Source organism: Plecotus auritus, assembly GCF_963455305.1.
Source record: "Plecotus auritus genome assembly, chromosome: 3".
In the NCBI taxonomy this organism is placed as follows: Eukaryota; Metazoa; Chordata; class Mammalia; order Chiroptera; family Vespertilionidae; genus Plecotus; species Plecotus auritus.
In genome coordinates this window covers 153122943-153195031 of record NC_137772.1, presented here as the reverse complement: position 1 = coordinate 153195031, position 72089 = coordinate 153122943, and the positions used below count along the sequence as shown (strand labels likewise).

Below are 72089 nucleotides of genomic sequence, written 5' to 3'. Positions count from 1 at the left end.
GAAGGCCTAGAGACATATGAAAACATGCTCAAAGTCACTAATTATCTGAGAGATGCAAATCAAAACAACAATGATGTACCATCTCACACCTGTCAGAATGGCTATCACCAATAAATCAACAAATGACAAGTGCTGGAGAGGATGCAGAGAAAAAGGAACCCTCGTGCACTGCTGGTGGGAATGTGGACTGGTGCAGGCACTGTGGAGAACAGTATGGAGTTTCCTCAGAAAGTTAAAAATGGAAATCCTATTTAACCCAGTAATCCCACTTCTAAGAATATTTCCCAAGAAAACAGGAACACCAATCAGAAAGGATATACATATGCATCCCTATGTTCATAGCAGCACAATTTACAATAGCTAAGATTTGGAAACAACCTAAGTGCCCATCAGCAGATGAGAGGATTAGAAAACTACATCTACACAATGGAATACTATGCTGCTGTAAAAATGAAGGAATTCTTACCGTTTGCAACAGCATGGATGGAACTGGAGAACATTATGCTAAGCGAAATAAGCCAGTCAGAGAAACATAAATATCACATGAACTCACTCATTTGTGGAAATTAATGAACATCATAAACTGATAAATAAAAATAGATACTAAGTCAAAGAGGCATAGAAAAAACTGTCAAACTTCAGTGGGAAGGCAGGGGAGGGTTGGGGGGTGGGAATAAGTGATCAATCAAAGGGCTTGTATGCATGCATATAAGCATAACCAATGGACACAGACACTAAGGGGGGTGAGGGCATGTGCTTGGGGGTGGGGGAAGAGAGGGGGAGGTCAACAGGGGGAAAAGGAGACATGTGTACTACTAGTTGTAATACTTTAAACAATAATAAAAAATAAAAACAAAAAAAATTATCTAAAAATAAAAATAAATAAACACAAATGTACAAAATAAACTGATGAATAAAATAGAGCCAGAGGTGTAGAAACATGGAACAACTCACAAATCTTGGAAGGAAGCAGGGAGAGGAGATGGGGACATGGGAAGAGAATAAGCAAAGATTTTTAGTGCATATATGCATTACCTCTGGACATAGACAAAAGGGTTGTGAAGGCTTGGGGTGGGGCAGGAACTGAGTGAAGGGGAGCAATGGAAGGGGGGCATGTAGAATGAGGAACATCTGTAATACTATCCTATCTAATAAAAGAGCAATATGCAAATTGGCCGTACCTCCGCCACACCCATAAGCCATGCCCACCAGCCACGCCCACCAGCCAATCAGGAGCGAATATGCAAATAAACTCAACCAAGATGGCTGTGGCCACAGAGACCAGGAGGGAGGCTTGGGTTTCCCTGGCAATAGAGGAAGCCAAGCTTTCCACCTGCCCTTGCCAGCCTAGGCCTCCACTCAATGCTACAAAGTTTCAATGATAGAAGATAAATGAATCCCAACAAAAATGGCAGCAGCTGGAGAGAGCAGGAGGCTAGGGTTGCCACCACGATGGAGGAAGCCAAGCTTCGGCAGCCCTGGCCAGCCTAGGCCTCCACTCCAGGCTGCAAAGTTTCAATTATAGAAGATACATAAATCCCAACAGAAATGGCTGCTGCCATGAAGCAAGCAGAAGGCTTGGCTCTGCTCCAGGCTACAAAGTTTCAATTGTAGAAGATAAATAAATCCCAGATACCAGGGCCTCCACTTGGGTCACCGGGGGGGCGTGGCTGGCCTGCAAACCACCACAGGCCTCTCGCCCAGGCTGCCCCATGCCCGAAGTGCATATATGCATTACCCCCACCCTGATCCAGGACACCCTTCAGGACAAACCAACTGGCCCCCACCCATGCACCAGGCCTCTATCCTTCCTATCTAATAAAAGAGTAATGTGCAGATTGACCATCACTCCAACACACAAGATGGCTGCCCCCATGTGGTCAAAGATCCTGCCCCCATGTGGACACAAGATGGCCACCACAAGATGGCCAGCAGGGGAGGGCAGTTGGGAGGAACAAGGCCTGCAAGGGAGGGCAGTTGTGGGCGATCAGGCCAGCAGGGGAGGGCAGTTGGGAGGGACCAGGCCTGCAAGGAAGGGCAGTTGGGGGCAATCAAGCCTGCAGGGGAGGACAGTTAGGGGTGACCAGGTTGGCAGAGGAGGGAAGTTGGGGGTGACCAGGCCTGCAGGGAAGGGCAGTTGGGGGGGACCCAGGCCTGCAAGGAAAAGCAGTTGGGGGGGGGACCAGGCCTGCAGGGGAGGGCAGTTAGGGGCAATCAGGCTGGCAGGGGAGCAGTTAGGCATCAATCAGGCTGGCAGGGAAGTGGTTAGGGGGTGATCAGGCTGGCAGGCAGACACAGTTAGGGGCAATCAGGAAGGCAGGCAGGCAAGCAGTTGGGAGCCAGCAGTCCTGGATTGGAGAGGGTGCAGGATGGGCTGAGGGACCCCCCCCCCCCCCGTGCACAAATTTTGTTCACCGGGCCTCTAGTCTACAATAAAGATTAAAAAAAAAAAAATACTGGCCATTCCAAATCTAGAGGAAGTTGTGAAGGGACTAGAATTCTCAACCAGCTGGTCCAAATATAAAGTGTTACAAATATTTTCTAAAATCAGCATGGCAGTTTCGTAAAGTTAAATATGCCCTGACCATATGATCTATTTCTTTCTCTCCTGGAAATGTATGCCCATAAGAAGGCATATATGAATTTTCAAAATGTGCATAGTAACTTATATGTAATAGTCTAAAACCAGAACAACACAAATGTCCATAAACGGATGCATGGATAGATAAATAGTGGCTTATTCTTTAATGGAATACTGCTAATGCTATTAATGTTTTCTTTGGGTATTCTAAGTAACATTTTTAAAGTCTACCACAAACACTGAGATGGAAAAAATGCAGGTTTGTTAGAATGTATCAGCTTATACTATTGAAAAGCACACATAATAAAAGTAATATTTGTCAAATGGTTGTCCAAATGGTACCATAGTTTTGGTACATAATCAAGCAGGACTAGATAAGGATTATGATATTATACTTTTAAAATAAGCCATAAAGCATATGTTTACATTTGCAATTTAAATGTTCCTTATTCTGCCCATCGGGTGCGGCTCAGTGGTTGAGTGTAGACCTATGAACCAGGAGGTCATGGTTCGATTCCCAGTCAGGGCACATGCCTGGGCTGTGGGCTCCATCCCCAGTAGGGGGCATGCAGGAGGCAGCCGATCAATGATTCTCTCTCATCATTGATGTTGCCATCTCTCTCATTCTCTCTTCCTCTTTGAGATCAATAAAAATGTATTTTTAAAAAATAAATTTTTCTTATTCCATTTACAAAATGAAGAGATAATCTTAGTGTTCTACAACCCATAAAAAATAACTGGCTGTCACATACATAATTACAGTGGGTTTATATCTAATTTATGTTTTATAGAATATTAAAGAATATAATGCCCTGGATGGGTAGCTAAGTTGGTTAGAGTGTCGTCCTGACCTGCCAAGGTTGTGGGTTTGATACCTGATCAGTGTGCATACAAGAATCAATCAACCAATCAATGAATATATAAGTGGAACAACAAATGAATCTATCAATCTATCTCTCTCCCTCCCTGTCTTTTCTCTCTCTCTAAAAACATCAATAAAAAATTATTTTATAGAATATAACTTTGACATATTGAGAACACTCTGTAAAGAACAGTTTTATTAGAGTATCTTTTTATAATAGAAACTAGAGGCCCAGTGCATGAAATTTGTGCATAGCAGGGGGGGGGGTCCCTCAGCCTGGCCTGCACCCTCTCACAATCTGGGACATCCCTCTCACAATCTGGGACTGCTGGCTCCTAACCACTGGGCTGCCTGCCTAATCATCCCTAACTGCTTGCCTGCCTGCCTGATCCCCCCAAAGACTCTGCCTGCTTGCCTGACCACCCCTAACCACTCTGCCTGCCTACGTGATCACCCCTAACTGCCTCTGCCTACCTGCCTGATCACCCCTAACCACTTGCCTGCCTGCCTGATCACACCTAACCCCTCAGCCTGCCTGCCTGATCGTCCCTAACCACCTCTGCCTCTGCCCCTGCTGGCATGGCTTTGTCCGGAAGGACGTCTGGAATGACATCAAGAAGGTTGTTCGGCTGTTCAGTCTAATTAGCATATTATGCTTTTATTATTATAGACTAGAGGCCCGGTGCACAAAATTTGTGCACGGGGGGGGGGGGTGTCCCTCAGCCCAGCCTGCACCCTCTCCAATCTGGGACCCCTCGAGGGATGTCCGACTGCTCGTTTAGGCCCGATCCTACCGGGATCAGGCCTAAACGGGCAGTCGGACATCCCTCTCACAATCCAGGAATGCTGGCTCCCAACTGCTCGCCTGCCTGCCTTCCTGATTGCCCCTAACCGCTTCTGCCTGCCAGCCTGATCACCCCCTAACCACTCCCCTACCAGCCTGATTGATGCCTAACTGCTCCCCTGCCAGCCTGTTTGCCCCTAACTGCCCTCCCCTGCAGCCCTGCTCACCCCTAACTGCCCTCCCCTTCAGGCCTGGTCCCTCCCAACTACTCTTCCCTGTTGGCCTGATCGCCCACAACTGCCCTCCCTCACAGGCCTGGGTCCCTCCCAACTGCCTTTCCCTGCAGACCTGGTCACCCCTAACTGCCCTCCCCTGCAGGCTTGATCGCCCCCAATTGCCCTCCCTTGCAGGCCTGGTCCCTCCCAACTGCCCTCCCCTGATGGCCATCTTGTGGTGGCCATCTTGTGTCCACATGGGGGCAGGATCTTTGACAACATGGAGGCAGCCATCTTGTGTGTTGGAGTGGTGGTCAATCTGCATATTACTCTTTTATTAGATAGGATGGAGGCCTGGTGCACAGGTGGGGGCCAGCTGGTTTGCCCTGAAGGGTGTCCTGGATCAGGTTGGGGGTTCCCTTCGGGCATGGGGCGGCCTGGGCGAGGGGCCTGTGGTGGTTTGCAGGCCGGCCACGCCCCCTGGCTGCCCAAGCGGAAGCCCTGGTAACTGGGGTTTATTTATCTTCTACAATTGAAACTTTGTAGCCTGGAGCAGAGCCAAGCCTTCTGCTTGCTCCGTGGCAGCAGCCATTTTTTTTGGATTTATGTATCTTTTATAATTGAAACTTTGTAGCCTTAAGCAGAGGCCTGGGCCAGCCAGGGCTGCAGAAGCTTGGCTTCCTCCATCACCACGGGCAACCCTAGCCTCCTGCTCTTTCCAGCTCCGTGGCTGCCGCCATTTCTGTTTGGGTTTATGTATCTTCTATAATTGAAACTTTGTAGCCTTGAGTGGAGGCCTAGGCCGGCAAGGGCAGGCGGAAAGCTTGGCTTCCTCCATTGCCGGGGAAACCCAAGCCTCCCTCCTGCTCTCTGTGGCCGTAGCCATCTTGGTTGGGTTTATTTGCATATTTGGTCCTGATTGGCTTGTGGGCGTGGCTTGTGGGCATGGCTTGTGGGTGTAGCGGAGGTACTGTCAATTTGCATATTACTCTTTTATTAGATAGGATTAGCATAAAATTGGTACAACAGTCATTTTCCTTTCAACATTCATGAATTAATGAGCAACCAAAACAAAAAAAGTAAATTAGAGGAGTAAATAGCCATTTGGCTACTCAATGTTTCCCTTTTTTACAGAGGAAATTACGTAGGAGCCCACCCTTACACTGAAGGAGCATCCTGCTCTACGTGTGAAAAAGAAGACACTTGTGAAAACAGCCTCTGCAGTAAGCAAAAAGGGAAAAGTAAATTGTAACGTCCTATTTGGAGAGCAGTTTCCATAAATTCATTAATTTTCAAATTTAGCTCTCCTCAAGTTTATAGAGAATTTATAAAGAAGATTCCACTGCAGCTATATGATGACATAACAAATTTGTCATAAATCATACTTAAACTCAGATAATCCCTCCCTTCTTCACTGATTATTTTCCCTCTGAGGCTAAAGGACAGGTGGGAGTGAGGTATAACTGTGATCCAGTGTGCTGCTTTACAGTAGATATTTGCTGCTATACAAAGGGCTACTAGTTGAAAGGTTTATTGCCTCCATTCTCCTTCTTTTATTAGTTATTATTAAAATAGTGACTCACTCAGGAGTAACACATTAATGTGCAAATGAATTGTAATTTAAAACTAGTGTTTCACTTCCATCAGTCCATTGGTCCTCAGAACAAAGATATTTTTTAGGTTAAGTGTATAAATTATTTGAGTGAAGATAGAGTGAAATAGGAGAAGGGGGTAGATAACTTAGAAATGTAAAAGAAAGAAAGAAAGAAAAAGAAAAAGTTGCCCGGCCAGCATGGCTCAGTGGTAGAGCGTCAACTTATAAACCAATATGTCATGGTTCAATTCCCTGTTAGGGCACATACACAGGTTGCATGCTACATCTCCAGTGGGGGGCAAGCAGGAAGCAGCCGATTTATGATTCTTTCATCATTGATGTTTCCATCTCTCTCTCCCTCTCCCTTCCTCTCTGAAATCAATTAAAAAAAAATTTAAGAGAAAAAGAAAAAGTTGTGTCCTAGCTGGTTTTGCTCAGTGGATAGAGCGTCAGCCTGTGGACTGAAGGGTCCCAGGTAAGATTCCTTTCAAGGACACATGCTGGGGTTGCTGGCTCAATCCCCGGGGGGGGGGGGGGGGCGTACAGAAGGTAGCCAATCGATGATTCTCTCTCATCACTGATGTTTCTATCTCTCTCTCCCTCACCCTTTCTCTCTGAAATCAATAAAGATATATTTTTAATTTGTAATGAGACAAAATAAGAGACACCAAAAAAGCATATTAAATGATTTAATTTACATTAAGTTTAAAATCAGGCAAAACTAATCCACACTTGGAGTCCAGAATGCATTACCTTTGGAAAGGAAAGAGGATTTAGTAATTCCACCAAGATTCCTAAAGGTTATCTAGGTATGTTCACTTTGTGATAATACACCAAACTTTCCATGAAATATGTGTTTAAGTATCCATGCTATATTTCAATTAAATAATGAATTAAAGTATTGTCCTTCTAATTTCAGATTTCATTCAAAGCAATTTTAAAAATAACCTTACTGCATTATGTCCCACTTGGAAATTAATGTTTTCTCCTTGAAAAAATAAAAAGGTAACAATAAAATACTCTTTTTTTTCATTTTCCTTCCTGCGCAGTATCCAAGCCACTGTCATTTCTCTCCTGAACTAGTTCAGTCTACCAATGCTCTTCCTACTATACTCCAAACTGTTTTACACAAAGAAAATCAAATCAAACACCTTCTTTTCTTAAAATTCCTCATATGCTTCTTACTACAATTGAAGAAAAATCTGACTCCATGCCATGTAGCTGCCAAGCCCATGTTTCTATTAACTGCACTCCCCCAAGCTCCATTATCAACACCTTCAAATATTTCAACCCCTTTTAAAAACTCAGCATCCAAATCACCTGTGGGTCTGTTTCTACTTTCAAGGTTGTTTTGTTTGCCCTTAGTTTTGGTGATATGCTGTTTCTTGGTGTGGTACATTGACTCTAAAGATGGCCACCAACTCTCCCCCGACCCACCCTTTTACATACATGCCTCTATTCCCATGGAGGAGTGGAACGTATTTCTCCTCACCTTGAATAAAGGACTTGATATTGTGCCAGTTCTGAAACTGGTCTTTAAGAGACCTGGAAGCTTTGGCTTTTGCTCTCTTGGAAGCATCCAGTGTATAGAGGAATCCATGCTCTCCTGCTCAAGAGGTCACATGGAGAAAGGCCCTAGGAGAGGAGAGGTCATCTTTCTGTTGCAACCCCTACTGACCTGCAGTGAAATGCAGCCATGTCATTGACTCCTGATGACTATGGGAAACAGCAATTGCCTAGTAGAGCCAGCCAACCCAGATAACGGTGAGAAAGAATAATAAATTGTTACTGCTGTATTTGGAAATCTATTACACAACAGTTCATTGCAGAGACACTTGGTATGACTACTAAGTTTTTACTAAACTGTAGAAAGTTCTACCTTTGGCTTTGCTGAACAGGTGGACATGGGGATGTCTCACTGAATCCAAACACAAGTTAGTGAAAGCTGGGCTAGAATATAGGTAAAGCTTGGTCAACCTCTGTTGAACCCTGTTCCAAGGGTGTAGATTTCCAGGGCTTTTCCCTGAGAGACTGGGGTGTTCACTGTTGCCTTTCCCTCGTGGTTATTAAACTCCAATATCTTATTGCTTTAGCACACTGCAATTACTAAAATATATACTTTTATTTCCAGGGCTTTCAGCCTAAAGATTTAGCCTCCTGCCCTCACAGCTTCAAAATTAAAATAGCTTGAGTACAATTTGGATACCCATTGGGCTAATTTCCTCCATCTCTACCACTCACCTGAACCCTAACCTACTCAATGCTCCATTTTTCTCTCTCTAGCCTCACAAGACCCACAAAAGCTCAGCTGGTTTCTCCTTTCCCCATATATATCAGCCTCAGCCAGAGTAAAGCCCATATATTCAGCCCTTGACCTGGACCAATCAAAAATGGCTCCAGGGAAAAAGCAACATTCATAACATCAGCCCACCTCTCCATGATCTCCTGCTCTGAAATCTTCACCCTCTAGTCTTTGTTGCTTTGAATCTCTGATGCTCTTAAACACTGTTTTGTTGTATTTTATTTGGATTTTCTAGCCGTGATTGATGACCGCCCTTGTCTGTCCCCAACAACTACATTGCTGAGACTTAAGTGGGTACTGACAATGGTCTCCAGTACAGCACTCCACAAACTGCAAAGGCTGCCATAAACTTTGAGACCTGGTAGGAGGTGTTCTCCAACTTGTTCCATTTCCAACTATTTGGAAATTATTTGGTTATTGTTGGCCCTTTACTCTTGGAAATTAATGTTATGATAAGCTCATCGATTCCATAGAAGACCTTGAAATTGTGGTTGGCATTGCATTGAGTTTATAGGTAAATTTAAGAAGGATTAATGTCTTTATAGCATTGACTATTTATATTAATAAAGATTATTTATTTGAGTCTTTAAACATCTTCTAGTTAAGTTTTAAATTTTTCTCAGTAAAGGCCTTGCACATCAAGTTAGATTCCTTAGTGACATGTATTTTTTGTTTTTAAATGGCATATTAAAATTATATTTCCTAATTGATTTTTGCTAATTAATAGATATATAAATTATTTTTATATTTGTCTACTACCCAGGAACCTTACATAATTCTCTTATTAATAGTTTGTTAATGCTCTTGTATATTCTTAATGTTCTCTATAAAAAATACAAGTTTGATTTGTCATCTAACTTTTACATCAGTTATTTATTTTACTAATATTAATAGTCAGTGAATCTTCCTGTGCAATGTTGGACATAAGTTATAATAGTGGAGACTATTCTCTTGTTCAGGACGTTAAAGACAATATTTCAACATTATGTATTTTTGCTTTAGATTGTTTTTAATTAGTCCTAATGGCCGGGTTATGATAGTTTTCTCTTATTTTGCCATGACCTTTTATCTTCAATGAATGTTTAATTTTACCAGATATTTTCTGCATCTTTTGAAATTATTCCCAATTTTTTTCTTTAATGTTGTAAGCTTTATCAAAGGATTTCTTTCTTTTTTTTTCTTTTTGGAAACTGTTTTGAAAGTATTACTTTGTAAGTTTAATTTTTAAAAATTGACTTGTGCTCTGAACTTCTCTTTAAATAAATACATTTTTAAAAAACTGGTCCATTTCACTAATTTTTTTATGTTATTGCAAAGAGATAGATACAGGTGGTTTTCAATTTTTTAAATATTTTATCACATTCTGTTTCCTCTTTCAATTTTGTTTATTTATTGTTTCCTTTGTTATTATTTTTAAACCACTTTACTTAGATATGATTGACATAAAAAAAGCTGTACATATATCTAATATATATATAACTTAACCAGTGAGATTTATACTTTCATGTAGGTTCTGCTAGTTAAGTTATGGCCTGAAAATCCAATTTTAAACTCTTCTTTGATTCTCATAATAAATCCAAATTGGTCATGAAGTTTCTTTTAGAGATGGCTTGATTTCTTTTTTTCTTCAAAAAAATTTTTTTCTTATTTCAGAGAGAGGAAGGAAGAGGGAGAGATCAAAACATCAATGATGAGAGCAAATCATAGATCCACGCTGTCTTTTGCACACCCTCTACTGGGGATTGAGCCCACAATGCCCATGACCTCCTGTTTCATGGTTCAATGCTCAACCACTGAGCAGCACTGACCAAGCAGTGGCTTGATTCTTGGTAACATTTTACTCACAGTTTTTCAATTTAATTTTAGAATTATCATAGGTCTGAAATTTTCCTTCCTCATTTTCTCATATGCTTTCAATTTCAAGGTTGAAGTACCCTCATAAAAGAAGTTGAAAGTTGGGTGCCGGGGTTCTTGTCACAGCATTAAGAAGGGTTCTGCAATCTGGAGAAAGGCTGTGCATAGATTAAGTAGGAGTCCAAAGACAAAAGATAGTTTTGAAAGGCATTGGGGGTCAGAAGAGCTTCAGCTAAAGGAGCTAAAGATTTCTCCTTGTCTCAGGACCCTGTGCTTTTTATTAACACAATTTATCCTAAGGCAAGGTGGAAATAATACACTTCAAAAGGTAGGGTACAGAAGCATTGTCAGATTGGGGAATAGCCTACAGCTGTTCAGGTGTTTGGCCAACAGGAGTCAATAACATGTAGATTAGGATGCCCTGAGCTGTCTGGCAGCAAGCAATCATCCTATTTAGGTTTGGGAGAAGTGCCTCTCAAGCCGTTCCAACAGGTAATTACATATGTAACTCAGCCCTTGTTGAGCCCCTGAGTTTTATCAACCTTTTGATAAAACTCTTGTAATTATGACATGCTGGAATTGGCTCCCAGCAGTTAGGAGTATTACTTCTTTTAATATTTTGGTTGCAATTTGTATAAGATTCTGATGATTTTTTCCCCATGTTTGGGAGTTTCCTGTAAAACCATTTTGTTTTTGGGTTATGTGTGTTTGTACATTTCAAATAACTGGTTTAATTTCTTTTAATATTATGTGCTATTAAGGTTTGAGAACAAAATTAGCAAATGTATATTTTATAGCAAGTTTTAATTAAATTCTCATATTTTTATCACTGCTCTGTTATGTTCCAATTAAATAAGTCCTATGAATTTTGATTTGTGTTTTTTTATCTTTTCTTTGTTGATCAGTTTCTATGAAAGCCAACTTTTAGTTTTGTTGACTTCCTTTTTGAGAGACAGGACATATGGTTTAATGGCTAAATGTATAGGCCTTGCAGTGAGGTAGCTTTACTGAGGTGATTAAGAGCATTTACTAGTAAGTGTCATACAAAGTGATTTGAGTGCAAAATAAAGTTCTCAATAAATTTTAGCTATTAGTTTAAGTTCCTTGTTATTTTCTATCTTTTGAGTCAGTGTATTTTTTCATAATACCAATCACTGTCTGAAATGATCATTTTTACTCATTTTTATTTACTTAGTTCATTTTTAAATTGATGACAGATTTTCTTTTCTTATTTTTTTCTGTAAGGAGAAGAACTTTACTTTTGTTCTGGTAACCATTATATTCAAAAACTGGAATCATGCTCAATACACAGCAGGCACTCAAAAAAAATCAATGAATAAATAAATAACATGAATTCCTAACAAACTGCAGATTGCTGATAGAATGGTAAATAGAGGAGAATAATTTGAAGGGTGAGAGACATAGAGCAAAATTTGGAAAAAGGGCCAGTGCAGAAATGAGTCAGATATTTGATAAAAGGCTATGTGTAACCAAAACACTACATAAAGGACTCCCTTTTCCAGAGATTTTTAAATGGGCATGACAGAGTATCAAATATAAAGTGATATAGTTTTGTCTATATTTGGCTTTTGTGCCTTCAATGCAAAAGGCATTCTAGAAATATTTGTGAAAATGACATTGTTGGCAAGGAGCATTGTACAGATTTTTAAATATAATGGGATTTGGGGAGGCAGCTTTCATTTTTTTAAGTTAAAAACCCAAATTTTATTTCTTAAGTTGATTAACTTATTCTAAAAACCAAAAAAAAAAAAACCAAAAAAAAACAAATGAATACCTTTAATTTTTTCTATTTTAGAAAATGAAGAACGTGAAAAGCTTATTGGTATGTATAAAACTGAGTATTGATTTAATTACTTTGGTCCCTTGAAACTAAATTGAGCTCTTAACTGTTGTGTTTTATTGGCAGAATACCCAAATTGGAATCCACAGGGGCAAGCACGACAGTGGACAGCATGTAATATATTGTACATAGTTTGTATTCTTCTTATAATGTTTTAATTTTTATTTGTGTGTAAGAGAAATTCTCACACATGACAATAAAAAATAGTTTATCCTAAATGTCTTATTATTTTAATTATTAAAACTTCTACACTCTTGTCTGTTATCTAAATTTAATGTCCGTTTTTAATTCAAGAGATGTACAACATTGCAGTATAGAAGGAGGGTAATAGTAAAAAAAAGTATGTCAGGTTGTATTTTTTTAAATCTTCACCCAAGGATATTTATTGATTTGAGAGAGAGAGAGGAAGCAAGAAAGAGAGAGAGAGAGAAAGAGAAAGAAAGAGAGAGAGAGAGAGAGAGAGAGAGAGAGAAACATCAATGTGAGAAACATTAGTTGCCTTCCCTATGAGTCCCAAGCAGGGATCAAACCCCCAAACTAGGTAACATGCCCCAACCTGGTGGTGCCCTTACCTGATGGTATGGCTCAGTTGGTTAAGCATTGTCCCATGGACTGAGGTCACTCGTTTGATTCACAATCAAGGCACATTTCCGGGTGCTGGCTCAATCTACTGTAGGGGTGTGCAGGAAGCAGCAAATCAGTGTTTCTCTCTCACAATGATGTTTCTTTCTCTCTCTCCCTCTCCCTTCCTCTCTCTCTCAGAAATGAATAAAAAAGTATATTTTTTTTTAGAAAGAAGATACAAAGGACACTAACAACAAACAGAAAGAATGCCAAACTGGTCCACACTGAAATTAAGAAAATGTAAAGCCAACCCCAGAGTAGGAAAATATTTGTTCAACAAATACAACTGAAAAGGGACTGTAACTAGAAATAAAAATAAGTTCCATAGCCAATATGAAAAAGATAACCCAATAGATTTGAAGGAAAGTTTCATGTACAAATGTCTTTAGATGGCAAATATACTAGTACATATGCAAAAATACCACAGTTCATTATTCTCCAGTGAAATGTAAATTAAAAGTACTAATACATCCCCATAAGAACTAAAATAAAATATATAGACAATACCAAGCAGGAGCAAATATATGGTGCAACTAGCACACTCTTACTGCTACTGGTGTCAGTGTTAATTGCAACCACTTTAGAAATCTATTTGGCAATATATTCTTAAATATGTTTTTTTAATGATTTCAGAGGGAGGAAGGGAGAGGGAGGAAGAGCAACATCAATGTGAGAAACATGGACTGGTTGCCTCCCATAAGAGCCCTGACCAGGGACCAAACCTGCAACCTAGGTATGTGGCCTGACCTGGAATTGCTCCCACAGCCTTTCAGTGTATGGGACAATGTTTTATCCAACTGAGCCATTGGCCAGGGCTCAGGGTTTTTGTTTTTTTAATTACAATTTTACATGTATCAATATTTGCATTCTCTACTTTAGAAATTTTCATTTTAACTGCAGTAGATCTAAAGAACTAAACATTGCAGATACCAGATTTTTTTCTTATATGCCAGTAGTTTCCTTTAAGAATACCATAAACATTATTTAGAAACAAAATATTATTAAGGTAAGTATCTGATAGCATGTCATGTTATATTATTGCCATAATATTTGTAATAATTAATGAGAACAGAATAAAAAGGGGAAATCAATTAAATACTAAAACTTTGATAAGTAAAAGTATGTTCTGGAAATTAAAATCACTCTTTTAAGATATAGCAAATGCAGATAGTATACCTTTTAAAAACCCTATACAAAATTATCTGTAGTATAGTTAAAACATCTCTACAAACCAAAGAATTGCTCAAGTCTGGCATTTTTTCTGAAGACAAAAAAAAAGATTATTCCATTAATAAAGTTTTAAAAAATCATTTATATTGAGTAGTTGACTACTCTGGACTAAATTATCTAGATATTTTTCTTCTCAACTAAAACAACCACCAGCTTCCTTCAGCTATAAATATTAAAAACTATTTTTAAATGCATTTTTAAGAGTTCATATTTTATTTTTTATCTTTTAGAGTATTACAGATGCCCCCCCCCCCTTATTTTGAGAGTTATTTGATAAACATTTCCAAATACCTAAGAATTTCCACATTGCTGGGTGATTGATGCTATTCTTAAAAATGAAACCAAGTGGCCGGGCCAGTATTGCTCAGTGATTGAGCATCGACCCATGAACCAGTGCACATGCCCAGATTTAGGGCTTGGTCCCCAGTAGGGGGAATGCAGGAGGCAGCCAATCAATGATTTCATCATTGATGTTTCTGTCTCTCTCTCTCTCTCTTCCTTCCTTTCTCTGAAATCAATAAAAACGTATGAAAATATTTTTTAAAAGTGAAACCGCTGGGCTGGCGTGGCTCAGTGTTTGAGTGTAGACCTAAGAACCAGGAGGTCATGGTTGGATTCCTGGTGAGAGCACATGCTGGAGTTAAAGGCTCCATCCCCAGTGTGGGGCATGCAGGAAGCAGCCGATAGATCATTCTCTCATCATTGATGTTTCGCTCTCTCTCTCTCTCTCTCTCTTTCTCTCCCTTCAGCTCTGAAATTAATAAAAATACGTATTTTTTTTTAATGAAACCAAGTGATTTTTTGCATTTCAAATCTTCCTGTGTTAGTCAGGGTTCTCCAGAAAACCAACAGTGGGGAGATTCTGAGAGAGATAAAAAGCGAAAGAGAGAGAGGGGGAAGATTTTAAGAAATTGGCTTACGCCCTTTGGCTCAATGGATAGAGCATCAGCCTTTGGACTGAAGGGTCCCAGGTTCCATTCCGGCCAAGGGCATATGCCTGGGTTTCGGGCTGGATCCCCAGCAGGGGGCATGCAGGAGGCAGCCGATCAATGATTCTCTCTCATCATTGATGTTTCTATCTCTCTCTCTCCCTCTCCCTTCCTCTCTAAAATCAATAAAATATTTTTTTTTAAAAAAAAGAAAAGAAAAGAAATTGGCTTACATGATGTGGCAGCTAGCAAGTCTGGAATCTGTAGGGCAAGCTGGCAGGATGGAGACTCATGTAAGAGTTGCTGTTGTAGTCCTGAGTCTGAAACCTGGAAAATAAGACAGAATCCCTATTTTGTGATCTGAAGGCACTAATACTCAGGGAATCTCTGCCTTTACTCTTAACTGATTGGACTGAGCCACCCACATTATAGCAACATCTAAATTAGTGTTCGACCAAACACTGACAAACATAGTCTAGCCACATGGACATGTAAAATTAACCATCACACTGCTATTTGGTATCATCTATAAATATGGAGTCATTATTATTTTAGTAAACTATTTATTATGTCATTAAGATTTTAATTAATAATTACTCCTCAACTTGTACTTTTAAATAGGCTATAGGTAAATTGACATTTATAGAGTATACTTTTCTAATGGTTGCATTGTCTTCTTAGATTTTTAATTAAAATTTTCCATTAATAATTAAAATATCCTCTCATTTTTTTATATAATTACTCCCTTACTTCTTCAGACTCCTTATTCATCCAAACACATATAAGTTTCTTTAATCAGGTTAAATGAAATTCTACAGACCACATGAAAAATAAATTTTTACAAAATTATATCCTCTGATTTTGAAGAAATATTTGTCAGAGTGTTAAATTGACATAGCTACAGGAATGTGCTAGTAGTGTAATCAGAACCAAGGTTCGACTGCCTGCCACCACGAAAACCAAACTTGTGAAACAAATGCTGGTAAAAAAGAAAAGAGTTTTTATAGGGAAGGAGAGGGGAAGCAGAACAAAGAGATCAGGAGGAGGGGCTGTGGACAAGCAGGCAGTGTCCTTGCTGGTCCCAATATGGATTGTTAATGTCAACATATGGAAATGATCAGTGCTAGCCAAATTCCCGCAGTTGGATGATCTACATCAAACCAAAGTTGTGGTCAAGGCCGTTTTTTGTATAAGCAGGGACTAGAACTGCTGATGCCTGCAATATGCTCATAAGGAAACTGTCAGTATGTTCATTGCTTTTATCAGTTTGTTAGTACATTTTATTCTACTTCTATCTCATGGTTAGTCAGACTGGTATAAAGCTTTATTCCCTGTTACAGTAGTGACAGTTCTCAGAAAATGGGATGTCTATTTGAAGAGTGTTCTATCTATGCTTAAGCTGTGAACAGAGGCTGGGTAGGGGGAGGGCCTCTGACTTACTACCGTGTTCCCCGAAAATAAAACATCCTCCGAAAATAAGACCTACCCACAGGTTTCCTTCTGAGTGAAATATAAGGCATCCCCCGAAAATAAGGTTCCCAGGCTCTGTCTCAGAATGAAAATTAATTTACCGTAAACTGGTCGCTAGGGCCGCCCCGACTGGCGTCTAGCAACCAGTTGCGTTACGTGGAGTCCTGATGTCACTGCTGTGTGGAGGCGGAGCGGAGGTCGGAGTGAGAGGTGAGCGTGGGGCGGGAGAGAGGAGGAGACTTTCGCAGATGCGTGTAGAAGAACAGGAGGATTAGAGCAGACGGGATGCGGCGAAGGTGGTGAGTGCTGGTCTGTCTCTGGTGACACTACCTGATGCTCGTGGCCACCTTCATGATAACTGAAGGTTCTCAGTCAGTGGCAGACCCTGCTCCAGCCCAGATCCAGGCCCCAGCAAGCCCAGTGACAGTCCCCAGGCAGGCCCCAGGGGGTAAATGTCTGATAAAGGGGTAGGGGGGATGTCTGGTGAGGGTATTCAGTGGCACAGGGGTGGGGGGAGGGGATCACTTAAAATGACACAGGAGGATGAGAGGGGGCAATCAAAATGACACAGGAGGATCAGAGGGGACAATCAAAATGACACAGGAGGATCAGAGGGGACAATCAATATGACACAGGAGGATCAAAAGGGGTTACTAAAATGGTAATCCCCCCTCTGATTCTCCTGTGCCATTTTGATTCCCCCCTCTGATCCCCCCGTGTCATTTTGAGTGATCCCCCTCCCCCCACCTTGATACCCCAATTCCTTTTTTTTTACCCCTAGAAATGAGTGCAAAAAGAAAAAGCTACTCCATGAAGTATAAGAAAGGAATCGTGGAAGACTCTTGGGGCCAAAATCTTACTGCTTTCTGCAAAGAGAAGATGTTGAGTATCCGATTGGTCCGAAAATGGCGAGCAGAATATGGTAACCTCATTTAACAAGTGGACAAGGGAAATGCTAAAAAGCGCAAGTGTGGATCAGGTCGGCAATCATTATTTTCCGAGCTGGAAGACCTGATCTGTGAATGGGTTGTTGACAGGAGAGCAAAGGCTTTGGTTGTGAATAGGGCTCAGATTCAAGAATTTGCCCTTGCAATGGCACCACAGTTTGACATAGCCCCCAAAGACTTCAAAGCATCACAACACTGGCTGGATAATTTCCTTCAGCGAAGTGAACTGTCTTTAAGAAGATCTACAACATTGTTTAGGTTGGAAGATACTCAAGTTATTAAGCGAGCACTTGCATTCAAGTCCTTATTGATGATGCTGACTTCTCTAAATACAATCTTTCCAACATGATTGCTATGGATGAAACTGCAGTGTTTATGAGCCAATCATCTCAACAATTGAACAGCGGGGTGCCTCCTTGGCGTACATTCCCTCCACTGCTTACGAAAGTGCACGTGTTTCCTGTATTTTGGCAATTCATCTGGATGGCACTAAAATCCCACCTTTAATCATTTCTAAGGGCAAGAAGGAAAAGATTGAACGTGTTTTGGGCGTTTTTATTCTTGAAACTGAAAAAGCCTGGGCTACACAAGCAGTTATAAGGAAGTGGGTCAATTTAATGCTGCCGCTTGTTATGCGAGGGAGCCAAAGAGGTCTGCTAGTCTGGGATGCAGCCAGCACTCACTGCGCTAAAGACATGAAGACATTTCTTCACGAAAGAAAAATAGATCAGATAATGATTCCCGCAAGAATGACGGCCTATCTCCAGACTCTTGATATTGCAATAAACAAGCCATTCAAAGACAATTTGCGCATGGAAATTAATGACTACACTGAAAATAGAATGGAGAGAAATCAGTGTGGAAACTTCGTGAAACCTAAACTGGAAGAAGTTGTGACTTGGGTGAAGAATTCATGGGAGAAAATCACTGACAGTTGCATTGCAAATGCACTGAGAGCAGGCTACCTTGACAAGAAGTACTCATGTAAAGACAGTGCTATTGCTAAACATGAGAGATTTGGTCCACTGATTCTGAAAGAAATGGAGTCACAAGAAATTCACCAGGAAATTTAGGAATTGGATTGTTATGATGATGTTCCAGAAGATGATGACATGATTGTCATTGAATAAATGAGTAAATTCTTGATACTGTAGGATTCACAGTTTGTCTGGTTTGTGTTGACAACTACTGTACTACCGTACCGTATACAGGTAATAAATTTCCTTTATTTTCATTTAACAATAAATGTGTACCATATTCTTATTCATGGAAAAATAAGACACCCCCTGAAAATAAGACCTAGCGCGTCTTTGGGGGCAAAAATTAATATAAGACACTGTCTTATTTTCGGGGAAACAGGGTAGTGGAATTTCCCTTCATTGGCAATGAGAGAAAATCTGAACCAAGGAGATGTCTTTTCTACTTCTTGTGATCATAACCATAGACTCTTGACTGGATATCTTAAGAGGCCTGGTATCACTTGCAATTATTTTACTTTAAACAGATCTTATTCTTAACTAGAGGCCCGGTGCACGAGTTTGTGCATGGGTGGGGTCTGGCCAGCCCACCCTGATCGGGGTCGATCAGGTCAGGCCAGCCGGGGGGAGGGGCCAAGGGTGGTTGGCCAGCTGGCCCCACCTCCTAGTCAAACTTTCGGCTGAACTCCCAGTTAAGGGGACAATTTTCATATTAGCCTTTTATTATCCTATATAATAAAAGCCTAATATGCTGAGTGTCTGGTCGTCCAGTTGTCCGTTCAACCAATCAAAGCATAATATGCTAATGACATGCTAAGGCCGCTCAACCACTTGCTATGACATGCACTGACCACCAGGAGGCAGAAAGTCAACCAGTTGCTATGACATCCACTGACCACCAGGGGGCAGATGCTCCAACTGGTAGGTTAGCTTGCTGCTGGGGTCCGGCCGATTGGGACTGAGCGAGATGGGCTGGACATGCCCTGGATCCCTCCTGAGGTGCCTCTCTGGCTGGCCAACCTCCCTTGTCCCTCCCTGGCCCTGATCATGCACTGGTGGGGTCCCTCAGCCTGGCTTGCACCCTCTCGCAATCAGGAACCCCTCAGGGGATGTTGGAGAACTGTTTTCAGCCCAACAGCGAAACAACCAGTCGCTATGATGTGCGCTGACCACCAGGGGGCAGACACTCAACACAGGAGCTGCCCCCTGATGGTCAGTGCGCTCCCACAGGGAAAGCACCACTCAGCCAGAAGCCGGGCTCACATCTGGCGAGCGTAGTGGCGGTGGCAGGAACCTCTCCCGCTGTGCAGCAGTGCTAAGGATGTCCGACTGAAGGCTTAGGCCGGCTCCCCACTGAGCCCCTTGCATGAATTTTGTGTATCAGGCCTCTAGTATAGGATAATGACTGTTAGTAACCCTCCTATTTCACTCACATTGGATTTACTAGATAAACTACTCTGGGCTTGGTCTTTTCAAAATAATGAGGGTTGTTAATTTACGCTTTGAGTAGTATAATTTTCTAGGAATCCTTTTGTCCTACCTATGTTAGAAATTTCCATAAATTCTCTATTGCTTGGAGGTTAAAGGATCAGGCTTGTCAGTCTTAACTGGGCCAGATTTATCCCATTCTTAACACTTGGGAAGGATGGTGAAGAGATGGTTTAATATAGTTCCCATAATATTTTGATTATACAGTCTATCAGTAAAAAAAATATTGCAGTGACCAACAGTCCTGATTTGCCTGAGACTGAGGGGTTTCCCAGGTCATAGGAAAACACAGTAAGCCCAAGGCATTCCCTAACAAACCAGGAAGTTAGTGACTAAGCTTGAACCAAAAGTATATATGTAGCATTAATTATTTGTATTGTGTGTATTTTTAAAATAGAGCAATATATATTTAAAATACACAAAAGTTAAACCTAAAAAAGATAACATAAAATGAATTTCAAAATGTATGAAAGAGATGTTTATGCTAGGAAAACAATAATCAAATGATTGATATTGTTTCCTTGTATTTATAACTTTACAACTATAATCTGCAATATCATTTCAGCTATTTTTGCAAGACATATGATCATGTTTTGATTCTTTCTTTAGTTAAAACTAGGTAATATAGTCTGCAATTAAATCTACCCTGATGTACACACTGCAGCAAAGGAAACAAGCAAATCCCATCATCATCACTCCCTATGGAACTCCCGTTTTCCCTCAGGAAAGCTATGCACCCCTAGTGAAAATCACCAGGTACTCAACTGGAGTTGCACACAGTGGATTTGTGCCTTGTAGCTAGTGAGACCACACTGATGATCATAATTCAACAAGTATGTATTAAGAATGTATAATAATATATCTGGCAAAATGCTAAGTGTTAAAAATTTATTTTAGCTCTTGTCAATATAAATGAAAATGAGGTAGTACTTATTAATAGTATTAATTTAATAATACCTAAAGTTAAATAATATTTTCAATGCTCCAAGCAACTAAGTGCTTTACATGTAATTTATATAATCCTCTCAATAAGTGTGTGAGGTAAATTATATTAATTTGTATTTCTTTAATTATTTGTAGACTTAAATATATTTTCATAAACTGCACTCAGATTTACAAATATATTTTTTGAGAGTTATTAAGGTAGTCTGGGGAAATGTCGTTTCAGGGAAGATTTCTAGAAGTTGTTGCATACATATTACCATACTAAATAAATATTGACCTCAAGAATATAAGAGTAATGTAAGTTTAGGAGCCAAAATTTCATATTACTATTCCCAGATTTATACTCCATTTCATGGTTTTGACTTTGGAATGGAAGCAAACTGTTGGTTATTTCCTGAGACCACCTTCCACCACATTATTTTTGGTTTTTTGTTTTTGTTTTTGTTTTCACCTCCTTCATTCGTTTTTCTAATGGTGCTGTTCATTTTCTCAGGAATTTTAAATTATTCATAAATGTGCATTAATGAAACATCAGTGATTTTAATCCTTTGACATTTATGTACCAAATATCTTTCTCAGTTATCCTTTATTTATATTTTAATGAAGTAAAGTTCATCTTCACACTTTTTCTCACTTTTTCCATCTCTAAAATGAACATAAGAATATCTATCTTAAGGATTATTTTATTTTTTAAATGCGTAGACACGCATTTAAAACAGCATAGGATAGTGGTGATGGTTATACAGCACTGTAAATGTAACTGTCACTGATTTTTATACTAAATTATAATTAAAATTGTAAATTTTGTTATGTCTATTTTACCACAATAAAAATAAAATAAAATAGCTCCTGACACATAGTCAGGATATTTTGAAATAAATATGGTACTAGAATAGTTTGATTTGTCTGTAACACCTTTACCTAAAAGCTTCATGTAGATAGATATGTCTAGCTTGTTCAGCATTTGTAGCTCTGACACACAGGCGGTCCTAAAGAAATACTTGCTGAGTGAGGAGTCTAGCAATAGAATGGGCTGCCTGAGAAATGGTGACTTCCTTGTGAGTGTAATTATTTAAGCAGAGGATATAATGATCACCTGTCAATGATGTGTCAGAGAATATGTCTAAAACATGGAACTAGTAAAACTGCCTAAATTTCTTTGTAATCTATGATTGCATTATTTCGTTTAGGCTCTGGTCAGTAAAATACTCTTAGCCTTTTTTCACTCTCCTGGCATATGTATTACATGCCTTTTCCTTTGTTCCACTCACCTGTGTTCTTTACTTTCTTGACATCATACTCTCCAGAAAGGCTTGGTATTTTTCATAGGGTATAAAAGTTACCGAGTTACTAGTTTTCTAAATTGTAAGCTACTTGGAAGCAGAGCCTGTGTCTTGCCCACCAATCATTCTCAACCCCAGAACACACTGCCTAGTAATACATATTTACTAAATGACTAAAGGCATGAATGAAAGTATCTTCTGAGATCTATTGCTTTCAATTGTGTCCACCAAGCATGTCAAACTCAAAGGCTAACACGGGCCAAATAAACCAGGTTTAAGTTTATGTGGGCCACACAAAAACAAAAGCGTCAATTTTCACAGAAATGTAGGTTTATTTCGATAGACATGCTGAACACAAAGGACTAAAATAAATGAGTAATCTATATATATAAAGAGCCAGGGTTCCCAATGACCAAGGCTCAAGGGAACACCTGAAGTCAGTGCTGGGTTGCCATGGTGACCCAGCACTGACTGCACCCAGTGTGGGCGTAACAACCAAGCACTGATTGCCGAGGGGGCTGTGGATCAGGCTTAGCGAGAGGCCTGCAGAGAGAGAGGCAGGGTCTGATCCCCAGCCTGCATGGCAGCTGTTGATCAGCCGTTGCCTCTCTCTTTCTCTCCTTGCTTTGCCAGCAGCCCACCTGTTTCTCTCCAGTCCTACTGGAGGCTGCTGATCAGCCCTGCCTCTTTGATCAGGCCCAGAGATAGGCCCAGAAATGCTGACTGGCATAGAAACCGACCAATCAGAACCAAATCTGGGTGAAGTGCCAGGAGCCAATGGTTTCCTAGGAGGTGGAGCTTTTGACGCTGACTGCCATAGAAACTGACCAATCAGAACCTAGTCTGGGTGAAGTGTGAGGAACCAATGGCTGCCTAGAAGGAGGAGCTTTTGACACTGACTGGCATAGAAACCAACCAATCAGAACCTAATCTGGGTCAACTGCGAAGGCAGAACCTAGGGTAGGGGCTGAGGAGGGGTTTTAGGGGAAACAGCTGTTTGGTGTAAGGTATAAGAAAGCGGTTCAATTTTTTCATGACCGGTTTGGTAGTATAGTGCATATGGCTGGTTATCAGTCCAGATATAGGGCTTATGTGTTTTTATCTGCCAAGAGCATCTCCTCCTGATGAAAAAGGCTCACCGCCCCCCCACTCCATTTAAGCAATCCTATCCTATATAATCTATCTATACTACCAAAAGGGTAATATGCTAATTAGACAGGATCAACCAGCCATCTTCCAGACGTCCGACTTCCTTCCAGATAAAGCCATGGTGGTGGGGGTTGAGGCAGAGGCAGTTAGGGGCAAACAGGCTGGCAGGGGAGGGCAGTTGGGGGAGAGATCAGGCCAGCAGGGGAGGACACTTGGAGGCAAGATCAGGCCAGCAGGGAAGGGCCATTGGGGGTAAGATCAGGCAGGCAGGCAAGCAGAGGCAGTTAGGGGTGCTCAGGCAGGCAGGTGAGCAGTTAGAAGCCAGCAGTCCCAGATTGCAAGAGGGATGTCTGACCGCCGGTTTAGGCCCAATCCCGGGATTGGGCCTAAACCGGCGGTTGGACATCCCCCAAGGGGTCCCCGATTGGAGAGGGTGCAGGCTGGGCTGAGGGAACACACCCCCCCCCCCCCAATGTACGAATTTTGTGCACTGGGCCCCTAGTTGTTAACATAAAATAATAGAACATTTTAATAAAAATTAATATTTTTTCTTGAACATTAACTTACTTGACACTGAATAACTGCACAAATTAATAAGCGCGATGCAAATAAACCTATTTTTCTTGTTCTCCAAAAGTGAAATATTTCCTGTTGCATATACCAAACAAGTCAGTCCAAGACTAATGCTATGGCAATCGGCTGCTAAAATATTCGCTGCTAGAATTAGTGGAGAGAAATGCTGCACCTGCGCATAAGATACCTAAGGGAAATAAATGCAACACGATTATAGTAATCAGTCATTAGCAAACATTGTTGTTGGTTATTAATAATTATGTGTAACAGGATATTGTAAAAATTAAGTTATGAAATTTTATTAAAATGTTTCTGACCGTTATATTAGCTGGGCTGCAAAAATATTTGTTGTGGGCCGCATGCAGCCTGAGGGCTGCGAGTTTGACATGCTTGGTGTATACCATAGATTTTTAAAAGCACATTTCTTTTCAGATATTTTGACCAACCAGTTACAATGCTTCCTTTGTGGCAAAATTCTGTCCCACTGTCAATGATTTTGAATATCTCCTTAATGCTATCAAGCACAATATGTTATACTAGAGGCCCGGTGCATGAATTCGTGCACTGGTGGGTTCCAGCTGGCCCGCCCGATGGGGGTCATCAGGGGTGGGCTGGCCAGGGCAAGGGTCCGCGGGTGTTCTGGTCATTCCACCATTTGGTCAATTTGCATACTACCCTTTTATTATATAGGAGGGTGCAATTGGAACCCCCAAACAAATGTGTGCTTTTATTTTGTGCCTAGAACTTATATCCTTCAAAGTAAGTTTTCTAGAGCAAATTGTTTATAAAAAGCACAGGCAAAAATGTGGTAGGACACTAGTAATTGTTGTTTGAAAGCAGAAATGAAAACAAAAATAAGTTCTTACTATGAACTGGACATTTTGTCAGAAGATTGTTATTGATATTCCAGGCTGCCTATAAAATTCCGGTAAGAGAAAATATGGAAATATTTAAAGCTTATGATAATTTTATGATCCTTAGTTTAACACCTACATGTTGAGCTTCCAATCTTCCATTTATTTTGTGATTTCCTGCAAAACACTGAGAGAAAATCTCAGTGCAGTGCACCTTAAAAAGGATATTTTTCAGTTTATGAGGAAAATAAAGAGCATGTTCTGCATTAAATTCCCAGGTCAACAGGTAAGCATGGGGGAGGGGGGAAATAATTTTCATCAATATCACAAAAGAATGATTATTTACCCTGGCATAATTAGAAGGTTTCTCAGGCATGTTAATTATTCAGCAATTGGCATTTACTGTACAGAGGGCTTATTAATACACGATGACACATCATTTGGTACCAGAAATCACCTCGGGATAATATCCAGCTACATTTACTAGTTTAGTGAAGAGCCTGCACTCATTTGACTCAAGTCTCCCTGAGTTCTGCAAGCCAACAGGGGAACTTCACCCACCATTCACCAGGGCAGAGCTTCCCTCAAGGGGCGGGGCCAACCTTGTCTGCATTGCCAGTTGGATTGGCAGGTCATGGGGCGGGCCAGCGCGTGCGCACTGGCCGGTCTGCGGCCGGTGGACCATGGAGGCACCGAGGACCTTTGCACTGGACTGGTACGTCCAATGGCTCCCCCTGACGCCAGGGGCCGATTTGAAGCTGTGGGTCTGTGAGCTCTGGCTACTACTGCTGACTTCTGGCTTGAGCGCAGATTTATTGCCGCATGAAGAGGACGTAAAGTTTATCAATGAGTACGTGAACCTCCACAATGAACTCCGAGGCAAACTCAAGCCCTCAGGGGCTAACTTGCGCTTCATGGTGAGGCCCCGAGGCGGTTGCCTGAACCTCTGACAACCCTTGTCCTGACCATGCACCCCGGGCCTCGCAAAGTCTGGGCCGCTGCTTTGAGGGTTAAGGGTTGTGGGGAGCCGCACTTTCAGTTTAGGCTTAAAAATATATACATGTAAAGTTTATTCACTGAAGAAATAAAAACCACTGTCTTAACGCATTTATTACCAAGATTTTACATAGGGCTGGGACTAGGGTGATTAGAGGCACTCTTCTGAGGTGTAAAATTTGATGTTTCAATTCGAATAAATGATGGTTCAATGAATTTTATATTTTTTATTTTAAAATCTACAAAAATATTGATGAAGACTTTCAATTTAAACAACAGGATCCTTGTCTTCAATTAGGGGAGGCAAGTGAGTCACTCTTAGGATGATGCAATGAAAAGTTTTTATTTAAAATAGTGATTTTTTTTTTCATCAAGGATGTTTTTACATTAATTTTGTCTTTTAAAAATATTGCTTACCTTAATTACTGTGAGATGTGTTTTTTCCGGTATCCACCCAAGGGAGTGTCTCAGTCACCTTACCCTTTTTTCTGCAAAGGGCCAGTTGGATATTTATAACATCTTTCGTAGGCCCTACAAAATTATCAACTTAAAAATTAGCCTGCTATATTTAGTCAAACATTTAATTAACTCCTGATCTGTTGGCTAGACCTGCTTCTCTTTAGTGAGGCTTGTGATGTTAGCTGGTATTGATGTTGCTGCTCGAAACCGCTTTTCCAGGTTTGCCTCGGTCTGTCTGGAGCACAGTCGACTTTGCGATGCTAAGTTTTGAAAAAAACTGCTCCCAGCAGTAAGTTGTTCCAAACACAGATGCATATTTCAATGCATGTCTCCTCAGAGTGGGAAATTCATCATTGCTTACGTAAGGTGTATAGAACTCAAGCAGCGGGAGGTTGTTGTACTTAGCTTTCAGCTCATCATCGTTTTGTAGCTGAATGATTTCGTGTTGTAGGTTATCATGCACATCAGCGGGTTCCACATTGAACAGTGTAGCAAAGATATTCAGTTCCATTGGTTTTCTTTTCATGTCCGTGAATCTTTCATTAAATGGCCTCATAGTTTCCCACATTCACCAGCATATTCAAGTGTCATAGAAGGCTTTTGTCCTTCCAGAATAGGGAAATGCACCGTGTTACTCCTTTTGAGTTGCACTTTCCAAAAGCCTTAATTTAGCTTCAAATGATTTCACGTTTGAAAGCAGGGAGCTAAGAAGCTGGTTGGGGCCCTGCAGCTTGACGTTCAGCTCTGCGGGGTACTTGGTAATGTCCACCATGAATGCTAGGTCACACAGCCACCTGCTATCATTGAGTTCCCAGACAGGTTTTCCCTTCATCTCCATGAACTGCTTGACTTCATCCTGTAGTTCATAAAACCTCATGAGCATGTTCCTGCAACTCAGCCACCACACTTCACAGCAATAAACAAGATCATTGTACTCAGTCAAGATCATTCAGTAACTCCTTAACCTGGCAGCTATTAAACCCTCTGCTTTTGACAAAATTTACACATGACACTTCTATTGACATCACATTGTTGAGCCACAATGACTGTGCACAGAGATTTTCTTGGTATTTGGTGCAGTGGCATATAATTAAATCATTTGGATCAAGACTGAAATGATTCAGTTCTTGACAAATGCAATTAACCCTTTTTGTGAGCCAATCATGGCTGTAACTCTATTAGTAGTAAGGCTACTTTTCAAATATTAGCTCAAATTTTTTCATTGTTAAAACAAGTCTCTCAAGTTGCTCACCTCTTGTAGTGCCATGCATGGTTCCCAGTGACAGCAGTTCCTCTCATGTGTCAAACTCTGCATGAATGAAAATGGCCCAATGGGTAGTATTTGTTATGTCGTTGTCTTGTCACAAGCCAGAGACAAAAAATTGGAAATCCTTCAGTGTTTTTTCAATATCTTGTGCTGTCAGTAATCCCATCTGAGACAGTTCTCCGAGACAAACTAACACTCTGAAACAATTTTAATTTCTCTGGTGCTAACAGTTCTGTAGCAGCCCACATCCCCGCTTTCACAAACTCTCCCTCACATGAGGCTTCAGCTTCTTTGCGATTTGCTCCCTCACTATGTAACTCATCTGAATAATGTTGTCCCTGTCACAAGGAGGCTTAGTAAAAGCAGATTGTTGTGATTCTAAACTCCACTGAAGAATATTGATTTTATCCTGACACATTTGGCCTCTCAATTCATTGAGTATAGCATTTTTTGAGCTATAATGATGATCCAGGTTGGCTTTTTCATTATTGTTAACACATCGCCACAAACTGGGCACATAGTTCGTCTTTGACTTCAACAAAAAAAATAATAATTTGGTCCTAGCTGGTTTAGCTCAGTGGATAGAGTGTCAGCCCATGAACTGAAGGGTCCCGGGTTTGAATCCTGTCAAGGGGCACATACCTCGGTTGCAGGCTCAATCCCTGGCCCTCATCAGGGCATGTGTGGGAAGCAAACAATTGATGTGTCTCTCTGTGTATCTGTACCCCTCCCTTCTACTCTCTTAAAAAAAAAAAAAAAAAAAAAAAAAAAGGAAAAATATCCTCAGGTGAGGATTAACCAAAATAATCATTTGTCCATTTCTCTTTGAAAGATCGACACTGCACATCAAGTTTTCTCTTTTTTTTATAGTCACCATTTGTAAGATGTTACACCACTTAAGTTTTAATAACTATCCAGTGTGTCGCCATGCTGCAATTATTTTGCTTTGATCGCTGTTCTAATCCTGTGTCTTGGATTTGGAACATATCCAACGTTCGTATCATGGACTCTTGAAGTCTTTTTAGTGTATTGTGATTTCTTTAATGTTCATCTGAGATCAGTTTTTACGAGGATTGTTGATCATGGATGTGTGGATAAAGGTTGGATTGGATTTATCATCTGTGTCAAGAAAAAGTCAATAACATCGTTGTCAGTCATTGGAGGCAAAGTCATCAACGTCCCTAGGAATAATCTCATTGCATCTGGTCTCATCATCACTGGATTGCTATAATTTCACCACAGTGTGTTAACACTGTCCCAATGTGTACACTCTCAGCCAGCCTGGCACTGACTGTCCTCTGAGTCACCGCAATACAGGCATATGGGCCATGGACAACTGATGAGAAGCATACATGTCTGTCCTGTCATGTACTCAAAATATGTGTCCTATCTATCCCGTAATGGTCATTCCTTGCTTGTCCCTCAAAATCTACATTATTATTATGATTCACTTAATATAAATTTATGTTGCTATGAAAAATAAAAAGCTCCTAGATTTATTGAATTTCAAATCCCACCTGTGGTTGCCTTGACAGGGCCAGCCCAAAAGATTTCTCCGGCCTTATACAGCCTGCGGGCCAGAAGTTCCCCACCCCTGCCCTAATTCAATCCTTATTTTGCGTTCTTTTAAATGTTTCTTCTTGCTTCTTTCCCATTCCCTCCCCTTCCCCATTTCTATTTATCAACTCTTCCCTTGTTGCTCATGGTTATCATTAAAAATGACTAAAATGGCTTTGTCCAGTGAAGCGCTGTTGGACTTCATCTGGAGCATGGAAAGGTTGCAGGCTTGGTCCCTGGGAGAAAGTGGGCAGGGAAGCAGCAGATCAATGTGCTCTCACATCAATATTTCTCTCTCTCTCTCTCTCTCTCTCTCTCTCTCTCTCTCTCTCTCTCTCTCTCTCCCTCTCCCTCTCCCTCTCCCTCTCCCTCTCCCTCTCCCTCTCCCTCTCCCTCTCCCTCTCCCTTCTTCTCTCTCTAAAAGTCAATAAGAAAAAAAAAAGACTAAAATGTATTGAAATAACTAGTCTCTTATGAGGCAATTAGGAGCTTCCAATATATATTATAATGTATTTAAGGACTATCTCCCTAGACTTGAGTCTTTTCTTCCTTCTGGATTGGTTCCTTTGGAAAAATTAAAAAAAATGGCATAAGTAAAAACTGTAATATTTTTTAAATAAATCTTTATTGTTCAGATTATTACAGTTGTTCCTCTTTTTGCTCCCATAGCTCCCCTCCACCCCGTTTCCACCCCCCCCCTTCTGCCCTAACTCCCCGCCATTGTCGCCAACCATAGGTGTACAATTTTTGTCCAGTCTCTTCCCGCACCCCCCACACCCCTTTCCCCCTGAGAATTGTCAGTCCACTCCTTTTCTATGCCCCTGATTCTATTATATTCACCAGTTTATTCTGTTCATCAGATTTTTTTATTCACTTGATTTTTAGATTCACTTGTTGATAGATATGTATTTGTTGTTCATAATTTTTATCTTTACATTTTCTTCTTCTTCCTCTTCTTAAAGAATACCTTTCAGCATTTCATATAATACTGGTTTGGCAGTGATGAACTCCTTTAGCTTTTTCTTATCTGTGAAGCTCTTTATCTGACCTTCAATTCTGAATGATAGCTTTGCTGGGTAGTGTAATCTTGGTTGTAGGTTCTTGCTATTCATCACTTTGAATATTTCTTGCCACTACCATCTGGCCTGCATAGTTTCTGTTGAGAAATCAGCTGACAGTCGTATGGGTGCTCCCTTGTAGGTAACTAACTGTTTTTCTCTTGCTGCTTTTAATATTCTCTCTTTGTCTTTTGCTCTTGACATTTTAATTATGATGTGTCTTGGTGTGGTTCTTTTTGGATTCCTCTTGTTTGGGATTCTCTGTGCTTCCTGGCTTGTAGGGGAAGTTTTCTGTCATTATTTCTTCAAATAGGTTTTCAATATCTTGCTCTCTCTCTTCTTCTAGCACCCCATAATTCGGATGTTGGTACGCTTGAAGTTGTCCCAGAGGCTCCTTACACTATCTTCATATTTTTGGATTCTTTTTCCTTTTCTGGTTGAGTGTTTTTTCTTTTGCTTCTTTGTATTTCAAATCTTTGACTTGATTTTTGCAATCCTCTAGTCTGCTGTTGGATCTCTGTATATTATTCTTTAATTCAGCCAGTGTATGCATAATTTCTAGTTGTTCCTTTTTCATATCCTCGAGGGTCTCACTAAATTTATTGGCGGTTTCTAGAAAATTCTTAAGTAACCTTATAACCATGGTTTTGAACTCTATATCCAGTAGTTTGTTCCTCCATTTCTTTCATTTGTGACATGTTTCTTTGTCTCCGCATTTTGGCTGCTTCCCTGTGTTGACAGAGTGGCTTGTGTGCTAGGTGTCCTATAGGGCCCAGTGGCTCAGCCTCCCCAGTTACCCCAGGTGGACACTCTTGGTGCACCCCTTTTGTGGGCTGTGTGCACAGTCTTGTTGTAGTTAAGCCTTGATTGTTGTTGGTATCCCTGAGAGGAATTGACCTCCAGGCCAGTTGGCTATGAGGATCAGTTGTGTCTACGATGGGAGAACTTCTGTGCTGGAGACACCCTTTTAGGGCAGGACTTGCTTCAGTGGGGCTTTGGTACTCACTGAGTCTGCCCCCTGAGTGTGTCCCTTATGGATCTGAGGAGTTGTAATCTGGATGGTCCCACTCTGACCCCTGGGAATACTGGCTCTTGGATCTCCAAGGAGGTGAAAATTTAGCTCTGCCTGAGGCCACCCAGCAGGAGCTATGGAGAGATCTGCAGATTCCTCTTCTTTGTTTGGGGTTTGGAGGTGCCCAGATGAGGCTCAGCTGTGAAGCAATGCAAGCTGCTGTGGGGCCTTGGGCCTTCTTTTGGATGTTCTGCGTCTCTCTGACCCAACTGCAGTTTGTTAGGTAATTTTAGATTGCAAAGGGCCAGTCCATTCATATGCAAAAGCCTCTGCACACAGCTTGGGTGGGGCAGGGTCTCAGGGATCAACAGGGCGGAGCAAAAAGCAATGGCTGATCCTCATCCCTGCCCTAAGAGGTCCCTGGGTCTCAGTGTCCTGTGGTAATTGCTGCAAGCACTTCTGAGAGAAAGCCGCCCTCGAGTTCTGCCCAATGCCAGACAGTCCAGTTTTTCCCCATATGAGTCTGGGTCCCCAGAGTCTTGCCCGGAACTGGAGTTCAGAGCAGTCAGGAGCTTGTGTCTCCCTCCTGGTTGAGAAAGACAATCCCGTTCTCAGTTGCCAGCCCTCTCCGCACGCGCGCCTCCATACCTCTGCACTTTCCTTCCACAGCTCCTCTGGGTCTCAGTGTGTTTTTCTCTTTCCTTCTAGTTGTAGAATTTACACTCAGCCAGCCTTCCTGTGGTTCTGGATGATGTTCATTTTGTCTTTTAGTTGTAGTTTTGAAGTTATTGTGTGAGGCATAAGTTTACCTATGCCGCCATCTTGGTTTCTCTCCAAGGATGTAATATTTTTAATTTATATGACACATAACAATTGCTAGTCTAAATGGTTGTACCAAATTAAACAAATACCAGCAGTGTATAAATGTTCTGCTTTTACCACATCCGCATTGGCTTGGGCATTGTCAGTCACTTGCTAAACTGATAAATTATACAATGGTACTTCATCTTAATGTTAATTTTTAAATGCTAATTTGAGTGATCATATTTTAGGGATTTTTTTGTTCATTTTCTTTACCTTTTGTATTTTCAGTGTTTCCTCTCCTATTTATATATTTTTATAGAAAACATTAGGATTTAATCTGTTGCTGAAGATAATTATTTCCAAGCCAATTTTTATGTTTTGAATTTAATCATAGAATTTGGGGATATTTGAGAGTTTTAGCTATGTAACCCCATTTATGATTAATTTTTTATTATATATATATGTATGTATATATATATATATATATATATATATATATATATATATATATATATATTATTGATTTCAGAAAGGAAGGGAAAGGGAGAGATAGAAACATCAATAATGAGAGAGAATCATTGGTCAACTGCCTCCTGCACGCGCCCCACTGGGGATTAAGCCCACAATCTGGGCATGTGCCCTTGACTGGAGTCAAACCTGGGACCCTTTAGTCCATAGGCTGACGCTCTATCCACTGAGCCAAACCAGCTAGGGCATCTTTATTGTTTTTTGTTGTTACTGTTTTTTACTTCAGAGAGAGAGAGAGTTATAGAAACATCATTGATGAAAGAGAATCATTGACTGGCTGCCTCCTTCATGCTCCCCACTGGGGATCAAGCCCACAACCCAGGCATGTGCCCTGACTGGGAATTGAACCATGATAGCCTGGTTCATAGGTGGATGCTCAACCACTGAGCCATGCCAGCTGGGCTAATTATGTTTTTTTACAAGTGAGAAGATTAGCCTTCCTTCTCATAATTAATAAACACATAATACAATTTTTATAGGGTATGTATTTCTAATCTCTAAATATTAATTTAAAACATAAAGAAAAGTATAAAATAATGTAGCAGGCACTTGTGTATCAGCAATACATATCTTAATATATGATTATTTTAATAGTAATATTGTAGTGGATACAGTTTAAAGTCCCAACCTAAATTTTCACTCTTCTCCTCTTTCTAAAAGTTGGTGTGTATTTTCCCATAGATTTTGCTAGGATGGAAATATTAACTGTAAGTAGAATAGTTTATTGTAATAATATGGTCTCCTTAGAACTTTTCCTTCAGAGGTTTGAAAATCACATTTATTATTTTTTAATAAATCTTTATTGTTCAGATTATTACAGTTGTTCCTCTTTTTTTCCCCCATAGCTCCCCTCCACCCAGTTCCCACCCCACTCCATGCCCTTACCCCCCCCTCCACTGTCCTTGTCCATAGGTGTAAGATTTTTGTCCAATCTCTTCCCGCACCCTCCACACCCCCGTCCCCCAGAGAGTTGTCAGTCCATTCCCTTTCTATACCCCTGGTTCTATTATATTCACCAGTTTATTCTGTTCATCAGATTTTTTATTCACTTGATTTTTAGATTCACTTGTTGATAGATATGTATTTGTTGTCACTTTGCTCTTCATAATTTTTATCTTTACCTTTTTCTTCTTAAAGAATAACCTTCAGAATTTCATATAATACTGGTTTTGTGGTGATGAACTCCTTTATCTTTTTCTTATATGTGAAGCTCTTTATCTAACCTTCAATTCTAGTTGATAGTTTTGCTGGGTAGAGTAATCTTGGTTGTAGGTTCTTGCTATTCATCACTTTGAATATTTCTTGCCACTCCCTTCTGACCTGCATAGTTTCTGTTGAGAAATCAGCTGACAGTCATATGGGTACTCCCTTTTAGGTAACTAACTGTTTTTCTCTTGCTGCTTTTAATATTCTCTCTGTCTTTTGCCCTTGGCATTTTAATTATGTGTCTTGGTGTGGTCCTTTTTGTTTTCCTCTTGTTTGGGATTCTCTGCACTTCCTGGACTTGTAAGTCTATTTTTTTCACCAGGTAGGGGAAGTTTTCTGTCATTATTTCTTCAAATAGGTTTTTAATATCTTGCGCTCTCTCTTCTTCTGGCACCCCCATAATTCAGATGTTGCTACGCTTGAAGTTGTCCCAGAGACTCCTTACACTATCTTCATATTTTTGGATTCTTTTTGCTTTTTGCTTTTCTGGTTGGGTGTTTTTTGCTTCTTCATATTTCAAATCTTTGACTTGTATCTTGCGATCCTCTGGTCTGCTGTTGGATCTCTGTATATTATTCTTTATTTCAGTCAGTGTATGCTTAATTTCTGATTGGTTCTTTTTCATACCCTTGAAGGTCTCACTAAATTTCTCAGAGGTTTCTAGAAGATTCTTGAGTAACCTTATAACCGTGGTTTTGAACTTTATATCCAGTAGTTTCCTTTCCTCCATTTCTTTCATTTGTGACATGTTTCTTTGTCTCCGCATTTTGGCTGCTTCCCTATGTTTGTTTCTATGTACTGGGTAGCTGCTAAGTCTCCTTGAGTTGAGAGAGTGGCCTTGTGTGGTTGGTGTCCTATAGGGACCAGTGGCTCAGCTCCCCAGTCACCTGAGGTGGACACCCTTGGTACACCCCTTTGTGGGCTGTTTGCACAGTCTTGTAGTTAAACCTTGATTGCTGTTGGTATCACTGGGAGGAATTGACCTCCAGGCCAATTGGCTGGGATGACCAGCTATGTCTACACTGGAAGATCTGTTGTGCAGGAGACACCCATATGGAGCAGGACTTGCTTCAGTGGGGCTTTGGTGCTCACTGAGTCTACCCTTTGAGTGTGTATCTTATGGATGTGAAGAGTTGTAATCCAGTATGGTCTCATTCTGACCACTGGGTACACTGGCTCTTGGATCTCCAAGGAGGTGCAAGGTCAGCCACTGTCTGGGGCCACCCAGCAGGAGCTACAGAGATATCTGCAGATTACTCCTCTTTGTATGGGGTTTGGAAGTGCCCAGAGGAGGCCCAGCTGTGAAGCAAGGCTAGAAGTGCCTTGGGCCTTCTTTTGGAAGCTTTGAGGCTCTCTGACCCAGCTGCAGTTTGACAAGTTTTAGGTGAAAGGACAGGTCATTCATATGCAAAAGCCAATGTGCACAGCTTGGGTGGGGCTGTAAATTGGGTGGGGCAGGGTCTCTGGGAATCACCAGGGCAGAGCAAACAGCAATGGCTGCCAGTCAGCCCTGAACCGGAGAAGTCCCTGGTTCTCCATGTCCCTTTCCCCCATGCAGGAACAATGATCACTGTGAGCCCCTCTAAGATAAAGCCGCCCTCGCGTTCCTGTCCTGATGCCACACAGCCCAGTTTCTCCCCGTATGTGCCTGGGTCCCCCACAGTCTCCCCTGGAACTGGAGTTCAGAGCAAGCAGGAGCTTGTATCTCCCTCCCGATTAAAAGAGCAGCACATCCAGGTGCCAGCACTTTCCGCGCCTCCACACCTCCTACCAGTCTCAATGCGCCTTCTTCACCTCTCTAGTTGTGGAACTTCCACTCAGCCAGCCTTCCCGCGGTTCAGGGTGGTAGTTGTTCTGCTGTTTAGTTGTGGTATTGATGTGGTTGTGAGAGGCAGCAAGTACAGGCATTTACTTATGCCAACATCTTGGTTCTCCTCCTCAATTCTCTCTCTCTTTTTTTTATTGGTCGTTCTTAACATTTTAAAATATATATAAGTTTACAAAGTCCAAAATTAACATCTATAACTTCCTTCCAAATATTAAAAAGATCTTAAAACACAAATTCTAAATCCCTTGCCTGGGTCCATGATGTTGTTGTCATCTAGTATTTGACTTTTACCTTGTCATTAAACTAAAAAATTTAGTTCTTTTATTGTAAAATACTCATAACATAAAATTTAACATTTTAACCATCTTTTATTGTACAGTTCTGTGGCATTAAGTTCATTCACATTGTTGTGCAACCATCACCAGCATTCATCTTCCCCAATTGAAACTCTGTACCCATTAAGCCATTTCCTACTTCCCCCAGTTTATGGCTACAGCCATTCTGCTTTCTGTCTCTATGAATTTGACTATGCAAAGAAATCATACAGTATTTCTCATTGTGACTGGCTTATTTCACTTAGCATATTTTCAAGGTTCATTCATGTTGTAGCATGTGTCAGAATTTCCATCTTTTTAAGGCTAAATATTTTACTTTGTATATTTATACCACAGTTTGTTTATCCATTCATCTGTCAATGTACATTTCGGTTGTTTTCACCATTGGCTATTGTCAATAATGCTATGAAAATGGGTGTGTGTACAAATATGTGTTCAATTCCCTGCTTTCACCTCTATTGGCAATACCCAGAACTGGGATTGCTAGAACATATGGAAATTCTGTGTATCTTTTTAAAATGTGTTTTTATTGGTTTTAGAGAGAGAGAAATGGAGTGGGAGAGAGAAACATCCATCAGCTGCCTCAAAAACACCCCCTACTGGAGATTGAGCTCAAAACCTAAGCATGTGTCCCAACTAAGAATTGAACTGGCTACCTCTCAGTGCACGGGATGACACTTAACCAAATGAGCCATACCAACCAGGGCTCTGTGTTTAATTTTTTTGAAGAACTGCCATTCTGTTTCCCATAGTGGCTGCACCATTTCACATTCCCACCAACAATACACAAGGGTTGTAATTTCTCCACATTCTTGCCAACACTTGTTAGTTTCTGAGTTTTATATATGTACTAGAGGCCCAGCACTCGAAATTCATGCTTGGGGGGTGGGAAGGGGATCCCTCAGCCCAGCCTGCACCCTCTCCATTCCAGGATCCCTCAGGGATGTCCACAGGGATAGGGCCTAAACCGGCCATCAGACATCCCTCTTGCAATCTGGGACCACTGGCTGCTAACTGCTCACCTGCCTGCCTGCCTGATCGCCCCTAACCACTCTGCCTGCCTGCCTGGCTGCCCCTAACTTCCCTCCCCTGCCGGCCTGGTCACCCCTAACCACCTCTGCCTCAGCCCCCGCCATCGTGGCTTTGTCCGGAAGGACGTCCAGAAGGACGTCCAGAAGGATGTCTGGTCTGATTAGCATATTACCCTTTTATTAGTATAGATATCCATTTTAATAGGCATCATTATGTTTTGATTTGCATTTCCCTAATGTGTAGTTATGTTGAACTTGTTAGACATTTGTACCTCTTCTTTGGAGAAATGTCCATTCAAGTCCTTTGTTCAATTTTTGATCAGGCTTATTGTTGTTAGTTGAGTTGAAGAAATTCTTTATATATTCTGGGTAGTAATCCCTTATCAAATATAAGATTTGTAAATGTTCCTCTCATTGCATATGTTTCCTTTTCATTGTGTTGGTAGTATCCTTTGATTCACAAAAGTTTTTAAATCTGATAAAGTCTAATTTATCTGTTTTTTATCTTGTTGCCTGTGCTTTTCAGGACATATCCAAGAAATAATTGCCATACCTAATGAAGCTTTTCCCCTTTTGTTACTGGAGAGCTGGCTGAGTCAGAGAGGGCTCGGCTCCAGTCAGCTTGAGAGAAAGAATTCAGATGAGTAACAGAAAGTGTAATTGAAGCAAAGCCCTAATAGTATGGCAGTTCCTCAATAATTAAAAATAGAGCTGCCATATGATCCAGCAATTCCACTTCTGGGTATATATATACAAAGGAAATGAAAACAGGATTTCAAAGAGAATACTGTACTGCCATGTTCACTTAAGTATTATTTACAATAGTCAAGATAGGGAAACAATCTAAGTTGTCCATCATTGGGTGAATGGATAAAGATGTTGTGTATATATACAATAGAATAATAGTCATCCATGATAAAGAAGGAAATCCTGCCATTTACAACTTGGTTGTACCTTGAGGTCATTATGCTAAGTGAAATAAGCCCAACAAAAATAATAAGTGCATTGGTATCACTTATATGTGGAATCTAAAAAAAAAAAAAAAGTGACTCAGAGAGAGAAAAGAAAGTAGTTTCCAGGGGCTGAGGGTGGGGAAATAGGAAGAGGTTGGTAAAAGGGTAGTGACTATAGTTGATAACACTGTATTATATAATTGAAAAAACATTGAGCCTGTTTTTAACTGTAATTTTATTCAAGGTTGAGCAAAGGAATTTGTAAATATCATAACTTATTTTACACACTGTCATGGGAAGGAATAAAGTAAAATATTTCCAAACTTGGAGTTGAAAGTTAGACTTTCTGGGTTAAATTCAGACTCCATAATTTATTGGTTATATGTGACTGCAGGTAAAATACTTGTCTGTGTTTTAGTTACTTCCTTTGTGAAACAAAAAATAATAATAATGCATACCTCATAGGATATTCTGAACACTAAGTTAAAGAGAGCATAAAAAATAATAGTGACACCCTAGCTGGTTGGGCTCAGTGGATAGAGCGTCTACCTGTGGACTGACGGGTCCCAGGTTCAATTCTGGTCAAGGGCACATGCCCAGGTTGTGGGCTCGATCCCCAGTAGGGGGTGTGCAGGAGGCAGCCGATCAATGATTCTCTCTCATCATTGATGTTTCTCTCTCTCCCTTTCCCTTCCTTTCTGAAATCAATAAAAATATATTTTCAAGAACAAACAGTAATGCTTGGTACATAGTAAGCATATGATGTATGAACAATATACAAAATAAGGCAGTAAAAAGATAATCATGGAAAATTGTTTGCAAATGAGAAACAACAATCTAAAAGATTATTAATAGTGGAATAGTAACATTTATTATGTGCTATTCATACTATAGAATACTATGGAGAGATTGCAAAAGTTAGGTAGATCTAGTTGTGTTAATATGGAACAATCTCTCTAGGTGAAAACTGCAAATCACAGGCCAATAATATTATGTATGGAATTATTACAATAATGCAAGGGAAAAAATCCACAAAATATTCATTTAAAATACCCACTTGTATCTTATATATGAATGTGTGTGTGTGTGTGTGTGTGTGTGTGTGTGTGTAGAGAAATGTATACAAATTGAAATGTATACAAAGCAATTTTTTAAACAATAATGAGCTTTGGGGAGAAAAGTAGTTGGGGGTAATCTAAAAGCATGATTTGTTTATTTTTTATGATATATTTTATATTATATATATGTATAATCTATGAAATTAACTGAGAAAACCCTAAAAAATGTTAGTTTTCAGAAATGCTTACTTCCAGATACACTGAAACATATGTACTTAGCATTTTGGTTTGACAACTATTTGTTGATTTTTCTTTGTGTATTGTGTTTGTTCTTATCCTTAACAATGAACTTAATGAGGCTCTAAATAATAACAAAAGTACATATTTTTTGATATTTCTAGATAGAAATATCTAGAAATATGGGACCAGCATCTTGTGAAATTTTCTCACATTTCTGGAAATATCATAAGACTTTATTTCCTCAAAACACAATATTTTGCATAAAATTAGTGCTCAATAAATAGTTCTTAAATGAATATTTTATATTATTGTATTACTATGAATAAAAGTTATGAGATAAAAAATATATATTCTGAAAAAATAAAAATATATGTTCTGAAGAGACTACATATGAGTATTATACAGTTCTGAACAGACTCTGTGTAAGAGTATCATAATCGTTTGCATCATCTAACAATCTGACTTTTTAATTACTAATAGATACTGTACATAGTCCTTTGTACCAGAAAATAGTTGTTTCATTTATGATTATCTAAAAAAAGTTCCCTATAGAAATTCCACAAATAAAACCTATAAGCATAAAGTTAGGATTGTTTTCCTTAAATCTTACTATGAGAACTCAAGGAATATAAATTAGAGCACACACACACACACACACAAAAAAAAAAAAAAAAAAAAAAACTCATTATTTTGTTTTCTTTGCTTTTTGCATTTTTTTTTCAGACTTGGGATGTAGCTTTGTCACGAACTGCTAGAGCATGGGGGAAAAAATGTGTGTATGAGCGTAATACTCATTTAGAAGAAATAAAAATGGCCCATCCTAAATTTAATGGTATTGGTGAAAATATGTGGGTCGGCCGTGAAAATGAATTTACTGCAAGTATTGCTATCAGAAGTTGGTATGCAGAGAAGGAAAGGTACCATTTTGGAAATGGCACTTGCTTTGGTGACTGTTCTAAATATATGCAGGTATCTAATTTTTATATTATTAATTCAATAGACTCCTTAATTGCATTACTATCAAGTTTTTATTGATTGTTTCAATTTTATAAATAAATACAAATGGTAAATTATTAATTCTAATAGAATCAAAGTTCTTATCAGTCCTAGATTTTCAAAATGTCTGTAATTGTCTCTATTATGTGAACCATACAATTAAAACATTATTTTAAATATAGGAAATCTAACGTCCATACCCAAATATGAAAGGTACTTTTCTAAAAATAATGTACACTGGAAAAGGAAGTAAGAAACCAGAAAATAAAAACTATTTATAAATTATTGACTATAAACATAAGTGAAAGACTATTTTTTGCACAGATGTATATATTCTACTATATAACTAATTGGTTAAAACTTTTTAAATGCAAATTAATAGTATTATTTTTTTCTACCTCATGTCTAATAATCTACCTTACACTTTATACCCCCAAAATACTGAACTACTTATTCCCTATACATATATTTATTATTTCATATATCACATTGTTTAATAATCATCTATACGTGATACTACACTAAGGGCAGGGATCTTCTCATCTGTTTTTTCTCAACACAACAACGTGACATTATTTAGGTCTTCAATAAATATTTGTATCCGGGATCAATAATTTATTAAATGAACTTCCAAGCTCATTTAAAATACGATTTTTTTTTTTTGCCCTAACTAGTTTTTCTCAGTTGTTAGAATGTTGGTCCGAGGACAGAAGGGTTGAGAGTTTGATTCCAAGCAAGGCCACATACCTCGGTTGCAGGCTTTATGCCCGGCCCCAGTAGGGGCATGTGGGAGAGGCAACCAATTGATGTGTCTCTTTCAAATTTATGTTTCTCCCTATCTGTCTCTTCCCCTCCTGTCTACTCTCTCTCTGAAAAACCAATGGAAAAATATCCTCAGGTGAGGATTAACAAAAATAAATAAAATAAAAATAATTATTTTTCTATCAATAAACTGATGTCATGTTTTATGTACAACTTAAAATCTTGGAATGTTTTTCATGTTGAACTAATGTCTTTCTCATTAATCAAATGAATCTTTCAAAAAATGTTTGATCTGTTTATTCTTCTTCTAGAAAGTTATAATGGTTCGCCATTATCTAATTTGTATCAAAGCTAGTCTTAATATAACTTCATATTTTCAGTAAACTAACAAATTCTACTCCCTGACCTACTCTATATTTTGTACTTCTTAATTCTAGTATCTTAGTCATTTCGGTTTCCTGCATTTAACCTGAGTAACTCTAATTTAACTGTTGCAGTCATTCCATTCTCCATTCTTTTTATGCATCACTTTATTTCTTTACTAATCATGCTTTTAAAACCACTAAGGTTTGGGATAAAAAGAAAAAACAAAAATGGTTCCCCTCCCTCCCACAGAGGTTAACAAAACAAAACAAGTACTTTTTTGTCACTTAAAAGTATTAGAAATATTAAAGCCATACAGAGAATTTCTAGAATATCTTGAACTATTCTCCTATTTTTATTCCAATTTAATACCAGCTTTTCCTTTTATAAGAACAAGCTCCTTTATTCATTTTTTAAATGAAAGGCCCAAACTCTTTTTATAATGGAATTTCTTCAACAAAAGAAAAATGGCAATAGCATTCAGTTACTCTCTACTCTCTTATCGCTTTTTTCCCCCTTCTCTAATCTTAGGGTCTCTCTTTTCCTCCCTTCTATTTACAACTTTTATTCTTTCAAAATATTTCTCCTCTCTATTCCTCTTTCTCTCTTCCAATAACCTAGAACTCAGGTTCAATAAGAGGATGAAAATTGATTCAGCAGGTGGGCCTTTCTTGGGCTTGAAAGCATTATTCTGGATCAGTGGTTCTCAAACTTTTTATCCTAAGAATACTTATTGATAGAACCTATTAAAGTATTTCTCTACCTATAGTGTTGCAAATGCTGCCCTAAAACCATACTAATTCATAGTTCATATTTGTTAATTATTTAGTTAAAGGTTCTATGGGTATTGAATATATTATTGTTTATAATATGGCAGAATAATTGTTTAGAATTAAATTTCATGTTTTCCTTGAAATTTTAATTTTAGCTTGTTTGGGACAAGTCTTACAAAGTTGGTTGTGCTGTTACTCCATGTTCAAGAATTGGACGTATTAAATTTGCAGCAATTTTCATATGCAACTATGCACCAGGGTAAGTTACTTCAAATTTAAAAAAGAATATAAAAATAAATAAATTGAGAATTTTTCAACTTAAGTTTGCCTAACTTCCAATATTTATAATAATAAAAGTGTAATATGCTAATTACACCAGACGTCCTTCCAGATGAAGCCAGGGCTGCAAGGGAAGCCCAGGTCCTGGGTGCCTGCTGGTGGCTGGAGGGAAACAGTGCCATCAGCTGGGGGAAGAAAGGCCTACTCTTGCATGAATTTCATGCATTGGGCCTCTAGTATTCTCATAAATGTCTTTGTGAACTATAAAAAATAAATGTAAGATGTTAAAGAATTTATATTAAAACTAGAAGCCCAGTGCATGAAATTCCTGCATGGGGGGGGGGGGCGGGCGCACAGGGAGGGGGTTCCTCAGCCCGGCCTGCACCCTCTCTTATCTGGGACCCCTCGGGGGATGTCCGACTGCTGGTTTAGGGATCGGGCCTAAACTGGCAGTCGGATATCCCTCTCACAATCCGCTGGCCTGCCTGATTGCCCCTAACCCCTCTGTCTGCCTGCCTGATCACCCCTAACCCCTCTGCCTGCCTGCCTGCTCGCCCCTAACTGCCTCTGCCTGCCTGCGGCCTGATCGCCCCTACCTTGCCCCCCTGCAGACCTGATCGCCCTTAACCGCCTATGCCTCAGCCCCCAGCCTAAGCCGCAGTCTGGCCTCCCTCTGCCGGAGGTGACCTGACCGATCAGGGAAAGGTGCCGCCCCCATCACCCAGCTGCTGCTATCACTGGAGGCCACCATGGCTGCCTGAGCCTCGGGCCGGCCTGGGCAGCGGCAGCCACCATCCACGGCTTGCCTGAGCCTCAGGCAGCTGCTGCCGCTTTTTCCAGAAGGACATCCAGATGGTCATCCGGAAGATGTCTGCCCTAATTAGCATATTATCCTTTTATTAGTATAGATTAGTATAGATATTTTGAATTCCATAATGAATCAATAAGTCATAATTTGGGCATATTACTTTTATGTATAGACTAGCCAAGTATAGATTCCTAAATAAATTTTAACTTGAGTATTATTTCACAATATCTAGCCTAATTAGCATGGGATTTGAATTATTTTCCAAAATAGTTAACTCCCATATTATAATAAAAGCCAAAAGAAAATAAGGTTACATGCGTTGAAATGTATGCTGTATGAATTATTTCAGGAATACATAAGATTTGTAACATGAAGGACACTTTTAATTTACTATTCTTTGAAGGTTGCATTATTAATTGGGGCTGATCTCATACACATAAGGAATTGTAATATCTCAGAGATGGAAGAGTACTTCAAACGTATTTTCGTCAGGCTATCCATATGAAACTTTAATTTTTTCTTACCATTTTCTTACCATGTAATTATTTACCCTGTACCAGAAAACCTTCCTATGTTGGGAAATAACTACCTTAAAAAATAGCCTCCATCTCTGGAGAGCTCTGTTGGAAAGTCTCAAGCTTTCTTACAAGTCAATGTGATGCTATAAGTAATATTGTTAAAGTGACCAACTAAGTGACAAAATATCCCAATCAACATGTCAAATCGATTACATTCTAGGATTGAAAAGGAATGCCTGTCAAATAAAATGCTTCTGGGACTAGAACAAAAAGAAAAACAAAACATATTAAATACTGTTTACTGATTGTCTTCCCTTAGATAGGGAAAACAACAGAACGGTGATGTAAAAATTAGACTGAGAAAGCCCCTTCCTGATGGAAATCTTTGCTGACTTTAAACGCAGGCACGCAAAACAAGTGCAGGATGTTGAGTCACTACAAAACTTTTTAGGTTTCTTTTCATTTTTACAGACCAGAAGCATTGAGATGAAACATATTACATGGAGAAACTTTTAAAAGTTGACTACTGATTGGTATTGAAAATTCAAACCAAGAACTGGGCACTGGTGGCGGGAGGGAAGAGTTTCTCGGAAGCACAAGTCCTTATTTATGCACTAAGCAACCAGGTACAAGGCTCTGCCCTATCTATTAACAAGACCAGAGAAGTCTGGCCATATTTAGCCTCTAGTCTTGGAAGGGAAACAAAAAATAAATAAGTGAACACATAAAAATATTATATAGTAAAATATGCCAGACAAAATAAAACAAGATAAATAAATAGGGAATAACTAGTATAGAATGCAGACAGCGTAGTTGCAAACGGAGGTGGCATTTGAGCTGAAAGCCAAATGAGAAGAAGATGGCTAAAGAGTATTTCTGGTAGAAGTAAGAACATGTATAAAACCTCTGAGCTTGGAATGAGTTAGCATATTTGAGAAATAAATGGAGGAGCTGTGGTAGAAAGTTAGATGATAGATACATCAAATAGAATACCATAGTCCATGTTAAGGATTTTAGAATTTATTCTAAATAGTGACAAAGCCACTGGAAAGATTTAAGCAAGTGAGTGGCATGCTCTCATCTATGTTTTAAAAAGAACACTTAAAAAAAAAAGATTAGGGCATGTATGAGAGTAGGTGGGGGGGGCAATAGGGGAATATGGACACATGTAATACCTTAATCAAAAAGAAAAAAAAAAGATTACTCTTGCTGTTGTGTCAAGAAATGGAGTATAAGGAAACAAGGGTACAAAGAGGAAGCAAGCCCTGGTCCGGCAGCTCACTTAGTTAGAGCATGGTCCCAATACATCAAGGTTGCAAGTTCAATCTCTAGTCAGGTTACATATAAAAAGCAACCAATTAATGCATAAATAAGTGGAGCAATAAATCTATCTCTCTCTCTCTCCTACTCTCTCTAAAATCAATTTTTAAAAAAGAGGAAGCAATACCTGGAGATTATTTATAAATAGAGGCCTGGTGAATGAAATTCGAGCATGGGAGGGGCTGTCCCTCAGCCCAGCCTGCACCATCTCCAATCTGGGACCCCTCGAGGGATGTCCAACTGCCTGTTTAGGCCCGATCCTGGACTAAACAATGCAGGACTGCTGGCTCCCAACCACTCGCCTCCTGCCTGATTGCCCCTAACCGCTTCTGCCTGCCAGCCTGATCACCTCCTAACCACTCCCCTTCCAGCCTGATTAAAGCCTAACTGCTCCCCTGCTGGCCTGATTGCCCCTAACTGCCTTGCCCTGCTGAACTGGTCACCCCTAACTGTCCTCCCCTGCCAGCCCCGTCACCCCCAACTGCCCTCCCCTGCTGGCCTAGTCCCCCCCTACTGCCCTCCTCTGTAGGCCTGGTCTTCCCCAACTGCCCTCCCCTGCAGGCCTGGTAGCCCCCAACTGTCCTCCCTTGCAGGCCTGGTAGCCCCCAACTGCCCTCCCTTGCAGGCCTGATTGCCCCCAACTGCCCTCCCCTGCTGGCCTGATTGCCCACAACTGCCCTCCCCTGCTGGCCATCTTGTGTCCTCATGGGGCGGCCATCTTTGACCATATGGGGGTGGCCATCTTGTGTGTTGGAGTGATGGTCAATTTGCATATTGCCTCTTTATTAGATAGGATAGGCAACAGACAGTGGTATCTTCAATTAGGGTTTTAGCATATGGCTTGGTTTTCCCTTATTGAATAATAAATTACCACAAGTGTAAATTACCCATTTATTATCAAACAGTTCTGTAGGCTATAATCCCAGGGACAGTGTGGCTGGATTCCTTGCTAAGGGTGTCAAAGGCCAAATTCAGGGTGTTGACTGAGTTCTTATCCAGAGGCTCTGTGTGAGAAGCTCCTGAAAGAATGAAAAATTTTCAGGATAATATTCTGAAAGCTTTCATTTTTGAATTTAATAAATTGATTTTAAAATTTTAAAAAAAAAGATGAGAAACCAAAACAGTGCAGATAAGAATACTTAGAAGCCAAATTAAATATATAAATATTGTTTCAGTTCACTTTTTCTGATTTGCTTATAACCTATCTTAACTTTATATGGGTATCTTTATGATTAGAAACATTTTATGTTATTATTTCTGTTCCATTTATTCTCTGTTCTTTAGGAACACCAATTTATAGACATATCGCCTACATATTTGCTTTCTGTTTTCATATATATTTTTATTTCTATCCTCCATCTTTGTGTTCTGCAGATGACACTGGACCTTTTATGTAATTAAACATATGTTTGTAGCAGGTGCACCAATGTGGATCAAGCAATAGAATTCCACATGTTTTCATGGTGTCTATTCTGAAAACAATTGTAGTTTGTTGGGAAATAAATATTTTTTAAAACAGCATTAACCAAATATACACATATTCATATTTTAAATAGAAAGAAATTGTTGTGCCAAAACCGGTTTGGCTCAGTGGTAGAGCATCAGCCTGCGGACTGAAAGGTCCCAGGTTCGATTCCGGTCAAGGGCATGTACCTTGGTTGCGGGCATGTCCCCAGTAGGGGGTGTGCAGGAGGCAGCTGATCGATGTTTCTCTCTCATCGATGTTTCTAACTCTCTATCCCTCTCCCTTCCTCTCTGTAAAAAATCAATAAAATATATTTAAAAAAAAAAAGAAAGAAATTGTTGTAACAGCAAGTTTGAAATAATCAAAGCAATTAGCCTGGATACAGATTCAGAAGCAGTCAGCTTAAAAACTTAGAAGATGTGTATTCCAAGGAAAAAGAGGCCAGTGGGGAAGGAAAGGGATCTGGGTTTGAGGAAAATGAATTGAATCTAAGGCTGGGCTCTTAAAAGAAGTAAATTATAATGTCCAAAAATATTTAGTAAAGAAAAATTTCTTTAATAGTTAAGAAAGTACAGTCTGGCAGGTGGTGCCATTTTCTTCATGAAAAGACAGCTAGATTACATTTCCAGCCTTCCTGCTGGCTGGATATAGAGGATCTATCTGGTGGAGGATTCAGATGTCCAGAAGGTGGCAGAGCCATAAGTGAAATGAGCCAGTGCCCCATAATGACTGCTTGGCGGAAAGCTCTCCTCTAATCCTGCCAACACCCATCCATGTACAGTGACACAGATCCTGCCTTCCATAGCATGGAAATGGCAAGAAAAGGTCAGACTCAGGATATAATTTGAAGATGAAGCTAATAATACCTGTTGATAGATTTAACTTTAGGAGTAAATGGAATAGAATAATCAAGGATGATGCCTGTCTTTGAGTAACTGGATGAATGATGATTCCATTAAATCAAATAAGGAAGATTTACAGAGGAGCAGAGCTTGAGGGAAGATCAAGTGTTCTCTTTCAGACACATTAGATGGAGAAAGAAATGCAGACATATAAATGCTTCATGAGAAAGACCTAGTCAGATGAAGTTCTAGGACAGCTTTCTAAGCAGCAGTGGGAACTGCAGGAATCAAGGTCCTGGGGCAGAAATAAGTCCTGAATGAGATTACCTTGTGAGAAAGCATGGAAAACAGAACAGAGGAGACCTAGGAACTAAGCCCAACATCACTAAGGCATTTTAACTTTAGGCAAAAGAGCTGGCAAAGGAGCATAAACAGAGGCTAGTGAGGTAAGAGGGAAGTTAGAACTATACTGGCAGATTTTTGAAATTTTCTCATCTGTATCTTTTTATTATATCTGAGATTTCTCTCTTTCCATGCTTTTCTGCAAACTTCATAATTTATGACCCAACGATATATCATATTGTAATCATTTAGACATTTAGAATAGTAGTTTCAGTACATAAAGTGCAAACAGTGCATGTAACTTATTTGAAGTGATGACAATATGAAGAGCTACGTCAACTTCACAGACACACAGTGACAACCGTATCACATTCACTGCCTGGCCAACTGTGATTTTAAGACACCATCAGTGTTAAGATATGTCTTGATTTCAGAGATGTTAAAATATGAAAAGGCATGCATCTTAAAATTATGGAATGTAGTATATAAATGAAAGAAAATATTTACAGAGCAATATGTACCCTTCCTTACTGTGTACAATAAAATAAAAACATGTTATATAAAATAGCATTTTATTCAGAGTTACATTCACAGTGAAACATTCTAATCTACCTCATATTTTAAAATATTGGTTGAAAAGCACTAAATCTGATTTTGTGACCTATTAATACCCATGACTTGCAGTTTAAAACATAATGCCAATTTAGAATACTCTATATAGATGTCTGGCAGTGAAAAGAAGGTATGAGGTAGGTGTGTAAAACTGAGCAAAATCAATATTTTATAAGTTTGGTTGCTAATGCATTTTCATAAGCTAAAGAAAGCCATCGATAAATAGGGAATGAGAATATATTAGAACATAAAAAGGATAGGGAAGAATTGAAAGAGCAAGTTCTATCTTGAAAAAGGAGAGAATTATAAGAAGAGAAAATGTAGAAAAATTCTTAATATTGAAAATTTTATTCCTGTCTTGTTTAGTGCGGCTCATGAGGGTTTAATGTATTTTATTGAACTTTCAAATGATTTGTGGATTTATTTATCCTTTCCCATTCTTTTGTTTGTTTTCGTTTCATTATCCTGAGACATTCAATCTCCCAAGTATTTTTTAGGGGGAAGGGTTGTGATATGTTATTGTTTTTGTTAAGATATCCAACATCCCTTTATCTTTAATTCTACTTAATATTGAGGATACTTACAGTCATATATTTTTCTCAGATTACAATTTTTGCTGGACCTTAGGATCTCATAGGATATAGCCTCTTTCTTGTTCCTTTCTATTGATTATAATTTTAGTTCATTTTAATAGAATATGTTTAATACTTGATACATAATCATGATAGAAAATTCAAAGGTATTGAAGAGAAAGTAATGTTTCCAAGCCTGTCTCCCAGTTATCTTCCCCAATATTTTATCCAAAAGATATATTCTGTGCTTATCCAAGAGTATATCAGTCTTTGTGTGTGTGCCTGTGTGTATCTTCATAATTCCAATAGGATCAAACTACACTTCCTGTGATGTACTGTAATTATTTGTACTTAATGACATGACTGGAAGTTTCCACATACTTTTTAATATTTACACAGTGTTTATTTTAATGGATGTGCAAATGTTTTTTAAGGATGCTTAAATTGCTGCTCTCCTTTTGATGGGCATTTAGCTTATTATTTTAATTGCAGCCATAATTATTTGGGTAGACATGTTATTCTCACATGAGTTAATATCTGTAATATAATTTCACAGTCATGGAATCACCAGGTCAAAGATCATGTGTACCTTTAATATGGATACATATTACTAATATCTATCATAGTCACACCATTTTTTATTACAAAATTATTTTCATATCAACATATGAGAGAGACTATTTTTCAACTCCCTCGCTAACATATTTTGAAACATTTTGCTATTTACTGCTACGAGTTCAGTATATCTTTAATTTTCATCTCCTATTTTACATGAGTTTAGATATCTTTTTGTATGTTTCAGAATATTTGAATTTCATATTCTGGGATCTGACTGCTCCTATACATTTACTATTTTTCTCTTAAGTTACTGGACTTTTTTTCCAATTATAAGAGTATCCTATCTAATAAAAGAGTAATATGCAAATTGACCATCACTCCAACACACAAGATGGCTGCCCCCATGTGGTCAAAGATCCTGCCCCCATGTGGACACAAGATGGCCACCACAAGATGGCCAGCAGGGGAGGGCAGTTGGGAGGGACCAGGCCTGCAAGGGAGGGCAGTTGGGGGCGATCAAGCCTGCAGGGGAGGGCAGTTAGGGGTGACCAGGCCAGCAGAGGAGGGAAGTTGGGGGCGACTGGGCCTGCAGGGAAGGGCAGTTGTGGGGAACCCAGGCCTGCAGGGGAGAGCAGTTGGGGGGAACCAGGCCTGCAGGGGAGGGCAATTAGGGGTGACCAGGCCTGCAGGTGAGGGCAGTTAGGGGCAAACAGGCTGGCAGGGGAGCAATTAGGCATCAATTAGGCTGGCAGGGGATTGGTTAAGGGGTGATCAGGCTCGCAGGTAGAAGCGGTTAGGGGCAATCAGGAAGGCAGGCAGGCGAGCAGTTGGGAGCCAGCAGTCCTGGATTGTGAGAGGGATGTCCCAGATTGGAGAGGGTGCAGGCTGTGCTGAGGGACACCCCCTCCCATGTGCATGAATCTCGTGCACAGAGCCTCTAGTCTTATATAAGTAAGAATATTAGCTCTTTCATGTTATGTCATTTACAATTATTTTCCCATTTTGATGTATTACTTTTGACTTTATATATACTGTAATTTGTTTTTGCCAAATAGAAATTTTTATTATAAAAAAGAGGTGTTAATACTTTTTCCATGGGTTTTGAGATTTGTGTTATGTTTATACAAGCTTTCCCAAAATGTTAGCTCACGTTTTCTTCTAGCAATTCTTTATTTTTTTTACTTTAAAATATTTGATACACTTTGCTTCTGAACATTATGTAAGCTGGTATAAGAATTAGTCTGTTGCTTAAAATAACCATAAAGATTGGACAAAGTATACCGGGGGTGAGCAAAAGTGAGTATATAAAACACATAATTTATTCTTGTATTATTATTTATTTATAAATTATGGAATTATTTCTATTATTTATGTCTTATTATTATTTCATATCATTACTTATGATTTGTCTCTTAGGTAATGGTGGCTGGTAATTTAACCTACTTTCACACATTCCTAATATAAAATAACTGTTGTCAGGCATTAGTAAACAACCAATGCAGGGCCATGATCTTTGCAAATGAAAAATAACTCAATGGGAACCTTATATTAGTCTTAGTTTTCTCTCTGAAAGTTTTCTCCAAACCATAGCCAGAGAAACAGAATCCAAGCTAAGAATCTGTATTTTCTGGGAAAACAAAATATCAGTGTGTATTGATGTTAAGGTATATGGTATTTAGGACCACGATCCCAAAGAGGAGAAGCTGCAAAGAAGAACCCCCAAAAGTCTATGTAAAAATTTTCTGTGGGTCCTTGGCCGATTTCTAAGCTGCATGTGTCAAGGCAAGATTCTGGAAGGATCTTGGAGTTACTTGGAGGCTGAAGACCTGCACAGAGATTTCAGAAACTGCACAATGCTAGAAGACATTTGCAGTTTGGACCCAGTCAAAAATGAAGAGGTATTGGAGAACAGCCTGGGGCCTTACCAAGCAGAACATAAAAATCCAGAGACTATGTATACATTTCATTATATAATTTAAAACTAACTTACGACTAGAGAAATATCATAGATATAGCCAAAGGAAAAATAATATACTGGAAAAATATATGTGAGGGATCAATGGCAGAGTCAGTTGCCTTAATTTACAAAGAATTCATACAATTCAAAAAGAAAAGCAACGTGAGAGAATAATGTACAGAAAATATGAAGAGGTTATTTCCCCCCCCCCAAAAAAAAAAAGAAAATGGTCATTAATCGTATAAAAAGATATTCTTACTCATAATTGAGGTAAAAAGAAAAATAAATGACCACTTCCCACTCACCCATTTGAAAATATGGGAAAGCTTAATTGATACTCTGCACATGTAATGGGACAATAAATTGGTAAAATCTTTCTGTATTTGGCAGTATAACAAAATTTAAAATATACTTACATTTTACCTTGTAGTTTTCTTATAAGGATTTTATTTTGTTAATAGCTTTACAAAAGTTGGCCAAGATATACAAATGAGGACACTTACTATAGCATGTTATACTAGTAATAACATAAAACTGAAATTTAAAAAACAATGACTCCAGGAATAGGTGACTGAACAATTAATTTACTGCACATTATTATGCAACCATTGAAAAGACTGGGGTCTTTCTCTGTGAATTAATATGGAAAGTCTCACTTATTAGATGAAAAAAGCAAGATGCAGAACAATAATAGATAAGATTGAGGCTTTTTGTTACAGCAGCTAACATTATTGGGAAATGTAGTGTTTCAATAGGATAGAAGTAAGAAATGTCTGTTTGATGGGTAGTTCTGTTCCCAGGTTGTTTTAACACCCAGGTTGTTCCCATCTTGTTTTTTCACAGATATGAGCTAGCTCAAGCTTATAATACGGGAAAAGAAACATGTTGGCAGCTTGATATCTCCTAAAGCACCAGGTGGGAAGTGGTGCACATCACTGCCACTTCCATTTCATTGGATATAAAATTGATCAGCCCTAGCCGGTTTGGCTCAATGGATAGAGCATCAGCTTGGGGACTGAAGGATCCCAGGTTCAATTCTGGTCAAGGGCACATGCCTGGGTTGCGGGCTTGATCCCCAGTAGGGGGCGTGCAAAAGGCAACCAATCAATGATTCTCTCTCATCATGGATGTTTCTATCTCTCTATCCCTCTCCCTTCCCCTCTAAAATCAATAAAAATATATTTAAAAATAAAAAATAAAATTGATCAAATGGCCATATATAAGTTGCAAGGGAAGTTGGGGAATACAGTGTGGGAAATATGGCTTACCATTAATATGCCAAGCTAAAATACTTTTATATCAGATTTCGAAAGATATTTAGATTGACAGCTAGCAGTCTTTATCACAAATATATAAGTACTGAGAATTTTTTTGAAAAAATTTTTTCTGGAAAGAATAATAGAAACTGTTAACAGAAGTTATCTTTGGAGAGACAGATGAAAAGTGGAAGATGGAGACATTTTTCCTCTTTAAGGTTGCCTTTTTCTGCTTTCTTCTTTCTATCATATACTTAGAAATATTATACATTTATTACTTTTATTTTATTTATTTACTTTTATAGCAACAGGATATCTGAATTGATATTGGAGAAGAATTTAAGAGATGTTTAGAAGGTATTAGTAACAGGATTTGGAGGTCTTAAGTAATGAGACAGGAAATAGTCAAGGAATTTCTCAGATTTATGACTCAGACATAAATAGTATTGCCATTAACTGCAATGAGGAACACTAACTCTTTTGGTAGGGAAGATGATGAGTTCCATTTGGGACATAATGAATTTGAGTTGGCTGTAAAATTCTCACTTTGAGATGTTTAGCAAGCAGGTGGTTATATGGATTAGAAGCTAATGATGAGGCATGGCATAGGACAAACATTTGGAGTGCCTGTGGTGATTGAAATCTTGGGAGTAGATGGGATTGTCTGTGAGAGAGTACTTAGGGAAAAGAGGAGAGGACTTCTAGAATATCATGCCAACATTGAAGGGCAGTTAGAGGAAGATAAAATGACAGGGGCCACCTAAGAAGAATGGCCAGACAGAAGAAGAAGAAAAAAAAAAAAAACAAGAATATAGTATCATAGTAGGCATGGGGGGGACTGTTTTCAGAAGGAAAATTTGTCTAAAATTTCAAATTCTAAAAGGTCAAGCAAAATAAAGATTTAAAAATATCAGATTTAAAGAGAACTTCATTGATAAGCATAGGAAGAGCCATTTATGTGGAGTGAAGTGATGCCAGGCTGTAATGAGTCAAAGACTGTTTTTTCTTTTGTTTTTAAAGTTGGAATGATGTAGGTATATTTAAATTCTGACATGAAGTATGTAATATAGTATGTAATATAGAATAAAAGTAATTCTTTACAAAGAATAAAGACATACAAGAGATTAACCTTAGAAAGAAGGAGAAGCAGTTCTTTAGTTTTATTAGAAAAAAAGGAAAGATGGGGGTGGGTATATTTGTCATACTTAGTGACAAAAAACATCTCAAGCTGCAATCTAAAGTACATTATGTTTCTCTGTGAAATAAGGCAGAGCATGTCCTGAGAATAAGACTTTGAAGATAGGGTTTAGAACATTGGGAAGGTTTGAAATAGTTATTATGGAAAGTGAGAGAGGAATCTGAGTAGGGAACCATAGAAAGATTCTTTACCTCATTTAATGATTTTGCTCCAGTTGCCCTGAAGCAGATATGGAACATTCACACAGTAAGATGCCTTCATTTTTTTCTAAGACTGGGGTTTAATCAGGTGTCTATAAAGGAAAATAGTGTAAGAGAGTTTCAGGTTTTTAGCTGAACATGCAAATATGAGAATATGCAGAGACCTAAGCTAAATAGAAAAGAGACAACAGGGTGGATAGGGGGGAAATAGACCTGCAGTACCATGAAATTAATGGACAAGTAAATAAGTGAGCAATCTGGAAGGACAGGAGGTTGCAGTCAGTGAGTGTAATTTGTGATTTTTTTTAATTTTATTTTTATTGATTTCAGAGAGGAAAGGAGAAGGGGAGGGAAAGATATAAACATCAATGATGAGAATCATTGATCGACTGCCTCCTGCATGCCTCCCACTGGGGATTGAGCCAGCAACCCTGGCATGTGCCCTTGACCGGAATCAAACCCAGGACCCTTCATTCCTCAGACTGACGCTCTATCCACTGAGCCAAACCAACCTGGGCTGTAATTTGTGATTTTGTGAGTTCAGAGGTGGAGCAGTTTTAGGGGATAACAAGGTCCAGAGAGTGGCTACAAAATGCCAATTACAGTAACAGAGAGACCAAATTATTGAGCAAATCATCCATAAGCATATTGTAATCATCTGGGTCCCAAATTCTAAGACAATGGCACAATTTTGATTGAAAGGGAGATTGTGAGTCAGGTGCCAAAATAAGGAAGGATGCATGATCAGAAAGAAGATAGTATCTTGGGGAGGATTAGAGGATGGTACAGAAAAATAATATCACCCTCGAAGGAGCTTTGTCAGTGTTTAACTGTGGTCCCTAGTCCTTTAGTTCCAAGCAGTGGAAGTGAAGGAAATATGACCAACTGAGTTTTACAGAAAGTAATACAAAGTAACATAGCTTTGCACATAAAGGGATAATCTGAGGCAGAAAACAACAGGATTCGTGCTTTTTTTTTGACCTTGAATAAGTCTAGGAAGTAGTCATAGAGTTTTGGCAAAGATAAATACATTAGGTGTGTCAGAAGGAGAACCAAATAGGATCTCTAAAAGATAATCTTCCTTGCTTTTTATTGCATTGTATTTTTCTCTAGCTTACTGGGATAGATTCTTTAAATCTTCTTGGGAAACCTATAGATGTCCAGGTGTACCAGTAAACTAGAAGCCAGCTTTGTGGTATTTCTCAATGATATATGGAAGAGTGAAAGTGAAAGTGGTTATTGTGTGTGGTATAACTCATCTGGCTTTATGAGATGGAAAGATCAACATCTGATCTTCTCTTGCCATTGTTCTATGGACAATGTACAGATATGTGAGTCTGTACATGGAGAACTTTGAAGAGAAGAATCTGCTTACAAATTATAATTGCTAGATTGTCAAACCATGGAGCTGAATTACCTCCTTCATGAATAAAGTGGTGGCAGAAATGGGTCTAGTGTAAGCAATGAAAGTTTCTATCACCACCAGAATTATGTTCTCCTTCTATAACAATATAGTTCTACTATAAAATTTGAATAACTGTCTTCTAATGTATTTTGAGTTGGACATAGGTAAGGTTACCCAATAGGCCAGCCAGACAACATGTCCTTATCTAGGACTTGGACCCATGTCCTATAAGTGGCAATATACTGAAGGAATGGCCAGATATGAATCTAAGAAAAGTTCTAGGGACTTATATGCCTAATGTTTGTTTTTATAGCTTCCAATACACACTGAGTAAATAAGCAATCCTATTTAATGATCAGTGTCAATGACCCTCCCCTCACTGAAAAATATCTTTTTCCTACCTATCTCCTCTTTCTTATCCTAGATCTTTTATATAAGCTTCCCAATTCCTATCTACTTTTGGGCCTCTTTTTCTTAATTAGCTTTGAGGAATTGATGTAATAGTTTCTCAATTCTCCCCTCTGGTCTATACAGTGGGTTAAACCAAATTGGTAAAATTCCATTTAAATTTATTTACTTGTTTACATATTTATGTATTTTTCATGTAGATCTTAAAGTAATCCATGCAGCTAGATCTTTAACACAATAGACACTTCAGGATTTTTCAAACTCTTCAGAAAATTAATACAACTTCTTATGCAAGTGTGCCAAACAGAAAGCAGTTAATTACAAAGCATTCTGTAATATGCATTTTTAAAGGAAAACTTTGCTACAAACTAAGATAAAATAAGCTTTAAAACTCAATCATTTTTAAACTACAATATTTTCTCTCAAGGATATTGGAATTCACTTCAAAAGAGACTTTTGAGGGGGGGGAGGAAAGATTGCATCTCCAATTTGAGTACTTCCTTGAGTCCTTTTTCTTAATTAAATCACCTTTATATACTAATAAAAATTGTTAATTATATTACATAAATAATATAAAATTTGAGACTTTTTCTAACTAAATGTTTTCTGCTTTTTTTGTAGAGCAACTCTAAGGAGAAGGCCTTATCAACCAGGAGTAGTTTGTTCTCAATGTAGCAAAAATGACAGATGCACAGATTTTCTATGCAGTAAGACAAAGAAAGTAACTTTAACACACACACACACACACAAAGCTCATAGTGTGTAGGACGACAAGAAAAATGAAGTGTTGAACACTAGTTTTCCATTATCATGTTAATATAGTTCCTTTAACCACAATAGTATTATATTATCAAAGGATGGTTGAAACAGTATCATCTTTAGATTTTTCTAAGCTGCACAGCCTTTTCTGCCCTCTCTTACCTCTATTCCTGCCCTTAAGGACATACCAGAATGTCTGAAAGAAGAAATGAAAACTAATAGCTATACCCTGAAAAAGCTTCACAATTAATTCCTGAAAGAGCAGCCTTTTTGAAAATGACTGCTCTAAAAGATAAGCTATTTCAAAAGAGATAAGAAGTAATTTGCAGTATTTTTCTTAGGAGTGTTTCCTCTATAAACTCCTACAGTATGACTTTCACCAAAAAGAAGAGATGAATGGAAAAGCAAAATGATTCATTGAAAGAATTACCCAGAAACATTGAATCTTTATTTATAGACAAAGACCAAAATAAATCTTAAGCTTATAATTAAAAAGCAAAATATAAATATGATAACTTTAGGAGATATACAAGTGATGCAATTAATAAAACTTGGGAGGAGAAGAGAAAGGTAGAAAAAAATATGCTTAATTTCTTCATCTTTTAGAGCTAGAGGCCAAAAGATATAATTTAAAGCTGATAAATCAAACAAGAGAGATGTGGAGGATCCAAGATGATGCAGATTAGGTGGAAGCTACATTCACCTCTTCCCAGGACCAAACTGGAATTACAACTAAAGTATAGAAAAATAATCCTTGATAGCCAACTGAAGACTAGCTGGAGAGAAACCTTAAAATCAAGGATTTACAGAAGAGGCCACAGTGAGACTGGTAGGAGCTGTGGAAGCACAAAAGGGCTCGGTGGACACTCACAGTCAGCAGCTGTGTGTGGGGGAGGTCCCCCTGAGAAGTTTGGGGTGTAAACCCCAAGTGGGTCTCCCCAGCCCCAGAGCTCCAGAACCAGGAAAGGAGCCCACACAACATCTGTCTGTGAAAAGCAGTGGTGTTTCTGTCCACCAGGGAGAGACAGCTAGAAACACAAGCAAAATCTTAAGGGGCCAACACAAAAACTTTCATTCATAGCCACTCACCCTGGGCTCTGGTGGAGGGAGGGCAGAGTGGACTAGAGGAGCATGAGGAGGGTCTGGAGTTGGTGGCAAGAGAGCTGAGAGGTCGCCACTGGGATCCCTGTGCTAAGTCATTTCCCCATACTGAAAGAGTCATCTTTCTCAGGCAGAGTATTCCTCTCCATGGGACATCAGCCTCGGAGAAAGCAATAGCCCCACACCTTGGAATCTCTCTCACCCCACCCTGAGCCTACACCCTGGTGAGGAGTACAACTAAAGGATCTTTAAGTGAGCCTAACAGACAGAATGCAGGCAGAGACTGATCTCTGGATGTGTTGAGACTTCTGCTGATCTGTCCCTGGCCCAGTGCTACTCAAAACAGACCTTGGTGGACAGCTTGGTCTTTCCACATGCACCCAGGCCCAGAAGAGGGAGCCACAATCTGTGGATCATTGATAGCTCCAAAGAGTTTGCCCAGGGCCAGTCATAGACAACAGCTGGCATTGGCCAGCACCAGAGTCCTTCCGAAGAGGCCCAGAACCAAGAGGCCCAGTGGCCAGCTTCAGACAACAATAGAGTCTGATCCAATAAGCTTCACAAGCAGCATATCCATAGGAAGATCTCAGCAGGACAAAACCCTGCTGAGGTACATTCCACTCCAGGTGATCAGCATCTGCACAAAAGCTTGCACGTTGTGTCGGTGGTTGAGCCTCACAGTCGTCAATCCCACACACAAACTGGCTAAGAGCAATCAAGACTTAATGACAAAAGGAGGGCCCACATAACATGCACAAGGGGCATTATTAGTGCATCCAGCTCAGGTAATCAGGAAGAGTCCATCACTTGGTCCCACGGGTCACCTACTACAAAGGCAACACTGGGATTCATAGCAGATCTACATAATACATAGAAGCAAAAAGAAAAACGCAGCAAAAAAGGAGAGACAAGCCCCAAATGAAAAACAAGAGAATTCTCCCGAAGAGCTAATTAAAATGAGGGTAAGCAATTAATCCAATATAGAGTTTAGAGTAATGATTATAAGGATGCTCAACAACATGACAAAATTCATTGAACTGTACACATAAAAAGGACAGATTTTACTAGATGTCAATTACAACCTGACTTAAAAAAGAGACCACCTAAAATACAGAATGAATGCTAACTAACATTTTCATACTTTTGGAAAAAAAGATACCAGAAATATAAAAGAAAGTAGAATAAAGAATAGCATAAAGGATTAAAGGTATGGGATGGGGAAACCCAAAGATTAGGAATGCTTGACATACCAAAACACTGCAAGAAACTTCTCAAAGACCAAAGGGTAAAAAATACAAGAATCAATGAAACCAAGAGCTGGTCCTTTGAAAATATAAACAAGATTGATAAACTTTTAACCAGACTCATCAGTTCCCAAATAAATAAAGGGCTCAAATAAAATCAGAAATAAAAAAGAGAAGTAACAAATGATACCAAAGACATACAAAGAATTGCAAGAAAGTATTATGAACAACTATATGCCAACAAGTTGGACAACCTAGATGAAAATGGATAAATTCCTAGAAACATACAATCTTTTAAAACTGAATCAGGAAGAATCAGAAAATCTGAATAGACAGATTACAACCCGTGAAATTGAAGCAGTAATAGAAAAACTCACTACAAATAAAAGTCCTGGACCAGATGACTTCACAGGTAAATTACACCAAACATTTTAAGAAAAACTAACATTTATCCTTTTCAAACTATTCTGAAAAATTCAAGAAAAGGAAAAACTCCCATGCTCATTTTACAAGGCCAGCATGATTCTAATTCCAAAACCAGATAAAGACACAACAAAGAAAGAAAATTATAGGCCAATATCCCTGATGAACATAGATGTTAAAATCCTCAGGAAAATATTAGCAAACCAGATCCAGCAATACATATAAGAGAACATTTATTTGGAAAATCACGAGGTAGAAGAAGTTACTCATAGAAGAAATGGGCTTAGGAAACAAGTTATAGAGGTAAATGAAGGCCCTAAGACCTAGGGAGTGAGGAAGGTAAAGAGGGGAAGATGGGGAAGGAAAGGGAGAGGGCAGAAGGGAAAGGCTTAGGCATGCTCCCAGGAGGGAGAGCCAATCCAGCACCCATTTATAATAAAAACTTTCAGCAAAGTGGGAATAGAGAAAACATACCTCAATGTAATAAAGGCCATACATGACAAACCCTCAGCCAACATCATACTCAGAGGGCAAAAACTAGTAGTGTTTCCTTTAAGATCAGGAAAAAGGGATGTACATTTTCATATTCTTATTCAATATAGTGCTGGAAGTCCTAGTCACAGCAATCAGACAGGAAGAAATAAAAGGCATCCAAATTGCAAATGAGGAAGTAAAACTCATTATTTGCAGATGACATGATATTGCACATAGAAAACCCCAAAGACTCCACCAAAAAGCTACTAGATCTAATGAATTTGGCAAAGTAGTAGGATAAAAAATTAATATTCAGAAATAAGTGTCATTTTTATTTTTTTAAAAATATATTTTATTGATTTTTTTACAGAGAGAAAGAGAGAGGGATAGAGAGAAACATCAATGAGAGAGAAACATCAATCAGCTGCCTTCTGCACACCTCCTACTGGGGATACATGCCCGCAACCAAGGTACATGCCCTTGACCGAAATAGAACCTGGGACCTTTCAGTCTGCAGGCCAATGCTCTATCCACTGAGCCAAACCGGTTAGGGCAATAAGTGGCATTTTTATATACCAATAATAAGCTACCAGAAAGAGAAACCAAGAAAGCAATCCCATTTACCACTGCAACAAGGAAAATAAGGTACCTAGGAGTAAATTTGAAGCAAGGAGGTAAAAGACCTGTATTCAGAAACTATAAAACATTGAAGAAAGAAATTCAGGAAGATACAAATAAGTGAAAGTATATATATATTGTGTTCATGGATTGGAAGAATTAACTTTATTAAAATGTCCATACTATCTAAAGTAATCTATAGATTCACTGCAATTACTATTAAAATACCAATGGCATATTTTACAGATCTAGAACAAATATTCCAAAAATGTATATGGAACCAAAAAGACCCCAAATAGCCACATCAATCTTGAGAAAGAAGAACAAAGTTGGAGGGATTGCAATACCAGATGTCAAATTATACTACAAAGTGTCTGTACTCAAAATAGCCTAGTACTGGCTCAAGAACAGGCATATAGATCAGAACAGAGACCCCAGAAATCGACCCATGCCAAAAGAGGCAAGAGCATACAATGGAGAAAAGACAGTCTCTTCAAAAAATGGCATTGGGAAAATGGGACAGGTACACGCAAAAATAAGAAACTGGACCACCAACTTACACCATACTCAAAATAGATAAAAGACTTAAATGTAAGTCATGAATCCATACAAATCCTAGAAGAAACCATAGACAGCAAAATCTCAGACATCTCACAAAGCAGTATGTTTGCCAATACATCTCCTAGGCCACTGGTCGGCAAACTCATTAGTCAACAGAGCCAAATATCAACAGTACAACGATTGAAATTTCTTTTGAAAGCCAAATTTTTTAAACTTAAACTTCTTCTAATGCCACTTCTTCAAAAGATAGATACAGAGGCAGTAAAGCACCGAACAGACTGTCAAATTACAGCGGGAAGGCTGGGGAGTGTTGGGGAGGGGGGGAAATAGATCAACCAAAGGACTTGTATGCAGGCATATAAGCACACCAATGGACACAAGACACTGGAGGGTGGGATGAGGGCATGCGACAGGGGGTAGGGGAGGCTGGGGGAAGGTCAATGGGGGGAAAAAAGGAGATATATGTACTAATATATGTAATACTTTAAACAATAAAAAAAAATAGACTCGCCCAGGCCATGGTATTTTGTGGAAGAGCCACACTCAAGGGGCCAAAGAGTCGCATGTGGCTCACGAGCCACAGTTTGCCAACCACAGTTTAGGGTAAGGGAAACTAAGGAGAAAATAAACAAATGGGACTACATCAAAATAAAAAGCTTCTGCATAGCAAAAGAAACAAGAAAATGAAAAGGGAGCCCACTGTATGGGAAAACATTTGCCAATGATATATCTGATAAGGAGTTAATTTACAAAATATATAAGGAACTCATACCACTTAACAAAAGACAAAAATTGAATTAAAAATAGGCAAAGGGTCAAAATGGATATATAGATGGCCAAGAGACATATGAAAAAATGCTCAAAGTCACTAATCTTCTGAGAGATGCAAATCAAAACAACAATGAGGTATCACCTCACACCTGTCAGAATGGCTATCATCAACAAATCCACAAATGACAAATGCTGGCAAGGTTGTGGAGAAAAGGGAACCCTAGTACATTGCTGGTAGGAATGCAGACTGGAACAGCCACTGTGGAAAACAGTGTGGAGTTTCCTCAAAAAATTAAAAATGGAACTGCCATTGGACCCAGTGACCTCACATCTAGGAATATATCTTAAGAAACCTTAAATACCAATTAGAAAGAATATATGCACCTCTATGTTCATAACAGTGCAATTTATAATAGCTATGATCTGGAAACAGCCCAAGTGCCCATCAGCAGATTAGTGGATTAAAAAAACAGTGGTACATTTACACAATGGAATACTATCTATATACACTGAGTGGCCAGATTACTATGACTACCTGACGTTTGTAGGCAAATTAGCCATACACTGCATCGTATAGGATATGGAAGCCGAAGGCCTGTTCAAACACCTTTGCTGTCTGCAGTTACCAAGATAAAACATTTCCCATTTGCACAGGAACACAAGGATTGGACAGTCGAGCATTGGAAAAAAGTCATGCGGTCCGATAAATCATGTTTCCAGTTGCATCATGCAGATGGCAGAGTGAGAATTTGGCGGAAACAGCATGAAAGCATGCATGCACCCCACATGCATGAGTACAACCCTTCAAGCTGGTGGGGGTAGTGTTATGGTTTGGAGCACGTTTTCCTGGCATGATTTGGGCCCTTTAATTTGTGTGGAACAACGTCTGAATAGCACAACATACTTAAGTATCATTGCTGATCAAGTTCATCCTAATGGAATGGCTTCTTCCAACAAGACAATGCGCCATGCCACGGTACTCGTATTGTGCAGGAGTGGTTTCAAGAACATGAGGGAGACTTTACCTCGCTTAGGTGGCCCCCACAATCACCAGATCTCAATCCAATTGAGCATTTGTGGGACAAAGTTAAAAGAGCCATCAGGCAGCTGGTTCCACAACCATCAAATCTCACAGAACTGGGCAGTGCTATTCATCAGGCATGGTGTCAGATTCCTCGCATCACCTTTCAACATCTTGTGGAGTCAATGCCAAAAAGAATCGCCACAGTATCGAAGGCAAAAGGTGGCCCAACGATATACTGATGGGGTGGTCATAATAATCTGGCCACTCAGTGTATATAAAGGCCTAAGCGACTGCTACGATGGAACGACTGGAACAACTGGTTGCTATGATGTGCACTGACCACCAGGAGGCAGACGCTCAATGCAGGATCACCAGTGGGGCTTGCTAACCAACCCCCTGGTCCCTCCCCCTGGCCGGCAGGCCTCAATCTCCCAATCGGGGCTGGGACCCCAGGCTGGGACGGTGAACTGGGGGTGAGTGGCGGCAGATGCAGCCCATTTCTCAGGGGGGCCAAGGGCCAGCTTCCTCCTCGGGGCTGGTGGCCAACCTCCCAGGTCCCTCTCCCTGTCCCTCCCCCAAGCCAGCAGGCCCTGATTGGGGCCTGCTGGCCAACCTCCCAGTCCCTACCCCTGGCTGGCAGGTCCTGATCGCCCAATTGGTACCAGGCCCCGGGCTAGGACAGGGAACTGGGGTGGGTGGTGGTGAATGCAGGCAGTGAGGGGAGGAGAAAGGGGGGAGGTGGGGAGGTGGGAAACTGTGCAGTGGCGGCGCATGGGCAGCGAGGGAAGGAGGAGGTGGGAAGGCGGGGAATCTAATCGTTCCTGACCACCAGCCAGGCCTAGGGACCCCACCTGTGCATGAATTTCATGCACTGGGCCTCTAGTGCAGCTATAAAGAAGAAGGATCTCTTACCCTTTGAGATACCATGAAGCAAAACAGTCTAGTCAGAGAAGGATAAGTGTCATATGATCTCACTCATATGTTGAAACCATATGCCTATGGTTTCTAATGAAGTAAACTGATAAACAAAATAGATCCAGAGACATAGAAGCATGGAACAGACTGACGAATCTCAGAAGGATGGTCGAGGGAGGGGGAGAGCTTAGCTAAAGAACTTAAATATATATATGCATAACCCATGGACACAGACAATAGTGTGGGGAAGGCCGGTGGAGGGGGGAGGGTAGAGGGGGTCAATGGGGAGAAAAGGGGACATCTGTAATACTTTCAACAATAAAGATATTTTTTTAAAAAAAAAACCAACATGGTACTGGCATAAAAACAAACATAGATCAATGGAGCAAAATAGAGAGCACAGAAATAAAACCATCCCCAACATTACTAATCATCAGAGAAAGGAAAATTAAAACCATGAGATATCACCTCACACCTATCATCAAATCAACAAACAAGGGTTATCAATCATCAAGGATGTGGAGGAAAGAGAACCCTTGTACACTGTTGGTGGGAATGCAAATTGGTGCAGAAACTGTGCAAAGCAGTATGAAGTTACCTCAAAAGAAAAAAAAAGGAATTGCCTTATGACCCAGCAATTCTACCTCTGGGAATTTAGCTGAAGAAACCCAAGACACTAATTTAAAAGAATATATGTTAATTGCAGTGTTATTTATAGTAGCCAAGATTTGGAAGCAGCTCAAGTGTCCATCAGAAGATGAATGGATAAAACGGCTAAGGTAGACTGGCCGGCATGGCTCAGTGGTTGAGCATCGACCTATGAACCAGGAGGTCACAGTTCGATTCCTGGTTGGGGCACATGCCCGGGTTTCGGACTCATTCCCCAGTGTGGGGCGTGCAGGAGGCAGCCGATCAATGATTATCTCTCATCATTGATGTTTCTCTCTCTCCCTCTTCCTTCCTCTTTGAAATCAATAATAAAAATATACGGAAAAGAAAAGCTATGGTACCTTTACAGTCCAGGGGTGGGCAAACTTTTTGACTCGAGGGCCACAATGGGTTCTTAAACTGGACCGGAGGGCCAGAACAAAAGCGTGAATGGAGTGTTTGTGTGAACTAATATAAATTCAAAGTAAAGGAGCAGAGGGGAGACCAAGAGAACCGGATAGAACAGCCGGATCCGGCCCGCGGGCCGTAGTTTGCCCACGGCTGCTTTACTCAGCTGTAAAAAAGAAGAAAATTTTATCCTTTGTATTAGCATGGATAGACCTGAAGAACATTATGCTAAGTGAAATAAATCAGTCAGAAAAAAACAAGTTGCATATGATTTCACTCATATGTGAAGTTTAATGAACAAACTGAACTAATAGCAAAATAAAGACAGACTCATAGATAGAAAGCAGGCCGACAGTTTGGAAGGAGGGTTGTTAGTTGGGGAGTGGAGGGATTGAGGAAAAAAGAAAGTGAAAGAACTCATGGACACAGACAACAGTATGGTGATTATTGCAAGGGGGTGTGGGGGAGGTGGAAGAGTGTAGACGGCAGATAAGTGGTGATGGAAAAAAATAAAGAAATAAAAACAAGAGAAGTAAATATAAATGTACTTAAATATTTGATCAAGTGCAAAAGTAAAAGAAGAATGTAATCAATAAAAATTGGTGATGAGAAATGAAGATGCAAAAAAGAAATGTACTAATTACATCATTGCTTATTCTAAGCAATCAATAGATATACACAGAATAAAGCTGAAAAAATATATAGACTATATGGTAAAAATTTTTAAATGAGCTGTAAAATAGAAATGTTTACATAAAATACATAGTAATAAATATGACCAAGCACACAAGGTTGAAATAACCTCAAAAATCCAGCAGAAGATTGGTTCATCTCACAGGTGCCGGAATAGTGATTTCTAAATTTTTCTCTAAGAGTTTTATCATTGCAAGACCCTAGGTTGCCACTGTGCACTCTATGTGTCAGAGCTCATTTATCCTCCCACTCTTTTTTCCTAATGGAATCCAGGAAAGGTTATCTGACTTTTTATGCCAAGGTGAGCAGAGGAAAGAAAATTTATTTCCTGAAAGGTATTATGACAGCTTTGGGCTAGATAGCAAAAACCAAACTATAGAGTTAACTTTGTCAGCTAGGAAATGAAGAGCAACTGAAAGCTTCTGAAAATAAAGATTCAATGAGGAAATTGAGTAGATTCCGATGATTAATTTGCAATGATCAGTGTAGGGGAGAGATTAAAATAAGAGATGTTCTAGAGTCCTAGATTACTGATCCTATAACAATCTTGAGAAAGCAAACATGATTTATATATGACATGATTTAGAGACAGAATTAGTTCTGGAATTCACACCTCTTCCTATCCTTTCATGCTCTCTGTAGCAGGCGGGCTTTTACTAAAAGAAAATAATATTGGACTTTATGGTTGGGTGTTGGTAGGACAGCAGAAATCAAATATAATAATAGTATGATTCCTGAGAGCTAGGAAAATAATGTCATTATTTTTGGAAAAATTATTTTATATTTTAGAGAAAGACAAAATGTATGTCATTCTTTATTGACTTCCTTTTTTCCCCCCCCTAGGCAATGAAGATCGTGACGAAGTCACATGTATGTATTGTTGTCCTTTGTTTCTTTAACAATTTAACTACTTTATGTGAAATCCAGTTTTCAATTGCTTTTTTATTGACAGATTATCATTTTTGGTATCCAAGATGGGAAGTGCCCCGGCCACTTGTGTGTGACCCACTCTGCTTATTAACTTTCTTTTTGAGAACATTAAGTTTTTCATTATGTATCACAATTGTTTTGATAGTACAGTCTCATTTTCCAAATATATTATTGGAAGAACAGATGACATTTCCCCCCGAGGTAACAAAAAGAGAGGAAGAAGAGGAGGAAGAAGAGGAGGAAGAGGAAGAAGAATCAGAGGAAGAGGAGAAAGCAGAGGAGGAGGAGAAGGATGAGGATGAGGATGAGGATGAGGATGAAGACAAGGAGGATAAGAAAGACGAGGGATAAGATATTACCACCATCATAGGACAAAAGTATAATACCAAAAAGCAATATTTAAAAAAAAAAGAACTTGAGTTCAAATAAGAAAAAAATATGTACAAGCCACTATTGCAATACCTTTTATTCCCTTCTCATACTTATTCAACAAATTTAAATTTGAAAAACAAAGAAATGAACGAAAACATGTATTTTATTAATAAGTATGGGAAGGCAAGCTCTTGAGAACTAAGAACATATAAAGAAGTGATGATAGAAATACTAAGATTTCACTATGTTGTCCTGATAAAGGAAAAAAATTCCCATTTCCTAAATATGTTTCTATCTCTGTGTTTTTAAGATTTTTAATGTGTGTTAATAAATTTCTCAAGCATTAATATTTACCTGTGAGGTATTTAAGACCATTCCAAGTTCAAGACAACCATTTAATAGATAACTTTTGGTTTTGTTGTTTTTATCATTACTATCATAGTTGCTATTAGCAATGTTGATTGTGGTGGTGGTGATATTCTCCATGTGATGTCAGGGCATCAAATATCATTATTTATTTTTGTAATATACATGTTTGGAATGGTTTAAGTGGTACTTGTATATGCTGTTAGGAGATAAATTTATTATTTCTACTTTATGTGCAATCTTTCATTAAAGCCTTGATGTAATTCTTTATTAGGCTAAATAATTTGTTGCCACCAAGGGCTAATAAATGTCAAAGGCTTACTTAGTTACAATTGAGCAATCTGACTGCTTCTGAGTTTAGGTGATAAAATAAACTTTAAAAAAAATAATTATGTACTTGTAGTTAATTAAAAATAGTATAGTAAAGCCCAGTTGGTGTGGCTTAGTGATTGAGCTCAAGCCATGAACCAGGAGGTCACCAATGAACCAGGAGGTCTCTGTTCCATTGCTGGTCAGGGCACATGCCCATGTTGTGGATTCACTCCCCAATGAGGGGCATGCAGAAAGCAGCCAATCAATGAGGCTCTCTCATCATTGATGTTTCTATCCTTCTCACCCTATTCCTTCCCTCTCTCTGAAATCAATAAAAATATTTTTAAAGTATAGTAAAAGTGCATAAATTAGTAATATAAATTAACTACTTACAGCTAATACTAATGAATGAACTGAATAAAAATACCTAAACATAGCAAAATACATCAAATGGTATAAACTATATGTTAATGAACTCTATTATGTATATACTAGAAGCCCAGTGCACAAAATTCGTGCATGGGGTGGGTATCCCTCAGCCCAGCCTGCACCCTCTCCAATCTGCTGGCTCCCAACTGCTCGCCTGCCTGCCTTCCTGATTGCCCCTAACCGCTTCTGCCTGCCACCCTGATCACCCCCTAACCACTCCCCTGCCAGCCTGATTGATGCCTAACTGCTCCCCTACCAGCCTGGTTGCCCCTAACTGCCCTTCCCCTGGTCACTCCTAACTGTTCTCCCCTGCAGGCCTGGTCACCCCTAACTGCCCTCCCCTGCAGGCCTGGTCCCTCCCAACTTCCCTCCTCTGCCAGCCTGGTCACCCCTAACTGCCCTCCCCTGCAGGCTTGATCGCCCCCAACTGCCCTCCCTTGCAGGCCTGGTCCCTCCCAACTGCCCTCCCCTGCTGGCCATCTTGTGGCAGCCATCTTGTGTCCACATGGGGGCATCCATCTTGTGCGTTGGAGTGACGGTCAATTTGCATATTACTCTTTTATTAGATAGAATGAAGTCAGCCTCTGTTGGGAAGCACATGAGACTTGGTTGGAAAGTTTGTAAGGAGGACATTTTGAGAAAAGAGAAGTGTGTGGTAGGCCACCTGCCCTGTTTAACAGACTTCTGACTTAGGGGAGACTTAGGGGAACGTCAAATGGGCACCCCTAATTATTTCTTGACCTTTCCAAACAAGTCTGTGCATGTGCAGACCCCCGGGTGTTTACTGGAATCTTTATGCCTAATCTTGGATACCCTTTCCTTGAGGACAATGCAAACACCTATGTCCTCCCAAGATTACTCACCCTACTGATAGTATCTAAAGATAAAAACTGCAATAAAAGCCTAATGAGGCAGGCAATTGAAGCTGTCTGGTGGCTATAACCAGTCCCTTAGCCTCTCTTCATAGTGTAAGAGTAATCCATTCATCTGTCACTCAGGGGCTGCTGGTCAGCCCTGGCAAACCTCTTTTCTCCCGAAACTCTTAAGAAATATAATATCCTTAGGCAGATAAAAGGGCTGGTTATCATAGTGATTTTATTTTTTAAAATTATTATTTGATATTCATATACTACTTTGTAGCTTCTAACATGTTTTCATATAATTATTTTATACTCAAAACTACCCTATGGAGTTAGTATTGCTTCCATTTTTAAAATGAAAAAAAAACCTGACTTTGGATTTGTGAAGTGGTTCAACTTAGGACAGAGGACATATTAACTTCTGAACATTCTGATGCATAAGTAGAAATTCTTCAAGGTACCATGTTCAATTCCCAATATGACTAACTTCTACATTTCTACATCTACTCTTTAACATACTCTCCAGGCAATTTCATAGATTATGATTGCCTTAAGCCAGTGGCTGTTAACAGGGTGCAATTTTGTTACAACCCTCCCCGACCCTGGGACATTTGGTAATATCTGGAAACATTTTTTTATTATCATGACCAGAAAGGTACTGTTGGTATCTAGTGGGCAGGAATGCTGCTAAGCATCCTACAATGCTCAGGACAGCCCCAGAGCAAAGGATTATCTGGTTCAAAATGTCCATAGTGCAGAGATCAAGAAATTCTGCTGTAGGTTAGTTCCACCCTAGATGTGTGTAAGTTATGGATGCGTTCTATGTTACTAGAGACCTGGTGCATGAATTCGTGCACCAGTGGGGTCCCTCAGCCCAGTACTCCCTTGTATAAATGTATTTCAGCTTTTCTCCACTCACCTAATAATGGGCACTTGTCCTGCTTCCAAATCTTGGCTATTGTAAATAATGCTACAATGAATATAGGGGCAAATTGTTTTTAGCGGTGTATATTATTCTTTCAAATTAGTGTTTAATGACTAGCTCAATTAAAGGTCATTAGGTCTAAAAACCCAGTGTTCTGCCTTGTAGCACTTCTCTTCTTTCAGAAGTACAATTTCCTTTTGTGCCACACGGGGGAGGCGGGGTCTGTATTATTAAAACTTCCTATGTCTTTCAGCTTTGATTACTACAAATTCCTACATAATGAAGCTTTCCTAACTTTCAGTGGCAGCAGCAGGATTTCCTACTCACTCATACCATCCATACCAACAAGGGGCTCTGATATTCTAATAACAGCATTTGTTACTGATTTACTAATCTAGCACCTTTCACCACTGCATCTTTCTCTCCCCTCAGTAATGATATATGGTCCTAGGTAGGACCAGGGTTACATTGTACATTGAACCCAATACACTGAAATCTCTGTTTCTGATCCCTTCATCCAGAAGGAAAAGAAGAAAACCCAAGGAAATAGGAAAACAATAAGGAAGGAGAAGGGGAGAACCTCACATGTCTCATGTGAGGTTCAACCTTTGAGCCCAGGAGTTACTATAGTAACCAGTCTAAGGGAATAGTGACCAATCAGAGGGGATATCAAGGCACCGGGATCTACAGCCTTTATAAGCCATATGGAAAAGGAACTCAGTGGGACTCTTTCCCTCTCCCCATGTGGGAGTCTATACTTGCTATACTACCATCTGTCTGTGGATTCATTCTTCGACTCCAATGGACAAGAATCCAGGTTCCAGTCCAAAAATTCTGTTTCACTTTGAGACAGCATGGAGGGACCTGGAGAGTATTATGCTAAGCAAAATAAGTGAGTCAGAGAAAGATAAGTATCACATGATCTCACTCATATGTGGAATCTGATGAACAAAATAAACTGATGAAAAAAATAGATCCAGAGGCATGGAAGCACAGAACAAACTAATGAATCTCAGAGGGAAGGGGGTGGTGGAAAGAGATTAATCAAAGAATTTATATGCATACTAGAGGCCCGATTCATGCAATAGGCCTTCCTTCACCTGGCTGCTGGCACCGGTTTTCCTCCAGCACTCGGGACCCAGGCCTTCACTCTGGCCGCCGCCTTCTGCCTTCGCTCCAGCTAGAGTCTCTGCTCCAGCCGGATTCTTCGCTGACTCCGGCTGGAGTCTACAGGCTTCTCACTGACTTTGGTCGCAGGCTTCACTTCACTCCAACCAGAGTGCTGCTCCTATAGCTCCCTCCACCCCCGGCTCTCCCCCTCATAGCAGGCGTCCTGCCCCACCTGGCCACTCCATGCCTGGAGTGGCTGGGGGACTGGGCCGCCGCCATCTTTGTCCTGCTAATTTGCATATTCCCTCCTGATTGGATGGTGGGCATCGTGGAGGTACAGTCAATTTACATATTTCTCTTTTATTAGTGTAGATATGCATAATCCATGGACACAGACAAGGGATACTACTTTTTACATAATGGGATACTACTCTGCTGTAAAAAGAAAGAAAAATTTTCCCTTTTTAACAGCATGGATGGACCTGGAGAACTCTGATTAAAGAGTCTTGAGATAATCTCAGACTATTCAATCAGAAATAAGCCAGTCAGATAAAGACTAGTACCATAAAATTTCACTCATATATGGAAATTTTTTAAAAAAAATTTTGTTGATTTTAGAGAGGAGGAAGGGAGAGAGCAACAGACATCAATGAGAGAGAAACATTGATTGGCTACCTCCTGCAGGCCCCCTACTGGGGATCAAGCCCACAACCCAAGCATATGCCCTGACTGGAAATCTAACTGAAGACCTGTTGGTTCCTGAGTTGGCACTCAACTGCTGAGCCACACCAACCTGGCTATGGAATTTGATAAACAAACTGAACTACCAAGTAAAATAGAGACAGGGGGACGGGGGATGGAGGATGGAAGAGGGCATATCAAACTAAAGAGTTTTTGAACAGCAAAGAAAACCCTCAACAAAATAGACAACCCACTGGATGGGAGAACGTATTTGCCAATGACACATCTGATATGGGTTTAATATCCGATATTTATAAAGAACTTATAAAACAATACCCAAAACAAAAACAATCCAATTTAAAAATAGGCTAAAGACCTGAATAGACACTTCTCCAAAAAGGACATACAGATGGTCAATCTACCTAATAAAAGAGTAACATGCTAATTGACCATACGTTTGCAACACCCACCAGCTAATCAGGAGTGATTATGCAAATTAACCCAACAAAGATAGTGGGTTAATTTGCATACACAGGCACCAAGCGGCCGGGGGAGGGGCGGGATGCTTGCATCGTCGCCATGGCAATGATACAGGCATTCCACACCACCCCAGCCACTCTGGGACTTTGGACAGCGTGGGAAGGCAGAAAGGTGGCTTCGGGCTGGAGCAGAAAGGCTGCTCCAGGCCAGAGCGAAGGCGGTGCCAGCAGTGAGGGGAAGGAAGGCCCATTCTTGCATGAATCTTCGTGCATCGGGCTTCTAGTAGATATATGAAAAGACGAGGGGCCCAGTGCACAAATTCGTGCACCTTGAAAGGAACTGTGGGCCGCAAGGCTGCAGTGGGCACAGGGGTAGGTCTCAGCCCATCCTCCATGCCCCTGCCCGGCCCCTCCTGCCATGGTCCCTGGTCCCCTGTCTGACGGCAGCCCCGATGCCAGCACCGGCCCCACTTATACCCGCTGACAGCGTGGAGCGAT

The 72089-nt window shown here is 39.6% G+C and overlaps 1 protein-coding gene across 1 annotated transcript; it reads left to right on the top strand.

The window, feature by feature from the left end:
* Positions 1 to 25205: 25205 nt before the first annotated feature.
* Positions 25206 to 66408, top strand: GLIPR1L2 (GLIPR1 like 2; the record flags this gene model as incomplete). The annotated part of the gene is made up of 6 exons (XM_080660195.1): positions 25206 to 25439; positions 39578 to 39823; positions 41904 to 42007; positions 56110 to 56195; positions 65971 to 65997; positions 66080 to 66408. The coding sequence occupies 6 exons, from the start codon at positions 25206 to 25208 to the stop codon at positions 66406 to 66408; spliced, it is 1026 nt and encodes a 341-aa protein (XP_080516321.1).
* Between the last annotated feature and the right edge of the window lie 5681 nt (positions 66409 to 72089).